Below are 69,886 nucleotides of genomic sequence, written 5' to 3' on the forward strand. Positions count from 1 at the left end.
TTACTCTGCTTTATCTATATTCCTTATTTTAAAAATCCAAACAACACATAATTTGTCTGTGCTTGAATCTTTCCACAGGAGGCCTGAGATGAAGTGCTCCCGGAGGTGGCCGAGTCCCACCTGGCTGTCTCTGTCCCTGTGGGTGTGTGTGTTGGTGGGTTTCCTGGAGGCCACAGCTGAAATTTTTCTACCTCTCCAGAGAAAAGTCCCCCAGAGGACAGCCTTTAAAACCCCACCTCAGCCCTGGCTGGTGTGGCTCAGTGGATTGAGCACCAGCCTATGAACCAAAGGGTTGCTGGTTTGATTCCCGGTCAGAGCACATGCCTGGATTGTGGGCCAGGTCCCCAGTAGGGGCTGTGTGAGAGGCAACCACACAATGAGCACACAATGATGTTTCTCTCCCTTCCCTTCTCTCTAAAAGTAAATAAATAAAATCTTAAAAAAACAAACCAAAAAAACCCTTCCTCAAAGCCCAGAAGCAAAGCTGAAAGGGTGTCCTTGGACCAGGCCAATGTTTTTCTGCTTGTCCTCTGTGTACATCCCAGGAGGCAGCCAGAAACCCAAAATGCCCGACAGGGAGAGCAGAGGGAGGGGAAGGGAAACAGGAGATGCCAGGCTGTGCCACTGGGGAAGCTGTGGGGGGCAGGGACCTGGGTGTGGGCAGGGGCAGACCCGAGGAGGGAGGACAGATGGAGCTCTGCGCCTTGAGCTGAGTGTCCCAGCACTAAGCCCTTAAATGCTTCCTCCTGTGGTCCCAGGGCCGCCTTCTCCTGCCTCCCCCTCAGACGCCTGTGCTGGAGGCACCTGCTGCCCCACCTATGGATGTGGGGGTGCCCCAGGCTCACCTCCTTGGGTCCTCTCCCCCCACACTTGGTGCTGTCCCCACACGGAGCTCCTCTCCCAGCTCCAGCTGCCCCCACAGCAGACTCGGCACCAGGATGTCCGCGGGCAGTGTTCCCATGTTGTGCCCAAGGCAGAGCCCTTCATCCTCTCCAGAAACCTTCTGCTCTCACTAAGCAGCCCCTTTGTTCTTTGAGACACTCAGGCCAAAACTTCAGCGTCAGAAACACCACCCCCATTCTCTGTCCACTTTTACAAAATATTTAAGCCCACCACTCCTTGGCCACGTACCCCTGTCTGCCACTGGCTGAAGCCACTGCACCAAGGTTTCCAGCCCCCCTTGACGCCCTCCCACCTGCCCAGGCTTGTTCTACACCCAGCAGGCAAAAGGATTGCACTCTTCGCTCACCTCATTTGTAATAAGATCCAGAGGCTTCACTGTCCTTCGGAGGCCTGCGTGCAGTGGCCCCTGTGGGCCCTTCCCTCCTCATTGTCCACCTGATACTCCCACTCAGTCATGTGCTTGGCTGGCCCCCATTTCAACCCCATCTTTGCTCATGTCTTATTTTCTTGTCTATGATCTGTCTCCCTGCAGGAACCAAAGGTCCGCGGACCCTGGGCCTCATTTTCCTCCTGCGTCCCCAGCACATGGACTGATGACTAGGATGTGGTGGGTGTTCAGTAACATGAGTGATGAGTAAATGAGTTGATGTCCGGGACCTGGGATTGGAGACCTGGCCAGCTTCAACCTTGGGAGCCTGTGTCCCACTCCCGAGTCCTGAACTCCAACCTCTGCACTGGACAAATCTCTGCTCTTGGCCCCTGCCCCTGCCCAGCCACACAGGCCATCCAACTGCTTCCTCAGGAATCAAATCTTTGTACACGAAACCCCGCCTGCCCTCCGCGAAGACCCTCTTTTCCTCCATTCAAACCCCTTTTCTACCTCCCAGTGAAGCTCACTTAATGGTCCACGCATTCACTAACAAGGCCCTCGGCGCTGCAGCACTGCTGTGCCGGGGGGTGGGAAGCAGCTCTGCAAAAGGGCTCGTGTCAGACCAGCGCCGGTGCAAGATAGAGATCCACGCTTGACACCCTTTTCCACAGGGAGGTGGGTCTTCCTTGCTGCCCGTGGCTCGGCGCAACTGCTGGGGAGGGGCCTGCATCACGCAGCAGCGAAGTCCCTCATCGGTCAGGGCCTCACTGCGGGAGCAGGAGTATCTAAAAAAGGACCACAGAGTCCTCTGCTGTCTGTAAATAAATCTCTTACACTGTCTTTCTTCCCCGCGCACCGCCGGGCTCAGGCCCGCTTAGCGCAAACGGCTAGCTGAAGGCCTACTAGCCGGCGGCGGCGGTTTCCATGGAGACTCCGGGGCGTGGCTCCGATTGGCTAAGAGACCTCCAGCCCCGCCCCCTGAGTTCGGCAACGCGACAGGGGTCCCCAGCGGCGGAGATTTCCCCGGGGACTTCTGGGAAAAGGAACTGGCTAAGAACGGAAGCGGAAGTGGTCCGAGGCTTCCTGGGGGTCGTAGTTTGTCGTTGTGTATTGCGGGCGCGCTGACCCCATTCCACCGCCAGGGATCCGCCAGGCTGTTCCGGGTCGCGGGGAGGGTCTGGCTGTGACCCGGGGTCGCGTGAGATAAGTGCTGGCCGGAAAGGCGGCGCGAGCTGCAGCCTGGAGGGGAGCGGGCCCCAGCGCGGGGAGGGGACGGACGGAGGTGGAGGGGCCTCGGTTCAGGGGAGTCCGAACTGAGCCGGGGTTGCCTGCTGTGCTTGCAGCCCGTGACCCCGTTCCCCAGTGTTGTATCTTATCTTTTCTGTTGTTTGAGGACCCAGTCAGGGAGTCTGGAGACTCCGATTATATGCCTTATAAACTGATAGTGCTAGCGCTTTAAAATTTTCACAGTACTAAATTTAAGTGATGAGAGTATTGACTTTGTTGTGTATTTTCTTTTCTCATGAGCAAGATTCCAACTTTCTGAAACTACTTTCAGGCCAGGCAAGGGGCCGTGGGGATCCTGGGAGATAGGTCTCAAGAGGCCTCATCCAGATCAAGGATAAGTCTGTACGAGTGATTTAGGGGGAAATGTTTGGTCGAAGTGGAACCTCTAAAAAGTCCAGGAAGCTCTCCTTAACGCCTTACGTTCTGTTCTGCACTCAGAATGGGACCTATTCAAATATTACTCCTTTCTACATTGCTTTTCCAGGTGCTGGCTTTACTTCCCTTAGGAGCTTCTCTCCATGCGATAGCACCCTGCCGTTTCTTCTGGTTGCACGTTTTCTGGTATTGCTGTGCACCCCCTTCATTATTTGTATTTTGAGCAGTTACCTGTCCATTCTCCCCCATTATTAACCTGTATCTTTAGGTTAATCACATAACCTCTTCTAATGTCACATTTTTACATCATTAAAAAATATTTAATTTTTAGAAAGAGGGGAAGGGAGGGAGAAAGAGAGAGAACCATCAATGCGTGAAACATCCATCAGCTGCCTCCCACACGTCCCCTACTGGGGACCTGGCCCGCAACCCAGGCGTGTGCCCTGACTAGGAATCAAACCACGACCTTTTGGTTCCAGGGCTGGTGCTCAATCCACTGAGCCACAGCAGCCAGGGCCCATTTTTACATTTTTAAAGCATTTTTCCCCAGCTCTAAGTGTCTTTGTGGCATTAACTGTTGGACCATCCTCTGTCCTACCACTTCAGCCTCCACTTGTCTGTAGCCCATTGACGCTTACTTTCCCATATTACGAGACTTTATTCTGATACGCGTTACTTTCATTAAGTTTATTTTTCCTCGGTGCAGTTGCCTTATCCCAACAGAAAAAAGATATTTCTGTATTTTCAGTTCCTTTCAGATCTGAAAACCAGAGCATATACCAAAGAGAACACCATTAAAGTGTACTTTTGAGTGAGTTTCATCACTGCCATTATGGAAAGACTCAGAGGGGATGTGTCCCGAGGATTTTTTTTTTTTTTTTAAGAAGCCTGTGAATACACGGCCAAGGTAGAAAAGCAAAGAGATCCGTGGCTGGTGTGGCTCAATGGATTGAGTGCCGGCCGGCAAACTAAAAGGTCGCTGGTTTGATTCCCAGCCGGGGCACAGGCCTGGGTTGTGGGCCAGGTCCCCAGTTGGGGGTGCTTCAGAGGCAACAACACATTGCTGTTTCCTCTTCCTTCCTTTCCCGTCCTCTAAAAATAAATAAAACCTTTAAAAAAGTAAATAAATAATACTATTTGAAAATACTCCTGAAAGTAAACTAGTTGAAAAATTTAAAAAAAGATTGTTTAAAAAGCCGAGTTTTCAGAAATTTACGTTCATTATATAAAATACAGATAAACCAAAAGAAGTTACACGTGATCACACTTTCCAAAGATAAACCACTAATTTTTGAAATACTATATTTCGTATTATGTGTACATAAGCATATGATTTTTTTTTTTAACAAAAATGGCATCTGGTTGAATTTTTGTGGCCTTGTTTGTGTGTTGTGAGGACTTCAATAAATATAACCCACATTGTAATAATAATAACTTTGAGACAACTCAAGCACCCTCATTTGTGGAACTTGAGAAAACGCTCCAAGGGGAGGCGTGAGCCCCGTTGTCCTCATCAGGACACCAGTGTGAGCCTTAGGGTGAAACCTCACTTTGAGGATGCTCAGCATCCTCCAACCTCCGGGTCCGAACCCCGGAGCCAACAAACAATGACGGGGCCGGGAGGGAGAAGTGCAGAAATAAGGGTCTCGGGTGCTGCCCCGGCTACGCGGATGCTCCCAGCCCTGAGGCCCCGCCCCGAGGCCTATCCCCCGCCGAGCGACTCGCACTCCCGCTCCGGCTTCGATTTGGGCTCGTCTGCGGTGCGGCTTCCTGTCGCTGACCTTCGCCCTGCAGCGAGCCGGTACGTCACGGGCTGCGCCCAGCCCAAGATGGCAGCCCTCTTGTGCAGCCCGGGGCTGGGGCCACGGGTGAGTGGGCGGCGCGCGGGGGCCAGGCGGGTTGGGGGTGGCTGCCCCGGTCTCTGGGTCACGCTCTCCCGTCCACACACAGGTGCTTTCCTGGAGCCGCGTGCTGCCCTGTGCCTGGCGCGCCCTGCACATCTCCGCCGCGTGCGCCAAGGTGAGCCGTCCGAGGCTGGGGTGCTAGGGACGAGGGGCCGGGGGCGGGGTTACGGCACATCTCGCCGCCTAGGTCGGACGTGCGTACTTACGGCCGCTCTTTGCTCCTAGAATCGGGCGGCTCGGGTCCGAGTGGGAAAAGGGGACAAGCCGGTGACCTACGAAGAGGCGCACGCGCCTCACCACATCGCCCACCGCAAGGGGTGGCTGTCGCTGCACACAGGTGAGGGGACCCCAGACTCTCGGCTATTACTGTTCAACCCCGACACGATATGAGGTGTCCGAGGTTCATTCCCATCGGTAGTCGGTGTCCGAATCCGAATTCAGTTCCACAGGTGCAGAGAAGTGACCAGGCAGACAGGTCAGGAGTTTTGACCTGGGTTTGGAGGATCCAGAGCTGGCTCTTTGCGCGAGGAGCGAGGACCGCGTTCAGCCTCCTTGGAAGTTCTGTGCATTGATTCGAAACGGAAGTTGCTTTTGCTTTGCTGTCCGTCACCTGTGATTGATAGAGACGTCGAGTGGCTCAGAGCCCGCAGAAGCGGCGGGGACACGCGCGACAGTGCGCTGTGCACACTGCAGTTCCCGTGGAGGCAGGGATTTTTCTGTCTTCTGTGTTTGTGAAAGTGCCTACTCTTGACACTTGCTCGGTTTCTCAGACACAGGCACCTTCCCAGCTGAGGTTGAACAGGGCTCTGTGCTCTTTTTTAAGAAAAAGGTTATTTAGTCTTTAAATTTTTAAATTGAGCTTATTGGGGTGACGTGGGTTAGTGAAGGTACACAGGCCTCAGTGCACAGTCCTGTAAAACATCACCCGTTTAGTGTGACCGCTCACCACCCCGAGTCAGGTCTCATCCCGGGCTCTGCCCTCTTGTTTCAGCGCTTCCCGAGGTTTCTCAGTGCCACGTTTTCGCAGTTTGGTCGGTGACTCCGCTGCCGTAAAACGGCCGGGGACGCTGACCTGCTGGTCTAGGGTCCTGAGGGTGAGGAGGCCATGACGGCAGACTCTACAGAGAAAACGCGCAGGTCGGGTTGGCTGCCCCCAGGCCCGAGCCCTGGTGTGGCTGGGAGACTTCAGTGGTAACCGGCCGTGCAGTAGACAAGGCGTCTTTAGATGGAGACACACACGACGGGGTACACCCCGTGTTGATCTGTCGGCAACAGTAGTGCGACCAAAGGCTCGTGACCCTGTGTTCCCGCAGGCGCTGTGGCTGAGGGTTTGCTCCTCGGTTGCTCACAGTGGCGTTGCCGTGGAACAGGGCTCCTGTGAATTAACCACAGTCACCTGCGTCTTGCTCAGTGTGAGAGTTTTCAGCTTGGATGTTTGCTGCGCCCCTACGTAGAGGAATTGTTTAAAGGCTCTTGTCCCTTCACCCTCCCCAGAGTCTGGTTCTGAGGTTGGAGGTGGGTGTGGAGGCCCAGCGGAAACTCTGAGGGGTGCAGCGGGTGCAGGGTCCCCACTGGGAATTCACTGGGTGAGGCCATGGCCCTGGCTGGTGAGAGAGCTCATGCCCCAAACCTCGAAGGAGCTGGTGGCCTCGTCTCCAGCCTGCGGGGTGACCAGTGTGCTAAGGCAGACAAGACAGAGTGGGAAAGGGAGTGAGGGAGTGAGGTCATCTGAGTTCTGTGTCCTGGCCAAGGCCTCATGCTTTCCCTTTGTAAAACAAGGAGAGGGCGACAGTACCTAGTTGGGGAGTTTGATGAAATGATGCACTTTGAATTTTAAAGCGTTGCTCTTATTCCACTTACAGAAGAGAAGAGGCAGGGTTGGGGTGGAACTGGGTGCCCTGTGCTGTTATCGGGTGTTACCTCTGCAACTCTGGCCGATTCCGTGGTGCCCTTCTCTGTTCAGGTAACCTGGATGGGCAGGACCACGCTGCAGAGCGCACGGTGGAGGATGTTTTCCTTCGCAAGTTTATGCTGGGCACCTTCCCCGGCTGCCTGGCCGACCAGCTCGTCCTGAAGCGCCGGGCTAACCAGGTGGAGATCTGCGCGCTGGTCCTGAGGCAGCTGCCTGCACACAAGTTCTACTTCCTCGTGGGCTACAGCGAGACCCTGCTGTCCCACTTCTACAAGTGTCCCGTGCGTGTGCACCTCCAGACGGTGCCCTCGAAGGCTGTGTATAAGTACATCTAGGACGCTCACCTTTTTTGCATCAAGCTCTAGCGTGCAAAGCACAGAGACGTGTGGGAAGGGGGGAGGTGGAAATGGGGAAACACAGCCCTGCAGAGTCCCCAGACTCCACTTTCAGTGCTGCTGTGGAGTAGCGGACTGTCCCTGTTGTCCGGCTCCTCGGTCCGCCTTTACCCTTTAGGTAGAAGAACTCAGGGTTTCCCTGGGGGCGCTGGGGCCCCGGGAAGGGGCCACTTACCACGGCTGCCGTCGCAGCTTTCAGGTGTGTGGAAGGTGTTACTGGCTGCAGTCACATGGCTTTCACCCGGGTCTCTGGTACTCGTTCGTCGTGCATAACTGAAACTTTAATCCTGGACCAGCGCCTCCCACTCCCCTCCTCCTGCCCCGGGTGGCCAGCGCTCTGCTCTGCTGCTCTGTCGGCTGCTGTCGGCGCCGCGTGAAAGCGGGACCGCGCAGAGTCTCATTCTGGGTTGGGCTCATTCCACTTACCGTGCCGTCCTCGGTTTATCCACGTCCCAGGTGGAAGGACGTCCTTTATCGTGGCTGAGGGACATTCTGTCGTGTGTGCGCCACGTGTCAGTCCACGCCCTGATGGGCACGAAGGCCGCTCCCGTGTCCGGGCCGCTGTGAATAACGCTGACACGGACTCGCAGGTGTGCGTGTGTGTCTGTGCTGCTGATTCCACTTCTTCCGGGCGGACCCCCGAGGAGGACTGGCCGGGTCCCACGGTGGACCCAGTTTTGCTTTCTGAGGAGCCTCCAACCCGTCTGCCACAGGCTGCTCTAAACCACGTTCCTCCCTTTTCTCTGAAGGGAGCACAGCTGCGACTGGGGGAGATGGCAGTTGTCGCAGAGACCTGGCCCCCGTGTGATGTCACGGGGTTCTGGGCCAGTCCCGGCTTGTCCCACGACTGTCAGGTCACTTGTCTCTCATGTCGTAGTCACACCGAGTCATATCTGTTCTACAGTTTTTGCATTCTTCTTATTTCGGCATACGCTGTTACAAAAGCATAGTCCCATCCTAACGAGTGGTGTGCCAAGGTCCCAGCGTGTCCAGTACTTACTTAATTGGAGCAAACGGAGAATGCAGAACACGGGGAGAAAGGAGAGATGAGGAGAGGACAGAGAACACAGAAAACAGAAAAAATGCAAACAGAACGGAGACAACGTGGAAAACGGAGAGAACAAGCACCATACTCATGCATATTTTTAATAGGACATCACCCATTTTCTCTAGCTTTTCAGTTTGAGGCAATAGGTTTTTCTTAGTTGACTATTAATTTCTCTATTTTTTGAAAAGTAATTAATAAACATTGATGCACCATTATTAACTAAAATGTGTGTTTTATTCAGTTTACCGCATTCGAGGCTCAGTCCCAGTGCCGGTGCCTCTGTGTGTTAGAGCCCTGACGGGTCTCCCACCAGAGAGGCTGATGTTGACCGAGGGTCCCTGGTGACAGAGTGGGGTGGGGTGGTCTGAAATAAAACCAGGAGAAAGAAGTGGGGCCCGAGAAAGGGTCTCAACTCTGTGCCGATGAGGGAGACTATTCTCTAGGCTGGGGTGGGGGAAGCTGTCGGCAGTTCTCATGCTCCGGAACGGACAGGATCAGATCCCTAATTTTGAAAGATCAGGTGGTCACGGTGTGGAGGTTGGATTGGACGAGCCGGGACAGGAAGCAGAGGGAGCAGTGAGAGGGCTGCTGCGGGGTGCTGTGGGGTGGTGCTGGCCTGAGCTGAGGCGGAACCCGAGTTTGCGGAGGAGCAGGGGTGTGAGGACCAGAGAGAGGCTGTGGTCAGTGCTGCCCTGAGGAGGAAGCCAGGCCGGTGCAGGAGTGAGTGCCCCCGGGGAGCTGGGCTCTCTGGGCGCCAGTAGGAGAGTGCATTCTGCTGGAACGACACTATTTGCTAAACTCTTGATTTATTCAGCCCATAGAAGGTCAGAAGGGATACAGAAGGGAAGAGGGAGGGAGAGTGAGGCTGACCGCACGTTGGGCAGGAGCTAAACATCCCGCCTCCCTGAATCCTCCCAGCTGCCTAGAGGGGTCGGTTCCGCCATCTGGCTGAGGAGGAGACTGAGTTTCCACGGATTTGCCTGAAAGGGCACAGCTGGTGGGCGGTGGAGCCAGGAGTCAGCTCTGTGTGCTGCCACCTAGTGTGCAGCCAGTGAATAACACTTGAGGGCCTGTCCAGAAAAGTGATTCTCTGCTGTGACCTGGAGTCCACCTGGGGAGGAACACCTCACTGGTTCTCACCGACAAAGCACTTCTCTGCTGCCATCTCGTGTTCACCTTGGGAATAATACTCAAGTGCCGGTCATGGAGAAAAGCCCTTTTTTGTTCCCATCTAGTGTGCATGTTATAAGTAGCGCCACAGCGAAGCTCGTCAGGGAATGCACTCCTCCGCTGCCACCTAAGCTGCACCACTGATAGCAGCTCTTCTCCGAGGCCTTTGGGTTCCAGGACGTCGGCGTAGAAAGTCACTCATTGCTGCCATCTAGTGCTCACCTTTGAAATAACGTGAGTGTAGGTCACAATACAGTTTCTCAGCTGACGGCACCTGTGCCACCAGGATGTAGCAACGGGCTCTACCACTGTCTGGTGAGCATCTTGAAAGTTACGGGGCTGCGGTGCCCCCGAGGCCTGCTGGGGGCCAACCCTCAGGGGTCCGTATCCCCTCTTCCTAGAACTTCCACCTTTGCTCCCCCTCTGCCTCCTTATACCTAGGGCCCCTGTACCTGCCTGTGGTCCTTCTCTCTCCGTCACCATGCAGGCCAACCCTGCACCCCAACACTGGTTCTGAAGACCTCAGGCCGGGACACCCTGCACTCCACGTTAGCCTCACCCGGCCCAGGGGTCCCCACACTTCTCAGGCCCGCACCATCTCCCCAGCTGCCTGTGGCCCCTCTTTTCCCACCTGTGACTATACCCACAGGACTGGGATGTCACACCCCTCCCAAAAGCCACAGCCCCACAGCACAGTGCACACTCGTGTTCCCAGATCTCCCCCACGTCCCCAGCCCCACAGCCCTGCCCTCCACTGAGGCGCGAGGACAGGCTGTGCCTGCTCTCGGTCTGATTGGTGCCCGCGGTCTCTCCTCAGCGGCCCCTGGGGGCCCCCGTTCAGGCAGACCCTGCGAGGGAGCCCGTGCGCCGTCCAAGGCCAGGCTGCTGCGCACGGGGCCTGCAGGTCCTCACCAACCCCGACAGCTGGCAGTACCACAGCTGCGGGGGCTCCTTGCTGAATGCCCAGTGGGTGCTCAGCACTGCTCACCGCTTCAGGCTAAAAAGTACATGTGGGAACATGGGGAGGGGGCTCTTCTGAAGGCCTCTGGTCAGGGATATTCTCCTGGGGTCTCTGCAGAGTGTCCCTGGGGCTCTGGGCCTGGAGGCAACGAGACTGTGAGCACGCAGACCCTGACCCCTGCTGGGGGAGGCTCTGAGGGTTGCGTCCACAGCTGTGCACGGGGAGGACGGCCTGGCTCCCCCTGTGCCCACAGAAAAGCCCATGACTGGAGACTGGTTTTCGGAGCAAGGGAGATTGAGTACGGCAGCAACCAGCCAGTGAAGCCGCCTCTCCAGGAGAGATTTGTTGAGAAAATCATCCTTCACGAGAGCTACTCGCCCATCTTGGAGGCCAACGACATCGATGTCTTGAAGATCACCCCTCCCGTTGTCTGCGGCTCCCTCCTTGGACCAGCTGCCTGCCCCAGTTCTCAGCAGGCCCACCCCGAGTGTCCCAGTCCTGCTGGGTGACCAGCTGGGGATTCTTGAGGGAGAACGGTGAGTACAGGAGCCACTCCCGGGGGCACTGCGGGTCGTGCTCGGGGTGGACGTTGAGGTGGAACGGGAGTGGTGGAGGCCCGGCGGAGCAGCTGTCCTCGCACGGTGCCTGGACAGCTTCCATCACGGCCCGTTTCCAGCTGGAGAAGCCGCGGGTGGGAGCCGAGGGCCGGGTCACAGCCACTCCCGGGGAGGGCAGTGGGACAGGCACAGGGGTGACCTGGCATTTCGAGAGTGGGGTCAAGGCTGTCCGTCCTGGGGGCCTGGACCCCGGGAGCTGCATTCCGGAATTGGGGAGAAAAGCTCTAGGCGGGGTTTTGTAGCTGTAGGCCAGTCCTTTCCCTCTCTGGGCCTCAGTTTCTCCACCTGTGAGCTGAAGGGCCAGAGCCCAGTGCTTCTTTCCCCACCCCTGGCAGTCCTAGCCCCTCATGCACCCCACTCGCCACCACTGCTCCAGGGTGTGTCTGGACTGGCAGGGGCGTCCTGGGGGCAGCAGGGTCTGGCAGCAGGGCAGGACCACACCACGGTGGCCTCTACACGCAGAGGCGGTCGCCTGAGTTGTCACCCGGTCACGTCAGGGAAGTGAGGGTGTGAGTGACACTTAGTTCTCAGTGTCTCCAGTTACTTGGTAACAGAAAATTTACATTTCCGAATTAAAGGCAGTTCAGCCACTTGGCGTTTAAAATTCCCCCCTTTTTGGTAGTCCCCGAAGCCAGTTGTTTCAGGGTTCCTCCCTGACTTGTCCTCCGCTCCCTGAGGCTTGCTCTCAGTTTCTGGCAGGGCCACCACCTGATGCCCCAAGCAGGGCGACTCTGCAGACGCCCTTGCTTTCTCTGGCTTTGGCTGACCCACGACCTGCCTCCTGGCCAGGCGTCCGTCTCTGGCTGGCTGCGGCTGTCCGAGGCTCTGCCGTGGGCGCGCCTGTGTTCTGGTCCCGCCCCTCCACTAGGCCCGACTGGTCTGCTCCCCATCTGCCTGGCAACTGGTGTCCAAACACACCCACTAGGCTGTGTTCTGACTGAATGCTTTTTCCTTCCTGTGTTCCAAATCCTTGGTTTGAATCCCGGCTTCCTCCCCTCCATGGATGGTTCCCTGTAGATGTTTATTTCACTTTGTGTAAACTCCATTTCTTCCTTTACGTTGTTGCCATACTCAGTGAGTTCTTCGAGCATCCTGATCACCAGTGTTTTGAACTCTGCATCTGATAGGCTGGCTGTCTCTGTTTCGTTTAATTATTTTTCTGGGGTTTGGTTCCATTCTTTCATTTGGGCCACATTTCTTTGTCTTCTCAACTTGGCAGCCTCCCTGTGTTTGCGTCTGTGTACTAGGTGGAGCTGCTTTGGCCTCCTGTCTTAGTAGCGTGGACCAAAGGCACCTGCAAATTGTGTGGGGCAGAGCCTTAGGTTGTCTCCAGGGCAGGGCAGCCCGCTTCACCGCTTCCTGGCTTCTGTGAGGGGACAGCTTGGAGAGGGGACAGTGCCGCTGCCTGGCTTCTGGAGGTTTGCCCGGCACTGGCCCTGTGTGCAGTCACGTCACCCACTTCCCATGTGTGACTTGCGGTCGTCCAGCTGTTGCCCGGGTGCCGAATGCCAGAGTGGGTGGGTATGTGTAAGTCCCAAGTCCGTGCGGGTCCTTTAAGTGGAGTCTCCTGAAGATCGGGCAGTTTCTTCTGCTGCCCCACCCCCCACGGGTTTTTACAGCCAGAAGTTACGGGGCCTTATCTTCCTGGCGCTGGAACCCTGGGCTGTGCGGTCTGGTCGGGGGCTGGGATCCTTCGATCCTGAGGTGCCCCTCCCGATCTTTGTCCACCACACGTGAATGTGGGACCGCGCGTTCCGCCACCTCACCACACCACACCGGGTCTCCACCCCTCCTACCGGTCCCGATGGTGTGGCTTCTTCAGACCCTTGGCCGCTGGACTCCCACACGGCTCGATTTTCTGACGGATCTGGGTGCTGTTCGCTCTGAGGCCTGGTTGTGTCCGTAGTTGTGCGAGGAGACGAAGCGTGTTTACTGACGCCTCCGTCCCGATGGGAAGTCTGAGCCCTGGCGATCGTGGTTTCTTCCTTGATGGAATCTCTCTGATGCAACTAAAATGAAGATATGAAGACTCGAAGGGTCAAAGATGGGAAAGTCATTTCTACGTGTCCAGGAAGCCTTGCGTGTGCGAGGGGAGTGTAACTTCGGTTCGTTTGTCTTCTGAGGACTCTGAGCACCCTTCCTTCCTGCTGCCGTTGTCACTGGAAGTGGCCCTGCACCCCCACACCCTTGGTGGCCTTCGCCTGAGGTTGTGCCGGGACTGATGACCACAGGCGGGAGGTACTCTCAGAGCTTGTCTGAGTGGTTCTCTGGCAGAGCGGGAGGCCGGAAGAATCACTCTGAAATGCAGGAAGCAAGACAGAGCTTACTTTCTGCCGCAGGCGGACGGCTGGAGGTTTCCATTGTCTCTCAGCTGCCCGGCTGCCTGAGCATCTTACTTTCGTGCTGATCGAGGGTCCGAGGTGCTGCCCTGGGCACTCGGTGAATGAAATGGGACGAAGCTGGGAGCTGAGCTATTACTCAACAGCTTTTGTTCTTAACGCCGATGGGCACAGTTAATGTGGAATCGTCACTCAGGGCGTGGTTGTCCTCGCGTCCTGCAGTGTCGTGTTAACACAACTCAGGACAGACAGAGCAAGACCACGGAAAACCTGCCGGTGCCTCACGGACTTCGACGTGGGATCTGCACACTCGGCGTGAGATACGCTCTTACATTGACGTTCTGCAGTTGTTATATTGTTATGTTATGTTATGTTATATTAACAGGATGACTTGGTGGTTCGTTCATCTCAGTCTTCAGAGGTGTAGCTTGAGATCGGATTGAAGGAGCGGAAACCCCATTCGGCTGTTCAAATAGCTGGGGTTCAACCCACTGGAACGTTGCTCGTCAGTGAGGCTGAGACTGGGCCTCTCGAGCTTTAAAGTGACCCCGGTCCCACGTCACGCCCCGGTCTCTCTGTTCACTGTCCCTCCCTCCTCGGCCCTGGTGGTGTGAGTCTCTGCACTTCTGCTAACGTCTGTTCAGCTTTGAAAGGAGCCTGGTCCAGCCGCGACACCGCCAGAGACTGAGCGAACAAGCCGTTCCGCTTCTCTTTCTTGGGCTGCATCTGGAACCACTATTCGATAAGCACACGGACGTGACTCTGTGTCGGACACGGCGTGGGGCCACCGCCCCTGACGGCGGGCGGCTCTTGTCCCTGACCCCTTCCTGCACGTCAGCGCTGCCTGGCCTTGTCTCTGCACCTACGACCTGGTAATCCTCATTTCCTTAGGGACTCCTGACAGCAAAACCCTTTCATGGGCCTACTGGCCATTTGATACTTTGTTTTGTAATCGTTGCTCTATTAGAGTTGTCCCAATTTCCCCGCTGCTCTCCCCTGACTCACCCCCTGCTCCTACAGTCTATCCCGACTGCCTTTTTGAAGCGTTTTTAGTCTTGGGAAATGTTCCTTGTGTGCTTCAAAAGTGTGTGTGTTCTGCAGTTCTGGGTGAATGTTCTGTGAGTGCTAGTTGGCCCAGTGGGCTGACAGTGCTGTGTGTCTTCCAAGTCCTTCTGAGTTTTGGCAACGTCGTCCCTCCTTCCCTCTGCGCCCAGGAGCAATTCCCGGCTAATGGACTTCCTGAAATGCACTCCGGCCCGCTGCACCCGGACTGTGGGCCCTGCCAGCTCACGTGTGATGGATGGGCCTTACTGGGCACAGAGCATGGTCCAGCGGGCGAGGGGCATCAGGACCCAGGACCACGGCCGCCTCGGCGCCGGTCTCGGTGTCCAGACCGCTCGGCCGCCCGCCAGTGTGCCCTGCATGAGCAGCTCCGGCCCTGCTCGTTTTCTCGGGGTGGACAGGGGACCCGCCACCTCCATCGCTCTCCAGGCCACGACTCTGTTCAGCCTGTGCAGCCACAGTATTTAAATTCTCTCCTGGTCTTTCCGCCGTGGGGAACTTAACTGGCTTCACCCCGGGGTCTGGGTGAGTGCACCAGGTGGTGTGGGCACCAGTGTCTGTGGCTGCTGTCACAAATTGCCACCAACCAGGGGACTCAAACGACAGAAATCGAGTGCCCGTGGCTCTGTGTCGGAGGGTGGATGGGGTCTCCCGGGCTCGCGTGGCCCTGGACCCTGCTCCCCCCACCCCTTCCCTGACCCTGACCCTCCCGCCTCTCCTGTCCCAGCTTTACCGAGACAGGACTGACAGGCAGCACTGTGTGGGCCACCGTGGGCCATGTGACGATCTGACAGGCAGAAGTGCTGCGAAACGATGCCACAGCAGGGCCCTGAGCACCTGTCACCTCCCACCGTCACCATTTTTCTGTGGTGACAGCATTTAAGATCTACTCCCTTAGTGACCTTCCAGGGAGCTCCCGGGGTTGTTAACTACGTCACCACACAGAAGTCACCTGTAACTGCACATCTGTCCCAGCCGCGGGCCGCCCTCTCCCCTGCCCCCGCCCCCGGCAACCTCGTCTCCTTTCTGTCCCTGTGGGCCCGTGTTTTCAGCTTCCACACGTGAGTGAGATCGAGGTCAAGCAGTATGTCTTCCTCCGGCTCATCTCACTTAGCGCACCACCGTCGAGGGCCGTCCTCGGCTGTCCCCGACTGTCCCCGCTGCTACAAACGGCAGGGTTTCCTCCAGAACCGCCGCCTCACAACCACACGCACAGCGCACACCCCGTGTCCACTCCTTCGCCGCGGGCACGGGGCTGTGTCTGCGCCTTGGCTGCTGTGGATGATGCTGTGGTGAGGTATAATAATAATCACATTATTTTAGTTACATATAACTTAAATTAGCTAAAGCTTGGAAGAAAACATGAAGAAGTAAGATAATGTGAAGAGTTAGAAAAATTCTTTTTGTTAGTTGTAAGTTCATTAGTGACTAAATGAAGTAGTAACGGCGTTCTCAGCGTTCTCAATGAGCCAGGGCCTGGATGCGTGGTGCTCCAGTGCTCCGCAATCAGAAGTGTCCTGTAAGCGAGGGTGTGCCCCTTGTGGGTAATCTAAGGAACTTACAGTACGGCCCGTGTCCACATTTTCAACAGGGAAATTTAGGTGGTGAATTCTGGGAACTAAAAGGCTAAGATTGTTGATTCTTAGTTACACTGCAGAACAGCTATTAACAGCTATTAACGAGTGATGTACGGGCAATGAAAAGAAACAGTGACCCTCGGATGTGCGCTGTGGCGTATCACAGTGTGGTTCTGTCTCCTAAGGTGTCAGATCTTTTCTGCTTCCTGACTTTTTGAGGGTGTCTTGTCAGCCTAAGACACTCGCCAATCTTTGCAAGATGGCGAGCTTTTGTCGTTGTTGTTCTTTAGACCTCAGTCTGCATGCTGTCCGTGCAAAGAGAGAGGCATTTCAGATCTAGGGAGCGAAGTGACGTGTGGTTTCCAAGAGTCCTGGTGGCTCTTCATTGAGTTCCACACAGAGCAGGGCTTCTCATTCTCAGCACTGCTAAGCAGGAGAGGTAGCATACCAAGGCGGGGCAGGGGATGGGCACACGGGGACATGTCCCACCCAGTAATTCAGCAGTCCTCAGTGGGGTCAGGTAAGATTTTCAGAGATCACAAGAGAGACCAGCAGCTGGAGGGGAGCCTTTGAAAGTCTGTGTACTGTTTTCTCCATCTGGGAAAGGAAGCCTTTGAAAATGTATGTTAATCCCAAGGTCGGGAGAAGGGCTGGCAGAGGAAGCCTGCAGGCTTGCTGCAAGCATGCTTTCATGTTCTTTAGGCCTCAGTCTGCATGCTGTCTGTGCAAACCCCAGCAGGCCGGGCACTCAGACTAGCTGGGTGCAGGAGCGCAGGTTCCTGTCCAGTGCATTTCACAAATGACCCTGCTACCTCCCTTTCACTGTGCTTGTTGTCCCTTGCCTGAGCCCATTCTTTCGAGCAGGACAAGAACAGAGGAGGGGAAGCCCCCTAGCTCCCCTAAGTTGGGTCTTCCAGGTGATGGTACTACCGACCTTTTGGCCACAAAAGTCTTTCTCCAATGCAGAAAGAGGTTTTTCTGCATTGTAGGTGCTTATCAGCATCCATGACCTCTATTCTCTGCTGGCCAGCAACACCCTCCCTCCCCTCCGCCCTCATGACAATCTGAGTTGTGTCCCTGCTTCCCCTAATGTCCCCCCGGGGGCAAAACCACTTGTGCTTGACAACCACTGACCTTGATCGTTTGTGGAACCCGAATGATCTGGCCTTGGTACGCAGTATTTTTATTATACGCAGTATTTTTATTATCACTCAGTTTAAGTTACTTCTGGCTCCAATGGTGATTTGTTTTGGGGGGTTATTTAGAAGTGTACTTTATAACATCTAAATAAAAGGAGTTTCTAGTTACCTTCTGTTTCTGATTTCTAGATTATGTTATTAGCATTGAGAGCAAGTATCATACCTTATATAATTTCATTCAATGGAAATTTGTTGGAACTTGCTTTATGGCACAATATGGTTAATTTTTTTCAATGTGTGTTATTTATTTATTTTTTGCTCTTTCTAGTCTGAAACTATAACCTTGGGCATTTAGAGTTATACAAATGATGCTTACAGAGAAAAAAAACAAAATACCAAGACACCCAAGTGAGATGCTTGGCGGAGATAATCCACAGTCAGGGGTGTTGGCAGGGGCAGGGCTGGGAGCCGGGGGTCAGGGGCTGGGTGGCTCCTCACAGGCTCCTAGCTGACAGTCAGCTTCATCCACCCCAAGACCCAGAGTCCCGTCAGACATGGAGCACCGATCCTGCCAGCAGGGGCCGAACACCTGGCAGCCCTGGTCCCAGGTGCACCTCTGGCAGGAGGAGGAGGCAGCAGCTGCCAAGACCGTAGACCCTCAGGCCCTGCCTGTGGCCCTCAGCCCTGCAGGGCTGGGAGCAGAGCCAGAAGTCAGGCCTGGACTGTCTCCTGCTGCCAGTTCCTCCCCCCCCCCACCTCCCTGTCACAGCCCCTCTGACTGTGTTTCCAAGGGGAGCAAATTTCTCCATCCTGAGTCAGGCCTGTGCAATCTTCGGTAGGGCCCAGCTGGAATGCCCGACAGCCCCAGGTGAGACCCAGACATCCGCCCATCACCTTGGGGGCAGTGCTGGGTTTACTGCTCAGGACCAGATGTGCCTGCACATTTCCGTCACTGGGAATAAGGGCACAACCCCCTGCCGTTCTCTGTGTCCTGGCGTCTCTGTCTTGGGATCAAAGGACACAAACGGTGGCTCCATCCAGAGAGGGGAGGGCTTCCCAACTCTAACAAGCCCAGCAGTAGCAGCCTCCCAATTCAAAAGACACTGGCTCCCGTCCTCCTCCCTCCCGGTCTCTGGGACTGGACGAGTGTGATGCTGGAAGTGCAGGAGCCCCTGGCTACCAGGAGGACAAAACACAGGCCCAGGAAGACTGAGCGGAAGGACAGCCGAAGCTGTGTGCCTGGTGCTGCTGCCGGGCTGCCTGGCAGCCGGGCCTCTGGGCCTGGACCGTGTGCCGGAGCCACTGGCCAGTCGTGCTCTTGAACTATCTCGCGGACGTTTCCGGGCCTGTGGCTGCAGGCGTTTCTGCCTCGTAGATTTGAGTCCATGCAGGTGAAACGCGCAGCACACGCTGCTCAGTAACCTGGAACTGACGGTTCTTCCTCATCAGCCAAGGCCCTGAGCAGAGACCTGAGGACTTGGCTGGTCTGGCTGCTGTCGGGACAAGCACCCGCCACAGGGAGGCCCGCACGTCACGGCGGCTGGACCGTCACAGGAAGGATGCCTGTGCCCGTCCCCAACACCACTGTGCTGGGAACGTGTGGTAGGAGTCAGAGCCCCTCACCCGACCCCAGAGCAACCGCATCCGGACTTTGTCGTGGACTCTGCCCGCTGCCCTTGTTTCCCTGTTCGAGTCACTGCCCAGGCCAGACAGCTGCCCTTGCCCTGGGACAGAGGGTCGGTCGGTGTGTCCCAGGGAGGCCCAGAGGGTTCTAACGAGCCACCTGGATGAGGACCACGGGCCTGGGTGACATTGTGGCTCAACACAGTTCACGAGAACACATTTCACGGGATGTGCGCTGGCCTCTGCTGGACGCGGTCAGCCTGGAGATGGGGGAGGGTGGCTGTTGCTGTCAGTGAGTGTGAGTCTAGCTGTCACTGCAGAACTTAACTCGTCACCTTGGAGGCCGTCACCTTGAACCAGCAGGCTGTACATGGCCACGCTCTGCAGACAGACACGCGGTGGGGATCAGAGGCAGGTTTGGCTCGTCCACCCAGTGCCACCGAGAGCAGATGAGGAGCCCCACTTAGAAGGACCATCCTCTCCATTACACAACCAGCTTGGGGGCAAGGGCAAGAGACTCAGAATCCATCAGATTTCAGGCTGCAGTCACTCCTTGGAGCCTCCACTTCCAAACAAGGATGGTGGCTGCCAGCCACTGGCAGGTGGGCAGGAGGGGAGGGCAGACGCCGGGTAAACACCCAGCTCCCAGCACAAGGTGGTCTGAGACCGTGTGAACCTGTGCAAGCAAGGCTGACACAAAAGCTTAGCTTTGAGAGCTGCACACCATTTTCCCAACACAGATCAGCCTGGTTGTGTGAAGGAGGGACTGTACAAGGGCAGGGGTGACAGCATGTGGATTTGGGGGACACCTTGGAGGCTGGCAGCTACACTAGGAATGTGGTTTGCTGCTGAAGGGGAGGGAGAGGGAACAGACCTCTCTCTACTCATCTGGGATCACTAAGCCTTCTGGGAGAGCTCCAGGGTCTGTCCTGGTCTGGGGTCATGGTGACCATCACCTGGCAGTCTGTGGTCCCCTCCCCACTGTATGTCAGTGCAGCCCCTCTGGCAGCATCACACCAGGACTCTGCCCCTCTCCCATGCCCATGCTGAAAGCCACAGAATATTGAGTTTATGGTGTTCTCTCTGGGCTGCACTGGTGGGGGGGAGAAACAGGGAAGGGACACAAAACCCAAGACACACACCTTCCTTTAAAAAAGCAAAAAAGAAAATAGTGGATATTTATTACTGGAATCCACAGTTTATGTAGACACTCTTCACAAGCCTGGCACTGGGAGGACAGAAAGGTCATCGTCCAGGTCATGGGACTTGGGTGTCCCCCTTTGGGGAACCCACCCCAGCAGGAACAGGGTGGGTCGTGCTTAGGTCTCCCTCATGCAGGAGAGGGTGTGACGGGGTCCTCACTGATTGTTCGCCATCTCTCTGTATTGAACTTGGCTCTGGTTCTAAGAAAAGTGTGACCTCTGGGAGCTGTTAGCACCCTCGCTATGATTATGTGGATGGGGATGTTTACCCTGTTCTCACCCTGAGTCTTGCTGGACTCCCAGCCATTGGGTCCACGGGAATTTTGTGCTCTTGGGCCATTGTGGACATCATCTGGGAATGGGTGGCCAGGAATGACCAACATTGCGTATGTCCATCATCCCATCAGACTTCACTTCACAAACAAAAGCTTAAAGATGCAGTAAGTACTAATTTCGAGATGGTGTCAGTGGTGCAAGAAGCCCTGTGGGGCCCGGGTACGAGGAAAGTGCATCACAGAAGCTGCCGTGTGTGGGCTTCATGAACGCCATACGCAGATGGGGCGCACCTGTCACAGGAGAAACTCGGTTCTTCTTGCCGATGCAGTAAAGGATCACAGATCGGCAAGTGTACTAGCGTGCAAGCAGGGTGTGTTCATGATACACTCGCATGGACAAGGACAGGCCTTGCCGAGGTGGGGGTCAAAGGCAAGAGCACCAGGTCCTTCGTCCTGAGGACTCATATATTTGGTGGGATGGGGGTGAGGAAGACACATGTTGATGGGTAACAGCAGTGCCAGCGTCCACGGGGCACGTGACTACTCAAATGTAGGTATGTGTTGGGGTAGTTAGCTCCAATCCTTATCTCGCTTCAGACCCCAGTTGGTCATCTTGTAAAGCAGGTAAATGACGGAGTTAAAGTTGAGGCAGTTACCCACAGTTACCTAAGGGCTCTTTCTGTAAGCACTGGGGACCCTCTCATAAAGCAGACAGGGCCAGAGGAAAGCTATTTGACAAGTTTGTTTTCTGGGTCCTTCCCTTGAGCGCTGTGGACCCCCTCCCATCTTCTAGGCTTTGGGATGAAGTTTAAAGCCTTTGCCAGATAGTGGAAACGATACCTAGAATCTCAGTGTGTTAGCACGGTGTTTCTTGTGATGCTGGAACATCTGCTGGCAATAGAATTGGACCAGGATCAGGACTGCCTAGTTAGTGGGAGAGACATGACTTCCTCGGCCTCCCTGCCCTGGCTTACCATCTATCCCACCTAACACACCAGTGCAGGGACATGCTGTTCCCAGGGTCAGTCCTCAGCAAGGGGTGGGCAAGGGTCTTGCTTCACAGGTCACTCTCAGTAGCACCTGCCTGTGTTGAGGAGGCTCTGAGGGTGCATGGGCTCTGGGAGGGTGGTGACCCGGAGGGGAGCGCATCCCCCACCTCAGGGCCACTGAGTCTGTGTGGGGAAAGCAGTGGGGTCTGCTCAAAGTCTGAATTTGTCTACAGACCCCTACCCTGTCCTTATCTTCCTCTGTCCAGCACTAAAGACCCGGGAGACATGGGCACTGAAGGCTGTTCAGCAGGACTTGTGATCTCAGCGATCCTCTGTGCTCACTCAACTTTGAATGTCAATCCGAAAGGCTGGAGTTCCCATTTCCACTGTACAGACTAGGAAGCAGGCAGAGAGAAGCTGAGAATCTTGCCTTACATCACACAGCTGGAGGAGACAGAGCTGAGACTCACACCCATTACAGACTGATGTGGAATCTGTATGCTGTGCACCAGGAAACGCTGACCCTGAAGGGGCAGCAAGGAGAGTGAGGAAGACCAGGTGCCCAGACTGAGCCAGGCTCACGTCTGTGCACAAGCATATGTTCCTCCCTACCAATCACCTCTGAGGCTTCAGATGTTGTAGGAAACTGGAGAAGAGCCCAGAGAAGCCAAGGGAGGGGGGGTAAGGGGATGATTAGGAGAAAAGGCCCGCTTCCCAGGAGTCTGGGGAATTCCCTTCCCTGGTGAGTCTGTCTCAAATCCCTCTAGCTCTCTGGGCAGTAACCAAAGCAGACTGACTCCAGACTTACACATTTGCAGGAGTTGAATTTCTGTACCTGAGAGTATGAGTTCTTTGTGACTCTTCCCAAACTCTCTGCTTTCAGTGGTGAGGGGAGTGAGGGATGTGGGCTTCATATTTGTACAGAGACAAAACTTGTTAGAATAGGACGTCAAAAACCATGAATGAGATTGGTGCTGGCATCCCCATATCACTATGGAACTGTTTGTCCATCTCGTCTCTTGTCATGAAACTGGACGGTTTGTTTAACCAGTTACTTCTGTACTAATTACAATCTTGGGGAGAGTAAGGGGCCCTAGACTTCCTATGGCTATTGATATGAGACTTACTGCTAAAGACTCACTCAGTCCACCTGCAAACATAGGCCTTCTCCCCTGAGTGTGTCCCCTGGTGTGTGATGAGATCTGACTTGCGTGTAAAGCCTCGCCCACACTCCCTGCAGACATAGGGCTTCTCCCCTGAGTGTGTCCTCTGGTGTGTGATGAGATGTGACTGCCGTGTAAAGCCTCTCCCACACTCCCTGCAGACATAGGGCTTCTCCCCTGAATGTGCCCTCTGGTGTGTGATGAGATGTGACTTCTGTGTAAAGCCTCGCCCACAGTCCCTGCAAACATAGGGCTTCTTCCCTGAGTGTGTCCTCTGGTGTCTGATGAGATCTGACTTGCGTGTAAAGCCTCGCCCACACTCCCTGCAGACATAGGGCTTCTCCCCTGAGTGTGTCCTCTGGTGTGTGATGAGAACTGACTTCCGTGTAAAGCCTCGCCCACACTCCCTGCAAACATAGGGCTTCTGCCCTGAGTGTGTCCTCTGGTGTCTGATGAGATCTGACTTGCGTGTAAAGCCTCGCCCACACTCCCTGCAGACATAGGGCTTCTCCCCTGAGTGTGTCCTCTGGTGTGTGATGAGAACTGACTTCCGTGTAAAGCCTCGCCCACACTCCCTGCAAACATAGGGCTTCTGCCCTGAGTGTGTCCTCTGGTGTGTGATGAGATCTGACTTGCGTGTAAAGCCTCGCCCACACTCCCTGCAACATAGGGCTTCTCCCCTGAGTGTGTCCTCTGGTGTGTGGTAAGATTTGACTTCCAGGTAAAGCCTCGCCCACACTCCCTGCAGACATAGGGCTTCTCCCCTGAGTGTGTCCTCTGGTGTGTGATGAGATGTCACTTCCGTGTAAAGCCACTCCCACACTCCCTGCAGACATAGGGCTTCTCCCCTGAGTGTATCCTCTGGTGTGTGGTAAGATTTGACTTCCAGGTAAAGCCTCGCCCACACTCCCTGCAGACATAGGGGTTCTCCCCTGAGTGTGTCCTCTGGTGTGTGATGAGATGTGACTTCCGTGTAAAGCCACTCCCACACTCCCTGCAGACATAGGGCTTCTCTCCTGAATGTGCCCTCTGGTGTGTGATGAGATCTGACTTGCGTGTAAAGCCTCGCCCACACTCCCTGCAAACATAGGGCTTCTCCCCGGAGTGTGTCCTTTGGTGTGTGATGAGAACTGATTTGTATGTAAAGCCTCGCCCACACTCCCTGCAAACATAGGGCTTCTCTCCTGAGTGTGTCCTCTGGTGTGTGATGAGAACTGAGTTCCGTGTAAAACCTCTCCCACACTCCCTGCAAACATAGGGCTTCTCCCCGGAGTGTGTCCTTTGGTGTGTGATGAGATGTGACTGCCGTGTAAAGCCTCGCCCACACTCCCTGCAAACATAGGGCTTCTCCCCTGAGTGTATCCTCTGGTGTGTGGTAAGATTTGACTTCCAGGTAAAGCCTCGCCCACACTCCCTGCAGACATAGGGCGTCTTCCCTGAGTGTGTCCTCTGGTGTGTGATGAGATGTGACTTCCGTGTAAAGCCTCGCCCACACTCCCTGCAAACATGGGGCTTCTCCCCTGAGTGTGTCCTCTGGTGTCTGATGAGATGTGACTGCCGTGTAAAGCCTCTCCCACACTCCCTGCAGTCATAGGGCTTCTCCCCTGAGTGTGTCCTCTGGTGTCTGATGAGATGGGACTGCCGTGTAAAGCCTCGCCCACACTCCCTGCAAACATAGGGCTTCTCCCCGGAGTGTGTCGTTTGGTGTGTGATGAGAACTGATTTGTATGTAAAGCCTCGCCCGCACTCCCTGCAAACATAGGGCTTCTCCCCTGAGTGTATCCTCTGGTGTCTTATGAGAACTGAGTTCCGTGTAAAACCTCTCCCACACTCCCTGCAAACATAGGGCTTCTCCCCGGAGTGTGTCCTCTGGTGTGTGATGAGATGTGACTTCCGTGTAAAGCCTCGCCCACACTCCCTGCAAACATAGGGCTTCTCCCCTGAGTGTATCCTCTGGTGTGTGGTAAGATTTGACTTCCAGGTAAAGCCTCGCCTCGCCCTCACTCCCTGCAATCATAGGGCTTCTCCCCTGAGTGTATCCTCTGGTGTGTGGTAAGATTTGACTTCCAGGTAAAGCCTCGCCTCGCCCACACTCCCTGCAGACATAGGGCTTCTTCCCTGAGTGTGTCCTCTGGTGTGTGATGAGATTTGACTTGCATGTAAAGCCTTGCCCGCACTCCCTGCAGACCTAGGGCTTCTCCCCTAAGTGTGTCCTCTGGTGTGTGATGAGATGTGACTGCCGTGTAAAGCCTCGCCCACACTCCCTGCAAACATAGGGCTTCTCCCCTGAGTTTATCCTCTGGTGTGTGATGAGATGTGACTTCTGTGTAAAGCCTCGCCCACACTCCCTGCAGACATAGGGCTTCTCCCCTGAGTGTGTCCTCTGGTGTGTGATGAGATGTGACTTCCGTGTAAAGCCTCGCCCACACTCCCTGCAAACATGGGGCCTCTCCCCTGAGTGTGTCCTCTGGTGTCTGATGAGATGTGACTGCCGTGTAAAGCCTCTCCCACACTCCCTGCAGACATAGGGCTTCTCCCCTGAGTGTGTCCTCTGGTGTCTGATGCGATGGGACTGCCGTGTAAAGCCTCGCCCACACTCCCTGCAAACATAGGGCTTCTCCCCTGAGTGTATCCTCTGGTGTGTGATGAGATCTGACTTGCGTGTAAAGCCTCGCCCACACTCCCTGCAGACATAGGGCTTCTCCCCTGAGTGTGTCCTGTGGTGTGTGATGAGATCTGACCTGCGTGTAAAGCCTCGCCCACACTCCCTGCAAACATAGGGCTTCTCCCCTGAGTGTGTCCTTTGGTGTGTGATGAGAACTGATTTGTATGTAAAGCCTCGCCCGCACTCCCTGCAAACATAGGGCTTCTCCCCTGAGTGTATCCTCTGGTGTCTTATGAGAACTGAGTTCCGTGTAAAACCTCGCCCACACTCCCTGCAGACATAGGGCTTCTCCCCTGAGTGTATCCTCTGGTGTGTGGTAAGATTTGACTTCCAGGTAAAGCCTCGCCCACACTCCCTGCAGACATAGGGCTTCTTCCCTGAGTGTGTCCTCTGGTGTGTGATGAGATGTGACTGCCGTGTAAAGCCTCTCCCACACTCCCTGCAGACATAGGGCTTCTCCCCTGAGTGTGTCCTCTGGCCTCTAATGAGATGTGACCCATCACTGAAGCTTTGCGAACACCCTCCATGCTCGATTGTTACAGTTCTTGACAATCCTACTTTCACAAACAACTTGCCTGTGTCCTCTGGTCTCTCTTTCTGGCCTCTATGGGGCTCTTCCTCCATCATTCTCTCATGCTCGCTGGAGCTCCTCATTGGTTCTTTGGAAGGTTGGGAAAAGGGTCTTGAGATTCTCCTCTGACTGATCCTTTGAAGCAAAGGTTTGGACGTTTCTTTGACCTCTTGACCTTCAGCTTTATCTTTCCAACTGTGAGTACTAGTTTGTTGCTGCTGCTGATTCTGATCCTCTAGGCAGGGTTCCTCTGCTTGGAGGTGTTTTCTTGCAGATGTTCCCAGGAGACTCTGAGAGGGGTGGCTGTGTTTCACGTGTTGGCTGAGGAACTTCTGACTGGAGAAGGCCAGAGAGCAGGAGGGACATGGGTGGATCTCTGGCTGTGGTTCCGCTGAAAGAGAAAGGTTTGGTCAGGGCACATGTTGACGAGAATGCCTGGGCTGCACGACTTGGCTGCTGGTGAGACCTGCCCCGTGAGTCTTTCTTACTGTGGTGACAATGCAAGCTCCGTCTCCCACAAAGCGTCCACTCGCACCCTATTTTCCTTTTTATTTTTGTGCAGTGCACCTTCTTCAGAAATCCAGAAAGCCCCCATCAAGAGGGTCTGTTCTAATATTGCCCAGACTGGGGGCTTTCGAGGAGCACGAGAGGCCATTTCACTCCCTGTGCGGATGGGACTGCAGTGACCTTTCCCTTCTATAGGCATCTTCTAAGTCGTGTTAAAGAGCAAACCACAGGCTCCAACTAGGAATTGCTGCTCTGTTTTCCTAAACAGTAAAATAAAATGTCCTCCCTGACCTTGCTTGTGTGGCTCAGTGGGTTGAGTGCCAGCCTGCGAAGCAAAGAGTCGCAAGTTCAATTCCCAGTCATGACACATGCCTGGGTTGTGGGCCAGGTCCCCAGTAGGGGGCGTGCGAGAGGCAACCACACATTGATGTTTCCCTCTTTCTCCCTCTTCCCCTCTAAAAATAAATAAATAAAATCTTAAAAAAAAAAATCCTTCCTCAAGCCTCACACCAGACATTTATGCTTCATTTCATTCAGTGTTAGCCCATTTCAAATACACTGAGAAGTCGTTTCAAAATATTTCTCCAACTACACTTCTTCCATGCCCGACTCCTGTTCCTCTCTGACCCACCGCCATACTCTCTCACTTGGAGATGAAGCAATCTCTGAGGGGATCCCCCACTGGAGTTTATTTTCTAAAAATTAACAAAGCACAATCAGAACAGAGAACACAGCACTCTGCAGCTGACGACTGCACTTTCACTCAGGAGAGTCCCCAGTGTCTCAACTCGGATCATTGGCGCCGCATTTCCGGGCTGCGGAGCATCTGTCTGATCTCCGTTCTTACCCTCTGTGCTGAGACGAGACCCGAGTGACCCTCAGCCAATTCAACATCCCACCTCTTTTCTTCCCTGCTCTAGAGGCTCCCTCTGCCTGGGACCCTTTGCCCGCAGGTATTGTAGTAAATGTTATCTCCCGAGAGAGCCCTTCTCGGACCACCTGCCACACCGCACCTCCTCTCACACTGATCCCTAGGCTCTCGTCCTGGATGAGTTTTCTCCAAAGCACTAACCGCTGTGCAGTGTTATATACATGCAAGCACCTGTGCCTGGGCTTCCCTCCTCCACCGTCAGCCCCTCCAGAGCAGTGATTCTCGTCCTCATGTTAAGCTGTACTTCCTGGTCCCAGGACCCTGTGCGCCAGAGTAGGATCTCACCTGAGAATTCACTGAAATGACGGACAAACGTGCCCTGCCTGAAGGGTGTGGCTCAGTGGGTTGGGTGTTGTCCCACAAACTGAAAGGCTACAAGTTCGATTTCGTCAGAGCACATGCCAGGGTTGTGGGGTAGCTGGGGCGTGCCAGACAACTGATTAATGTTTCCCTTGCACACTGATCTTTTTCCCCCTCCTTTCCACTCTAAAAAAAGATTTATTTATTTTCAGAAAATGGGGGGAGGGAGGGAGAGGGAGAGAAACATCAATGTGTGGTTGCCTGTCACACGCCCCCTACTGGGGACCTGGCCCACAACCCAGGCATGTGCCCCAAACGGGAATCTAACTGGCGACCCTTTGGTTCCCAGGCCGGTGCTGAATCCACTGAGCCACCCCAGCCAGGGCAAGATCTTTAAAAAATGATTAATGCCTATAAACAAAAATGTTTTATTTAGAAGTATGGAGGAAATTTAAGAAGAAACAGCTATAAGTGTCAGAAAAACCGCCTTGGTGAGAGAGCTGGTTAGTGCTTGAGAACTTTTTTTTTTTTTGCCTCTCAGCCTTTCAGCACTATATGCAGCTGTATATTTTGTGCATGAAATACTTTAAAAATAAAAAACATAAAAATTTTGCCTAAGAGTCAAAGGCATATGAATGAATTGTGAATTTCTGAAGCATCTGATTTGAAACTTTACTGACTTTAGATTGGATTTTACTCTACTTAGGAGTTGGATCAGGAATATTTCTATGGAGAATTCTCTCTTCTCTTTCTGTTTTGAAGAACAGTGGTGCCCACCTCTCCCGGCTACGAGCTCTCTCTTCCACTTGCTGCCCCACTTGCTGCCCAGCTCCTGGCCATACTCGTCCCCGCACCAGACCAGCAGCTCACAGCCCGGCCTGACGACCCGGCAGGTTCGGTAGAAAATCTGCCTGTGGTATTGAAAGGCCACCAGGTTCTGCTCTTCATCATCCCGGGCGCAGTTCACATACCTGGGATTGAGGCAGATGAAGGGAAACAAAAGCACAGCGATGAGTTCTCACTACCTGAAAAGCCCTTCCCGGACCACCTGCCACACCGCACCGTCCCCTCCAGCAAAGCAAAGTCCATGTCCAGCTCCTCACTGACTCTTACGGCCCTGAGGCTCTGGTGTCGCTCACAGCCCCTACTGCTCCCGGGGACCTTCTGTTCAGAGTCTGAGGTCTGTCAGCGTGTCATGTGAACTCCTACCTCCAAGTCCTGCTTGCAGTGCTAATGCTGCCTAATACCATTTTGTAAAACCCAGTTCCAGACTTAACCTCCACCCTGACTGGGCATAATGTCCAGTGCTCTCTGGCTTCTCCAAGTCTAAATCAAGTTGTCTCACACCACAGAACCTGGTGCTTGATCTAGGGCCTGCTTCTAAATTAGCTCACTAATTATTCAGTACTCAGCCCACGTGTTTTCTCTTGAGAGGCCTTTCTCCAGCCCCCCTACACTTTATTTAGGGTACCGTTCACTTGCCTCCCCAAGGTTACCATAATTGGAGGTCTTTTGTCTTAGTAGAATAAAACAGAACAATAGTAGTTGATTCCCATTCTGTTATCCCTGATAAAAGAGAGCCCCTCTCAGGAAAGGGGCCCGTGACCACTCCTCTGCAGGCCTCACAGCCCAGCTCTAGTTAGAAGTGAGGCTGGGACGGTTTGCTGCCCCCCAGGTTTAGGCCGTCCTTGGTTTGTGCTATCTTGACACTGTGCACTTCTTGGAAATTATAGTTAAATGTTTCTAAAAGCAATTGTTTTTATGTCTGTCTGTGAGAAGTCCTCCATAAGGACATGGGTTGTGTGACCTGTTCAAGTAATGTATTCCTTCATCTAACCTGGAATATAGTGAGTGCTTAATTAATGCTCATTTGATACATTAAAGTGTAATCCAGTGTCCCTGGTGAATCTAGGCTGTTCAAGGTCCTTTCCAGTGCCCAGACTGTGTCTAGCAGAGAGCTTTACATTTTGAGGACGTATGTGCTACTTTTTTCCTAAATGTCCCCTGAAATGAAAGAACACTGTATGGAGAAAAAGAGGAAAAAGGATTAAGGGAGACCACTGAGCGAGGCATGATGAGAGGGAGAGACATATGGGCTTGTGGGGGAATGAGTGTCCCCTCTGGCACCCAGAGACCTGTTGACCTCACCTCATCCAGTTGGCCCAGGATTTGTCCTTTCCATCCACATACTCATAGCAGTTTCTCCCCTTGGCGATCTGCATTTCAGAAAAGAAGTTAAAGACCTTTTATTTTTTTTTTGTGGGGAGGTAATAGTCAGAGGAATTATTTTACTCCACTGTCATCAAAGCTCTTTCAGCCTGCATGGGGATTCCACTGCCAGTTGTGACCACACGATATTTTCCTTACTCATCATCTACACATCTGAGTCTGGCTGTCCAATCAGAGCAGGAGCCCCACAAGGGAGGAGCCACTCCTTTGTGTCTGCACCACTTTGCTCCCACTTACGCTCTGATCCTTAAACAGGAGCTCTGTGTTCATGTGAAGTCCCGTCAGTGCACACAGCTAACCATGTTGTCCCTCCATGTCTAGCATGTAGGAGGTGAGGTCCCTCCAGGCCTCAGAAGGAATGTGGGAAGCCAGAGGACAGTGGAAGAGGCAAATACTTCTCACCAGCCAGGAGTATCTGCTCTTGGCTGCCTCTTCATCTTCTGTGATGTGTCCTTCATAAGGGCCAAAGTGCAGACCCACTGGCAAATCAGCTGCCTCATTCCACACTCCAAGCCCAGCCTCAGGGATGCCCGATGGCCCGATTCTCAACCCAGGGGGCAGGGTGAGGGCCGAGCGGTTGGGATGCCCCTTGTCCGCTGCACTGTCCTTTACAAATGCAGGGGGCCCATGCACAGCACAGCTGTCGATGAAGAAGTTCTGACACTTCTGACAATCTAGAGGCGAGAGCAACAGGGGTTAGGGAAGGTACAGCGCATGCTCCTGGACACAAAGAGCTTCAGAGGGCGTCCAGCACTGACATCACTGAGACTCAATGCTGTACTCCAGGTCACTAGAGGAAGGGAATGATTTGGGGACCAAAGGACTGGATGAAGTTACTGTATCATAACACGCTTCTTCGTGAGTCACTTACAGAGGTAGTCATCATCCTGGGGCTCGCCGATCTCTTCTCGTAGGCTGTACATCTCCACGTCAATCTCCTCTCTCCTGAGTTCTAAGTTGGAGAAGGCCAGGTGAGCGAGGTTGGTGGGGTGTGGAGTGTTAGTTCCCATTTTGTCATATAACACACAATCTCCTCCCATCAAATTATTACCCGTCCTTTGCATATTCTGGTATTTTACTGTTAACTATTGGTTCAGAAGACTAAGACTCCACACCAACTACAGATGACTGATGCAGTTTTAGTTCCTAGATCTTCCCATTACCAGGTGTAACCTGCCAACCTGTAACCATTCATAAAGTATTCATGGAGTGCACATTATGCGTTAGGCCTTGAGCAAAGGCCTGGGCACCCAACACCAATAAAGTGTGGCTGCTATGATCACAGATGCATTTGTTGGACATCTTGCGTGTATCAATTATTTTAAATGTAACTTAACCTTTCAAACAATACACGAGCGATGTCTCATTCTCTTCACTTTACACAGTAGCATTCAGGAGCTCGGAGCATTTACAGGATTTGCCCACAGCTCCAGTGCTAACTTCAGCCTCAGCTCAGCCCAGCTTGAATCCGAGTCCATCCGAAGTCCGCCCCCCAGACCCAGGCCATAGTTATCAGCCCTTCTGTAGGGCTGAGAGGAACTAACGTTTCCAAACTATGTTCTCTTACCTGATTTTTGTCTAGTGTGCCGTCCAAAGGCACACGCTTCTCCAGGCGGGGACGCTGGATTCTGGGCCTGCTCTGAGTCACTTGCAGTCATCAAATTTGCTGTTCCTGACAATTCCTTCAAACTGTACTCATTGCTTAACGGCACCCTGGATGTTGCCTTCAATATAAGAGTCACATATTAAAAGATAGCATGTATTTAATTTTTTAAGGCCTATGATACATTTTATATGCATGTCTTTAAAACTTCAACCCTTGGAAATACCTAGGGAGTATGAATATTAGAGGGCATAGGGCCAATGTGGGTAGTGAATCCAAGATTAGAACTCATGCCTTATGGCTCTTTTCTTTCAACTGTCTCTGTGATATTGAGAGTGAAGGATATTGGGAAGAGAATAGAGAAATCGTTGGCAGAAACATATCTAGGCAGTAAATAAAATGGTGGTAAAATCTGCAATACCTTGGAAAGAATATTTGTACTTAGATTAGCTGGTTCCCACCAATTCTGTTTGGATAAGGCTGTATCAGTAGCTAGTTGTCTTCAGTTTCATGATCTATAAAACAAGCTAATTTTTAATGTTATAGTAAACATGAAATAGAATAATGTTCAGTGAAGCATTCTGTGAATTGTGTGATACAGTATGAATGTGAGGTTACAGTCCTGCCATCAATTTACCCCTCAGCTCTCTCCATATTTCAAATCTCACAGAAATTACCTTCCGTGTTCATTGATCATCTTCTAGTTTAATTTGTAATTGTGAAATCATTCATTCGGCAAACATTCGGGGGCCCTGATCTGGGCCTGTGACTTCTGAGAAGTCTCAGGTATGGACCAGCCTCTCAAAGAGCTCACAGTGCAGAGGTAGGCAGGCTGAACAAATGATTCCAAACAGGACGAGAGTGGCCGCATTAGAATTCAGAGAAAGAAGCTGTTACTTCACCTTACAAGAAACGGCATTTGAAATCAGTTCCCGATGGATGAGATACTGTTGAAGAGTGTGTAACCTATGTGAAGTCCTCAAGTCATGTTATTATTTGTTGTTTCTCAATCATCAAACCTGAAGCTCCTCAGGGGTAGGAGATGCTTTCTTTGATTAGAGTGGGAGGCTGTGATCCTGGACATTTTACATTCTTCTTCATCTGGGCATACACTGTACAAACTGCCTACATATCATACGCTTTCCTTACTCAGAGGGTCTCAGTGCCCCTCTCACTGGAGCAGAGAAGAACTTCGGTTGAAACCATCAGTCAGATGAATGATGTAATGACATATGGATAAGACAATGTAAACTTTAGAAACTATGAGAGTTTATTTTTCTAGTTTTTAAAAAAGATTTTATCTTCTTGAGAGAGGGGAAGGGAGGGAGAAAGAGAGGGAGAGAAACATCGACGTGAGAGAGAAACATTGATCGCTTGCCTCTCACACGCCCCCCAACCGGGAACCTGGCCCACAACCCAGGCATGTGCCCTGACCAGGAATCAAACCGGTGATCTTTCGCTTTGCAAGAAGACACCCAACTGGTCATGCTGGCCAGGGCAAAACCATGAATGCTGTAATGAGTGTGTAAGTGGTTTAGAGAAGACACTATGGATTAGATTGCACTACCTGATACCGTGATCTTAAGACATATAGTCAAACATTTCTGTATCTCTGAAAGCTCACTTTCCTCATCGTAAATGGTGACAGTTATAGTACCTACCTCCTCAGGTTGTTGTAATGTAAGTGAATTTATTCACGTAGAATGTTTAAAGTCTGAAACATTGTGAGAATGAAACAACTGGCAGTTACTATTGTTGCTGTCGTTGTTAACTGTTAAGCTGATGATGAGCCCTGGCTGGTGTGGCTCAGTGGATCGAGCGCTGCCTGCAGACTGAAAGGTCACCAGTTCCATTCCCGGTCAGGGCACACGCCTGGGTTGCGGACCAGGTCCCCCAGTTGGCGACGTGCAAGAGGCAACCTATTCATGTTTCTTTCGCACATGTTTCTCTCCTTCTTTCTGCCTCCATTCCCCTCTCTCTAAAGAAATCAATTAAAAAAATCTTTAAAAAAGGATAATGTTGGACAATGTGTTGAAGAGACCAGGAAAGGCAGGCAGAAGTTCCCAGGGTACTTTCTGCATTTTCCTACTCCTACCTGCATTCCTGTCTATGAGGAAAGTTTTCTTGTCAACAGGATTTGGGAAATACTCACCTTCTGGTGTTCACTCCGTTCCCTTCTGAAGGTCACCCAAGAAGGTTTCACTGAAAGATGGTGAGAAATCAGTGTTTTGGTTGGTAAATGTTTCCAAAATCTGGAGATCCTTATCAGGGACACAGAATTCTGAATGAGAACAGTCCAAGAACAATCCAGGGTGATTGGAAAAGGTTTTCTGAGGTATCGTGAGGCCTAGGCTTCTGTTGGGGCCATCAACTAATTTCATTAGAAAGATAAAGAAAATAGACAGAGTGCCATCCACACTTCATCCTATGTTCATACAGCATCTATCACATTTACTAGAAATAAAGTGGCCTCTCCTGACAAAAATGTCGTAAAAGTGACTGCACAGAAACTCCGTGTCTTTAACACAACCCTTCCTCCGTCCTGCTTTCTTCATTCAAACTGGCCTTGTCGGGGCTACGGCACCACGGCCACCTCGCCTCCTTTCTCTGGTCCCCTCCCACCCGGGCACTTACTGGCCGTCCCCGCCCTTCCTTAATCATTAGACTCCGGTCAGCACCCACAGTCTGCTGACCACACAAACAGAGAAATCCAGTCAAGTGAAAGATCGCACCTTGACTTCAGCTGTGTTTCAACCCCAGACCCATGGAAGTAGACTGGCCCTACCAAGCGAGCACTCGTGATGCTGGACAGAATGGCACCAGGGCCGACACCAGGAAAGATACAGTGACCAACCCCTCCCTACCCGGGGCCTCCCCCTAACTCCCGTAATCACCGTGGTTAATACCTTGTCCATCTGTCCCCATGCAGGCCGTGGGCAGCCGGGTGTTGGAACACTCTTCACCGGCCAGACCTGCCTCCCTCTCTTGCGATTACAACTATTCTGAATCAGTTATTTCTTACTCACTTGTATGTTCTTATACATTTACTGCTTATTACTGTATCTATAAATACATGTGATTATGTTGCACTTGAAAGTTTACACGAATAGCCCCTTACTGTGCGACACACTGTTTGGCATCTTGCTTGTTTGCTGGACAAACGAACCTGCTCCCTGGTTAAGTCCCGAGATGCAGCCTGACCTAAACAGGTCCGTGTCGGCAGGGCGGCTCTGGTTCCTCCTGCCCCTCACCTTGCTGCCTGGGAGTCCACTCTTCATCAGAGTCCCCAGGGTCCTCCTCCTGGAGCTCCGCAGCTGGCCTGCGGGGGCGGTGACACATGAAAGGGGGTCGCGGGGCCCTGAGACCTGCAAAGCGACAAGACCTTTGAACTGAAAGCAAAGAGCCTGGAGGAGGAACGAGCTCCAGGAAGCCCGTGTGACTGGCTCCCACGGGATGGGAGAGTCTACGACCAGTCGCTGTGGGCGCTGCACTGTCAGCGCCGGCCCTGCTCTGACCCCAAGGAGCAAATCCCCCCTTCGGCGTCCACTCGGGAGTGAGCCGCAGGCGGAGGGAGGGGGCCGCCCGAGCCCGAGCAGGCACCTGCCTGCGCACTACCTCGACTGAGGAGCACGTCGAAGTTCCTCTTCCGGTTCGGGTGCCAGCCTTTCTCCCAGTCTCCCATCGCCGCCCACTCGTCCCCGGAGAAGTAGAGGGAAACGTCTTTCCAAGCTTCTTCGGCCTGGGGAGGAGAGTGGACGCACCAGTAACTCAGTGATGTGCGTTCGGGCCTGCCCTGCCCCTGGTGCAGGGAGCCGGCGCGGCCTCGGTGGTCCTTGTGCCGCAAGCACCGAGCCCGAGTCTCTCTGGGTCGGCCGTGTCCCTGGTCCCGAGCGGCTGTTCCTCCCGGCTGCGTCCGGGGCGCCCGCCCGCACTCTGCGCCTTCCCCCGCTTCCCTGACCCGGCCCCGCCACGCGGAGCCCCGTCTCTCCCACCAGCGCCCCGCACACGCGCAGCGAGGGTCACCCCGAGGGCCGGGCGTCTGCGGAGCCCTGCCCCCCGCCGGCCCCACAGCTCACCTGAGGCTTCCGCCCCGTCCGCCCCGCTTCTCCCTCGGGGCGCTCCTGCGGGGTCCCGTCGCGGTTCATGGCGTCCCAGCCCCGAGTCCGAGGCGCCTGTGGAAGGAGAAGGCGCTGAGAGGGCCGAGCGCCTTTCCCGCGCTGGCAGGGCGCCGAGAGAGGGGGACGCGGGGCGCTGCGGGAGGAGGGGCCGGACGGGCCGAGCCGCGCTGCTGCAGACCCGACCGCGGGGGGCGCCCTCATTCCCCCCTTCCCCCCCCCCAGCACGCCCCCTCAGCGCAGGCTCCGGGGCTGCAGCCGGGCGTCGGAGGGCCCGTCGGCGGCGGCGCCAGGAAACGCGCTCTTCTCAGGGGAGGGCTGGGAGTCGCACCGGGCTCTGCAGACACCGGCACGCGACGCAGGCGCGGCCTCCAGCAGACCGCCATCTCTCAGGCGGAGACGCAGGCTTGGTGCTCCAGGCTGCGGACACATACAGTGCCTGGGGGAGGGGGCGGGGCCTCTGAGGCCGAGATTTGGGGCCTCTCGTCGAGGGGCTTCAGGTTCCCCGCCGTTGAGTTCGTTTCCAGGACGACGGCATTCGGGGTCTCTGCATTGGGGAGCTGTGGTCTTCGCGGGCGAGCTGCAGGTAGGGTGCCCGAGCTGAGGGGAACTGGGGTTTTCAGGCTGTTTGGAGGTCTAAGCGTTGGGGGTTAGGAGATGTGGGGTCCTCCAGGTTAGCGGACGCGAGCCCCTCGATGCTGAAGGGATCTGGGGCCCCGCAGGATAAGGGTATCTGGGGTCTCTTAGGCTGGACTTTGAAGGTCTCGGGCTAAGGGTTCCACATGGCAAGGTTCCCCCTTACCGGTCAGTCTCCCGGGGCCCCTGGCGCGCTGCCCACCTCGCAGGACAGAATTCTCCCAGCTCCCCAGCTTCCCGCCCTCGGGAGGTGTGAGGACGAGGGCGGGGTGAGGATCCTCCTGCCTGGATAGCTACGTGGGAGCAAGCCGCCAATCAGTGCTGCAATCCCAGTGCCCTGCCCACCAATGGGCGGTCAGAAGAAGCTGAGAGGGCGGGGCAGGGGGCGGGGCCAGCCTGTTATTCCAGGATTTGAAACTGGCAGGAGGAAGGCCCGCCCCACCCCGCGGGGATTGGCTGCTCTCGGTCCAGTGGGCTCCTGTCACACAGCCTGCAGCGAGGACAGTGGTTTGGCGGTTTCCGAGGCTTGTTTTCCTGTGACTGGTGAGGGACCCACCCTGCAGGAGCTGGGAGCCCCGAGCCGCGTGGACGTGGCCCTCCTGCCGCCTGACAAAGTGTCTTTGTTCCACCAGACTGTAGTTGGGATCCCCAACTTTCGTCTAGGCCCTTCGGTGCCCTCCTTTTTCAAATGCACTTTCAGCAAGAGCTGCATAACCAGTGAGGACGCCGTCAAGACTGCGTTGCATTCCGGGAAACTGTTAAGTCAGTAAATTCTGACCACCCAATTGGTAGACACAAAGAAAGTTCCAGAGGGTTCAAAGATTTAAACACAACAAATGACATAAGTGCACTGGAAAACACACTGGGAGAATTGCACATCTCAAAGAAGTGGCGTTATGAGGAATAGATATGTTTAAGTAACTCAGGTCTGAAAACATTTCAGAAATAGGAAGACAAGATAAAACTAAACAAAACTAAGTAAATTTAAAAAAATATATATTTATTGATCATGCTATTACAGTTGTCCCATTTCCCCCCCTTCACTCCACTCCATCCTGCCCACCCCCTCCCTCCCACATCCCCCCCTATAGTTCATGTCCATGTGTCATACATATAAGGTCTTTGGCTTCTACATTTCCTATACTATTCTTACCCTCCCCCTGTCTATTTTCTACCTACCATTTATTCTACGTATTCTCTGTACCTTTCTCCCCTCTCTCCCCCTCCCACTCCCCTGATAACCCTCCATGTGTTTTCCATCTCTGTGGTTCTGTCCCTGTTCTAGTTGTTTGCTTAGTTTGCTTTGGTTTTGTTTTAGGTGTGGTTGTTAATAACTGAGTTTGCTGTCATTTTTACGGTTCATATTTTTTATCTTCTTTTTTTAGATAATAAATCCCTTTAACATTTCATATAATAAGAGTGTGGTGATGATGAACTCCTTTAACTTGACCTTATCTGAGAAGCACTTTATCTGCCCTTCCATTCTAAATGATAGCCTTGCTGGATAGAGTAATCTTGGATGTAGGTCCTTGCCTTTCATGACTTGGAATACTTCTTTCCAGCCCCTTGTTGTCTGTAAGGTCTCCTTGGAGAAATCAGGTGACAGTCTTACGGGAACTCCTTTGTAGGTAACTGTGTCCTTTTCTCTTGCTGCTTCTAAGATTCTCTCCTTCTGTTTCATCTTGGCTAATGTAATTATGATGTGCCTTGGTGTGTTCCTCCATGGGTCCAACTTCTTTGGGACTCTCTGAGCTTCCTGGACTTCCTGGAAGTCTATTTCTTTTGCCAGACTGGGGAAGTTCTCCTTCATTATTTGTTCAAATAAGTTTTCAATTTTTTGTTCTTCCTCTTCTCCTTCTGGCACCCCTATAATTCGGATGTTGGAACGTTTCAAGATGTCCTGGAGGTTCCTAAGCCTCTCCTCATTTTTTTGAATTCTTGTTTCTTCATTCTTTTCTGGTAGGATGTTTCTTTCTTCCTTCTGGTCCACACCATTGATTTGAGTCCCAGTTTCCTTCCCATCACTCTTGGTTCCTTGTACATTTTCCTTTGTTTCTCTTAGCATAGCCTTCATTTTTTCGTCTAATTTGCGACCAAATTCAACCAATTCTGTGAGCTTCCTGATTAACAATGTTTTGAAGTGTGCATCTGATAGGTTGGCTATCTCTTCGTTGCTTAGTTGTATTTTTCTAGGGCTTTGATCTGTTCTTTTATTTGGGCCATTTTTTTTGGTCTTGGCATGCCTGTTACGTAAAGGGGCGGGGCCTTAGGTGTTCACCGGGGTGGGGTAACTCTGGTCATTGCGCTGTGACGCTGTACGTGGGGGAGGGACCGAGAGGAAGTAATGGCGCTTGCTCCATTCTTTGCCGGTTTTCAATCACTCCCTCTGTTACCCACAATCAAACTGGGCCCTTCTGGTGCTGATTCTGGAGTGGGTGAGCTTGTGCATACTCTATCCCCCTGTGGACCTCTCCAACGAACTCCTGTGAGGCTGGGAGTTTCTCCTGCTGCTGCCTCAACCCCCATGGGTGTTTTCACTCAGAGGTTTGAGGCTTTATTTCCCCATGCTGGAGCCCTGGGTTGCGAGGTCTGCTTCGCTCCCCCACCTTTCCTCCTGTTTTATCTATGCGCGAATGTGGGGCCGCGGGGTCAGCTAGCTGCAGCCTGGCCCGCCCCGTTCCACAATCCGTCGTCTCACTGGGTCCACCAGCCGCCACCTTGCCGCGAGTCCTCTCTCCCCTGGCTGCCTGTCTCCGCCCCGGCTGCCCCTCTCCACCCCTCCTACTGGCCTGGATGAATGTTTCTTCTTTATCTCCTTGGTTGTCAGACTTCCATACAGTTCGATTTTCTGTCAGTTCTGGTTGTTTTTTATTTTTAAATTGTCCTTTTTGGTTGTGCAAAGAGGTACAGTGTGTCTACCTATGCCTCCATCTTGGCTGGAAGCCTACAAAACTAAATAAATTTTAAAAATACTCAGAAAACCTGCAAGTATTTTGCATAAAAATAAGATACCAAATTTGAGGACGGTTCCACAGAGCAAGGTCAGTGTAACTGCTGCCGGCTTTCACGGGATAAAATGGGAAGTGTATCTGGTCCTTACCTTATTTTGAGCACATAAATATACCTTGATTTCCATGGATTGCAAATAAACCAACTAGCTAATTATTACTGTGAAATTGCATAAAGGGAAACCTCACTAAAGTAGAGTTGGGGGTCAGTGGGGGTGCTGTCACATAGCACCACCCGGGGTCCATTACAGGAAAAATTGTCTGTCACAGGCCCCAACATGAAGATGTACCTACATGTGCTCCCAGGAGAAACCGACTCCCCAGAAACTCAGCCAGAGAGAAACCAGGGTCACCCTAAACTGATGCTTTTCTCCTCTGCACTTCCATTTGAAATGACCCCTCTCAAGTTCCTCCTTTGTCCCTGTAAAGTGACGTACGTCTTCTTTAATTGTGGAGCTTGCCTATGGTTTTTGTACAGCTTGATTGTCCTAAATTGCAATTTTTTACTGTTTCCAAATAAGCCCCTATCTGCTGGTAAAATGACTGACTGCTATAGTTTTGAGGTCAACACAGTTTGGGGGCCCGTATGGGGATCCGGAGGACTCCTGGAATCCCTGGGGCTGATGAGCAAGCAGGTGCAGTGACCTTGCTCTGAAAGGCTCGGGGAAGGGTCCTTTGGTGCAGACTCTCCGGTGATCATTTCCAGAATAGCCATCCAGAAACAGCATCCTCATGGCCTCTGACCCAGAAATCTCACTTTTCAAAATTTCCCCTGGTAGCCCTGGCCTGGTAGCTCAGTTGGCTAGTGTCCTGCCTATGTGCCAAGGTGGTCAGTTCATTCTCCAGTCAGGACATATACAAGAAGCAACCAATGAATGAATACATAAGCAGAACAACTCTCTCTTTCAAATTAATAAATGAAATTAAAAGAAAAGCATTAAAAATTTCCCCCCCGTTTTGCTTCCCTGTGTATGAAATGAAGTATGTTTAATCTATTTTATCCAACACTTATATAATAACAGATATAATTTTAGTATATATCTAACTAAATTATCGTTAGTATATATCTTACTAAATAGTAATATATTTTACATATTTTAACAAATTCAGTAGAAGAGAATTTGTTATGTTTTCTAACACTGTGAAATATTATAGAACATTAAAAGTGGGTGAGAATATATGACATTTCATTCAAGAAACAACCTAGTAAGGTCGTTCTAATAGAATTTCACAGAGAATAATTTTGTAAGTAATGTTGTGATGTGAGAAAAGTATCCTGCAAAACAAATTGTGTTAAAAAAAAACAAACAAACAGGCAGAAGACACGTGCTGAAAGGAGACGCAGGGATCAGGGTCTGGGCAACGTGCAGGGGAAACTTGCTTTTCCTTCATGTCATTTGGAATGCTGTGTCATTTCTTTTCTCCTTTACTTGGAATAAACCTATCTATACATAGTTTTCGTAGATAAAAGAATGGGTGAGAAGTAGTTGGTTATATATGTATGCATTTAAAAATGACTCACCCAGAACTCTACCCACCCTCATTACACCCAGTGGCCCCGGCCGCCTTCCTTATCCGAATAGCACCCTGACCACCCAACGTGTCCGATTTGCATCCAGAGCTCTATTCCAGCAGGAACACTTCCATAGTGCAAAACGTACTGTGTCACGCAGTTACTGTTTGTTTGAGAGATGAAAACCATTTATTATAAAAACAATTTTATATTTAAGTACTGGATCCAAGGTCATTTATAGAAATGCTATTAAGAATATTACAAGCCCTGAATAGTGTGGTTCAGCTTCTGTGTCTGGCATCTGGCAACTAGGGTTCATTGTCCAGCTCCAGCTCTGGAGTCTGGCTGTGGGGTCTTGGTAACGCATCTGGGTCCTGTGTCTGAGGTCTGTGGCCTGCGTTTGAATCTATTGGGCTATGGGTCTCAGATCTGAGGTCTCTTTGGGTGTGGCGTTGGGGGTCTCTGGGTGTGTGTGGGGTCCACGTGTATTTCTATAAATTTATAGTCGTTGGTTCCAAGTCAATGCCAAGAGGAGTCAGTCCCAAGGTTGGGGTGTGGTGATGACGGAAACTTCAGTGCAGATACCTCAATTTAAAGACAGAATGGCTGTGAGCACAGAAGGGGTGTTGAGAAGCTCAGCATTGTCACAGGTGAAGTATGAAGCAGCACACTGTGTGTCGACTCAGCAGTGCTGCTTCTCAGTCACGTAGCAGCAGGGCTGTGCGGAGGCCCCGAAGTGAGGCAGCCCCGGGGCAGACCCCCTCTCCCGCTGTGCTGCTCAGGCTGCTCCGCTCACCTGGCTGACCTTTCATTTCCTCTTTGCTCGGCTGCATTTGCACATGAAGAAGTGAAAGTTGGAAAAGGAGCCCCTCTGAGATCAGGCTGGGCGAGCACAGAAAAGGCCTCTGGTGGTGTCACCACAACAGACTAGATTATTATTATTGTAAAATTATGCCGTGTTTTCCTCTAGATCGTTTTAAGCCCAAACTGAGGTAGCCTGTTTTTGTTGTGGTTGCCACTTAGTTAAATTATATAGAAGAATAAAAATAGTTGAAAATCCTACCCAAACAGGTAATAACTGCTATTATATTAAGTATATATGCTTCTAAACAAGGTAGGGGTATGTGGGGTGGGATGGGCGGAGAAGGGCAAAGGGGAAGAATTGGGAAGCTGTAATAGAATAACAGTAAAAAATTATTCAATAAAAAAGTCTATATCCTTCCAGACATCACTACTTGCCCATTTCCATTCTTCCACTTTCTCTGGATTTAATTTATTATTCCGGGTTTGTAAACTGATGCAAAATTGAATTTTCAGGCTTTCTCTTTAATGTGTGGATTTATCAATACATTTTTTCCAGAGTGTTTTTATGTACTATTTTTATTATCATTCAGTTCAAGTTATTTTTTAACTGCAATTGTAATTTAATTTGCGGGTTATTTAGAAGTGTATTTTATAATTTTTAAATATAAGGACTTTCTAGTTATCTTTTACTACTGATTGCTAGATTAGCTGCAATGAGAGCAAGAAACATACCTTATATAATTTCAATCCTATGATATATATTTTTGAAACTCGCTCCATAGTACAACATACTCACTGTTAAAAAAAAAAAAAAAAAAAAAGCAAGCTCGTAGCGTGGTTCTCTGCTGCCATCTCTTGTTCATTTTGGGAATAACACCTTAGTGCCGGTCACAAGAGAAATGGTGGATTCTGGTGGATTGTCAATGATTGTTGATGACAATGGTATTTAGAAATGTATTTTAAAAGGTCTAAATGCAAGCACTGTCCAGTTACCTTGTGACTGGTTTCCAGATTATGGCAAAGGAAGCAATAAATGTGCTTTATGTGCCATTTGTTAGACTTGCTGTATACTGTGATAGAGTCAGATTTTTAGAAGTTCTGAGTGCGCTAGAAAATCATTTGTAGTTTTCCTTGTTTGTTGAGGATTCCTGAAACAATGAAGAAAGTAAAAGCTATTTAAAATAAATTTTAAACCAAGAGGCTAAAAAAAATAAAATCGCTATCATTTTATACGTGAAACCAAACCAACCCTTTGGCCAAGACATTAATACTTGTCCCAAGTGTGCATCTCTGCTGCCATCTCGTGGGAAGTTTGGGGAATAACGTCTTAGCACGAGTCAGCAGAAAAACTGGTTGATTATAGTGGAATATCAGTGACCGTTGATTTTTTTAAAGACTGTTTTGAGGTACAAGTATCAGGTCCCAATAGAAGTGGCCAGTAGGAGGAGACTAAAGCCATCCTCTCTGAGCATCCTCTGTTTTTCCAGGCATAAGGAAGTCCCCTTACAGATGGAAAAACAGAGCAATCCTCTCAGTGGTGATGACTGGAGTGCAGAATCCGGGATGATTCCCAGAAGTTAGGCCAGTGATGTGCATCCCAGCCTGCGGAAACGGTGCGCTTTGGCAGCAATAGACCAATTGACGCAGACTGGAGAAATCAGGCGGGGGACAAAGGGAGAGCACGGCCACTCTCTACCTGAGAGAGGGCTCTCTGGTCAGAGAGAGCTCCCGGGAAAGCCCGACTCCTGCCCAGACAGGCTATTATTGCCTTTCTGGGCACATTACATCCGGAATGGTCCTCATTACTGTTCACAGCATACCTGCACTAATTGCATTTACAGAAATGCAGGGAAGAATGCGTCTGATTACTTCACAGAGAAGGATGTTACAACTCCAGGGAGAACATGGTAGAACTGGTTATGCTCTGTACCTGGGTGGTTTAGCACAGGCATTAACGAAAACGATACCCACTGAACATTGGATGCTTCAATGCAGGGCGAGGGATTTTCACCAAAAGGAAGTCTCACAGCCACCCAGGCGGAGCGCAGGACTGACTCCCCACGTTAGAACCCGTCCGCGGGCGAGAGACCCGCACGCCAGAACCCGCTGCACCAGGCGCGGAACAGTGGCCGGGACCCCATCCCGGCCCAGGTCTCTAGTTCTTCCCTGGACACTCTGCCTCTGCGGGGGTGAGAGACAACCCGGAAGTGTGGTCTCCGGGACAATGCGCGGTCCTCTGGATGGCAGTGAAAGCGGTAAGTTCCACAGACAGGACCCAGGGACCCTGTGAACCAGGCCTGATATCACAAGAGAGGGGCACGTTGCCCTGAGGGAGGCCTCTGTTGGGGGGGCCTACCCTGCGCCTGCCCGGCCCGGCATCACAGCCCCGAACCAGCCAGCCATGCCTCGGACAAAAGCCATCTCCTGGGGCCTCCCCCCTGTTCTTCCATCGGTAAAGGGGATCCCCCTTACGAATGGCAGAACAGGGGGGTCTTCGAAGTGGGGGGGATGGGACAGAGGGGGCTGTGGGTGTGCGGCCACTTAACCAGTTGCTCGCACCCCGGCCTCATTCATGTGTCTGAGCCCCATGGAGGCAGAGGGCTGCTTATCGCGGGATGCAGGTGTCCTGCAGGGGTCAAGGGACAATGTGGGCACTCCCCGGGCGAGAGAGGTTGCCTGGGCCCCGAAAGAGCCCCCAGGAAAATCCCCAGCCCTTGCACCATTGGCTCCAGTGCCCTCCCCAGGCTCCTGCCCTGGGGCCTGGTCCCACTCACCAGGGCCCAGGTTTGCCCCAGGTGAATGCCTTTTGCGGACAGCAAGGACAGGAGGCCTCCGATGCCTTCACGGAGAGGTGGGGTTCGAGCCCTGGGGGCCCGGGGTCGGGGCGGTCACAGTGCATTCTCCCGTAGTTTAGCCCAGACTTTAGAGAGTTGAAGCCGCTGGGTGTAAGTTTGGCGCCTCAGGGCAGGGTGGGGCAGTTTGAGCCAATGCAAGAATCTTAGCCGCCCAGGTGGGGTGCAGGCCTGAGTCCCCACGGGAGAATGCGTCTGTGGGCGTGCGTCCCGCCCGCCCTGGCCCGCTGTACCAGGTGCGGAAACGTGTCTGGCCCCCCGCCGAGGTCCCAGGTACCCAGGTCTTCCCTGGGCGCTCTGCCTCTGCCGGGGTGGGAGACCTGCTGGGAAGTGTGGTCCCGGGTAAAACTGGCAGTCCTCTGTGCGGCAGGGAGGGCTTCCAGTTCCCCGGACACGAGCCCAGAGACCCTGTGAACCTGGCCTGATATCTCAAGAGTGCGGTACGTTGCCCCGAGGGAGACTTGTGATGGGAGGGCCTGACCTGCGCCTGCCCCGCCCCGCGTCTTGGCTGGAAACAAGCCAGCCGGGCTCGCACGAAAGCCATCTCCTGGGGGCCTCCCCCCTGTTCTTCCATCCGTAAAGGGGGTCCCTCTGTGTCCTGGCCCCGCGTCCTCGGTTTTTATACAGAAAACATATTGCATAGACTTCCAAAGCTGTGATGACGGTTGAAACTTGCTTTAAATGGGGTTGTCCAAAAAGTCAGTTCGGCCCCCCACAACTGCACCGCTGCTGCGCACCCCCAGCATGTCACCTGGCACCGGTCCTGCATACTTGCCTTTAATGTCATTTGAAACTGTTTTTTAGACAGTATCGTGACAGCTGTCATATCCCTGTGGGATGAAAAATCTCATGACAACTGGTGAATGTGTGTGTGGCCCTCTTCCCACTGAAGATGCATGAACATAAGGAACATTTTTGGCCCCTCAGTCTGTGTCGTTTCCAGAAAAGTACAAGTGCAAGCGTAAGGCAAGAAAAGATGCTTGGTGTGCGGAGAAGACGCTGAGTCTGATGGAACGTGTGAGAAGTGGGTTGCAAAGAATCATGCGGGAGATTTCTCATGCGCAGTTGCCTCACGGGTAGGCAGACCAGGTGCAGTGGAGAGCCATCCAGGGCAGACGTTAACAGAAGACAGACCACGTTGTGGCACGCGGGAGACAGGTAATATACTCAAAGTATCTCAATCAAATGTCAAAAAGCATTTGCAGCAGCTTGATTACGTTAATCTCTTTGACGTTTGGGTTCCACAGAAGTCTAGCTGGGTCGTGGGGATCCCATCTTGACTGAATTTCCACATGCGGTTCTCTACAGAAATGGAAGGGAAACATTCCATTTCCAAGACAAAGTGTGAGGGGATGAACTGTTGATATTTGAGAATAATGTGGAACAGGAGATATTGAGGGAAGCCTAGGAACCACCAGCAGCCCCTCCAAAGGGTGGTCTTCATCTGAAGGAGGTGATGTCCTGCAGTGGGAGCTCCTTGCAGAAACCCAGCGGACTTCTCCCAACAAGTACTGATCTCTGTTAGGCCAAGTGAAGGCCACCTGAGGGAAAATGTCCAGAATTTGTCAGGAAGACAGGGGAGCTTCAGGATAAGGCAGGAGCGCACACATTTCTCTTTGGTGACCAGGGGAAGACTGTTCCAGCCTGGCTGGGCAGTCATGATTCATCCGTGGTACTCACCAGAGCTTGTGGCTTTGCATGATCCTTTAGTTTGGTCTTTGTGAATTTCTCTTATTGGAACGAAATTTCCATTCCCTGAAAGACTGCAGAAGACACTTGGAAGAGTTCCCTGGTCTGAAAGAGGACAATGTTGTGGGATGATGGAACGGTGAAGTAGCTTGAAAGGTGGCAGAGGGCAGTGGAACAAAATGGTGACAACGTTGTCCAGTAGTTGTTCAGCCCCGTTGTTTGGGGGAAAATGAAAATTGTCTCTGTCATGGCATCTGATGGTAAAAAGCAAACAAAATTTTTGGCCAAGGTATCAGTAAGCTATGTATTCCAAATGCTGGTCTTTGCTTCCCTCTGGTGGCCAGCCTTAGGAATGACACTTCAGTACAGGTCAGCAGAGTAAGTGGTTGATTCCAGGGGAATATGAATGACTTTGGATAGCAGGGGTATTCAGGAGTGCATTTGAAAACGTCTAAATGTCAGGGCTGTCCAGTTACCTTGTCACTGGTTTCCAGATTAACGGCCAAGAGCGCAATAAGCATATTTTATGTGACATTTCTTGGATCTGGCTGTGTAGCGTGATAGAGTTGGGTTTCTGCAAGTTCCAGGTATGCTTGAAAATCACTTGTAATTTGGTTTGTCTGATGCAGAATCCTTAAACTACGAGGTAAAATGTATTTAAAGTTCTCTACAAAGAGGTAAGTAAAAGTGAAGCGAAATACAAGCACTTTCATTTTATGTATATGCCCCTCCAGACATGTTTACGGGCTCATTTACTCAACTTTCCCTAGAGTGCGTTTACTATTTTAGGGTCCTCGTTCGGGTACAAAGCGAAAGTACCTTTGTAGGAAGCCAATAGCAGAGCTTGTGTTCCAACTGTGGGTCTCTGCTGCCATCTCGTGGTCGTTTGGGGGAATGACACCTCAGTGCAGGTCAGCAGGAAAAGTGGATGATTCCAGTGGACTGTCAATGACTTTGGGTGGCAGTGGTATTTACAAGTGTATTCTAAAACATCTAAATTTCAGGGGTGTCCAGTTACCTTGCATCTGGTATTCAGGTTAAGGGCAAAGGAGCCATTGATACGTTTTATATGACGTTTCTCAGAACTGGCTCTGTAGCGTAGTAGCGTCAGTCTTTGACAAGTTGAAGGTGTGCTTGAAATTCGTTTGTCTTTGCTTTGTTGCAGCTTCCTTAAACAACGTGGAGGTAAAAATTATACAGAATTCTGCACCAAGAGGTGCAGGAAATAAAATCAAAGTAAAATATCGGCGCTATTGTTGTATGTACTCTTGTTTCCTCAACTTTGCCTGGACTTCCTTTTCCATTTTTCGGTTCCTCCTACATGCGCAAACCTTGTACATTTCCAGTTTCTGCTTCTGACCTCTGCATTGACAGATGAAGGATCCTTTATCAAGAATTGGTAACTAGCATCTTTAGTGTCATTCGGGTCTAGTTATCATGTAATTCATACGGTGGTTCATTTTGGAGCTTCTGTAGGAGTCTCTTTCAGAAGTCCTGAACAACAGAACTGTCTATTCATCTATTCTCTCTGTGAATACTAGGTTTAATGCTATGGGAGAAAAAAATGTACTGTATATGATTTTGCGTCTGCGATGCTGGCTGAACCTTGCCTTAAATCGGGTTGCCCAAAAAGTCTGTTTGGTCAAAAAGCCTGTTCGGCAAAAAAGTCCATTTGGCCAATAAGGCTGTTTGGCTAAAAAGTCAGTTCAGCCACAAGTCAGTTCAGCCTGCAACCCCACTCCCACACTCCCACCCCATCACCTGTATCTGGTCGCCCATACTTGCCCTTAACATCATTCAAAACAGTTTTGTTAGATAGTATTGTGACAGCTATTATATAAGCGTGTGATAAAACTTATCGCAACTGGTGAATGTGTGTCTGGCCTTTTTCACAGTGAACACGGGTGGACGTAAGGAACATGTTTGGCCGCTTAGGCTGGTCATTTCAAGAAAGGTACGAGCATCAGTGTAAGGCAAGAAAACATTTATGGAGAAGATGCTGTGACTGATGGGACATGTCTGAAGTGGATGGGGAAGTTGGATGCTGGAGGTTTCTCGGGTGCAGTGGCTGCATGGGTAGGTGGACCACTTGCAGTGGAGAGCCATCCAGGGTGTATGTGAACTGAGGACAGACCACGTTATGGCACATGGAATTCAGGTGACATACTCAAAGTTTATGAATCATGTTTGGAAAGTCATTTGTACCAGCACAGTTACATTAATTTGTTTTAAGTCTAGGTTTCACAGAAGTTAAGTGGGGTTGGTGGAGGTGGGATTAAACCCTTCTTGACCATATTTCCACATGAGATTCTCTAATGAAACACAAGGAAATGTTTCATTTCCAAGACAAATAGTGAGGAGGAGGAAGAACTGTTGATATTTTATAATAATGTGGAATGAGAGGGATCATGGGCATATGAAGGGAACCACCACCAGCCCCTCCAAAGGAGGATCTTCAGCCTTGGCTGGTGTGGCTCAGTGGATTGAGTGCCTGCCGGCAAGCCACAGGGTTACAGTTTCGATTCCCAGTCAGGACACATCCCAGTCAGGTTCGATATGGGCCAGGTCCCCAGTAGGGGGTGCTCAAGAGGCAATGACTCATTGATGTTTCTCTCTCCCTCCCTACCCCTCCCTCTAAAAACAAATACAATCTTTAAAAAAATAAAAAGAGGATATTTCAAAACAGAAAAGCAGCATCTTCGTGCAAAGAATGTGGTAGTGTGTACGTGGTGGGTTCGGGAGGAAGTACTTTTGTAGAATATGCTTGCGGAAAACCAGTGGGGTTACTTGCAACAGGTATGGCTCCCGATTAAACCAACTGAAAGCACCACTCCAGGGAGAGCTGGCAGTTTGTCTTCAGAAGACACGGAAGCTTCTGGATAAGGTCAGAGTGTTGTTACCCTTTGGTGACCAGGCCAACGTGTTCCCACCCTGGCTGCCAGTCGTGATTTGTGCACAGAACTCAGCAGAAATCGCAACTGTGCATGGCTGTTTACTTCGGGCTTTCTGAATTTCTCTTAATGGAGAGAAGTTTCCATTCCCCGGAAGACTGCAGAAGGCACCTGGAAGAGTTGTCTGTTCCAACAGATAACAATATTTTGGGAAGACGGAATGGTGAAGTTGCCTGAAAGATGGCAGAGGGTGGTTGAAGAAAACGTTGAAACCGTTGTTCAGTCACGTTGTTGGGGGAAAATGAAGAATGTGCCTGTCATTGCAACTCCTGGTAAAAACCAAAGGAACCCTTCGGCAAAGATCAAAGTACTCGTGGGCCAAATGTGCATCTCTGCTGCCATCTCGTGGCCGTTTTGCGGAATGACACTTTAGTGCGGGTCCCCAGGAGAATTGGTTGATTCCAGTGGAATATCAATGACTTTTGACAGCAATGTTAATTACAAGTGCATTTCAAGACATGTAAATGTAAGGATTGTCAGGTTACTTTCTGATTGGCTTCTAGATTAAGGGCAAAGGAAGCACTAAACGTGTGTTATATGACATTTGTTGGAACTGGCTTTTATGATAGAGCCAGTTGAGCTCTATGATGAGCATGATAGAGTCAGGTTTTTACAAGGTCTAAGTTGTTTGAAATTTTTTGTAATTTGTCTTGTGTGTTGCAGCTTCTTTAAACAAGGGGAAAATAAAATGTATTCAAAAATCTCCACTTGGAGGTAAAATCAAATCAAATCGCTATCATGTTATGTATGTGCCCTTCCAGACACATGTAGAGGCCTGTTTCCTAGAGTGTGTCTGGACTTCATTTACTCTTTTCGGTTCCTCAAATGAGTGCCACTCTTGTACAATTTGAGGTCTTGTGCCTAACACGTGTGTTTAAGGGTGCAGATTTTGTTCTCAAGTGTAAGTATGTAGTATGTTTAGCATCATTCAGTTCAAACCATTTTGTAACTCACAATGTGGTTCATTTTGGAGGTTCTGTAGGAGTCTATTTCAGAAGTACCAACAGGAGAACTTTCCAGTCACCCATTTTCAGTGAACTCTAGCTTTAGTGCTGCGAGAGCAAAACACATACTGTTATTGATTTCAATGGTGCAATTCTGGTTCAAGCTTTCTTTATACTAGGTTTGCCCAAAAGTAAGTACGGCCCCCACCACCCTTCTGCCGTCCTGCCCCTTCATGTGACTCTGGATTGCGTTCTTGTCTTTAACTTCATGTGAAACTGTTTTGTTGGAGTGTATCATGACAGATGTCATACCAGCATGCGTTTTAAGAAAATACTCATCAAAACCGTTGAGTGATGTTGTGGCCATTTTCATCCTGAAGATGGGTGAACATAAGAAACACTTTTGGCACATGAGGCTCTGTCATTTCAAGAAAGGTGAAAGCACATCTGGAATGCCAAAATAAAGATTTGTAGTGTGTATGGAGAAAGCGTCCTTAGGTGATGAAATGTGTCAGAAGTGGTTTGCAAAGTTTCATGCCCAAGATTTCTCGCACAGAGGTGCCCCACGGACATGGCAGACCAGTAGCAGTTCACGGCCATCGAGTCCAGACCTTAACTGAGGACAGACCAGGTTATGCCATGTGGGAGACAGGTGACATACTCAAAGTATCCAAATCGAGCACTGAAAATCATTTGCACCTGCATGATTATGTGAATGCCTTTGATGTTTGGGTTCCACAGAAGTTGAAGGGGTGAGAGGGCAGGACTTTCTTGACCTCATTCCCACATGCGTTTCTTTTCGGAAACATAAGGAAACCGTTCTGCTTGCAAGCAAGTTTTGAGGGGGGTATGAACTGTTAAACTTTGAGAATAATGTGGAACAGGAGAGATGGTGGGCAAACGAAGGAACCACCACCAGCAGCTCCTCCACAGGGCTGTCTTCATCCAGAGGAGGTGATGTTGCCTATGTGGTGATATGGGAGGGATTCCTGTAGGAGATGCTCCTTGGGGAAAACCAGTGGGATATTCGCAACACATGCTGGCCCATCAGACGAATTGTAAGTACTGTCGGTTGACAGAGTCGAAGCAGAAGACGGGAAAGCTTCAGGATGAGGTGGGAGAGTATGTTTCTCTTTGGTGACCAGGGAAAAACGGTTCTAGCATGGCCGCGCGGTCGTGATTCATTAGCAGAACTCACCAGAAATTGCACCTTTGCATGGCCGTTTAGTTCCGTATCCCGAATTTCTCAGTGGAGAGAAATTTCTGTTCCCTGGAAGACTGCAGAAGGCACCTGGAAGAACTCTCTGCTGCTAAAGGTATCAGTGCTGTGGGACGATGGAATGGGAAGTTGCCTGAAAGATATCAGAGGCCACTGGAACGGAATGGCAATGACGTTGTGCAGTTATAATTTTTGGGGAAAATGAAAAGTGTGCCGTTCATTGCATCTTACCATAAAAAGCTAAGGAACTTTCAACCAAGGCATTAGTGCAACGTGCATTGCCTGTGTCAGTCTATGCTGCCATCACGTGGCCATTTTGGGGAATGACACCTTAGTGCAGGTCCTCAGGAAAAGCGGTAAATTCCAGTAGGAATATCTTTGACTTTTCATAGTAGTGTAATTTAGAAGCTCAGTTGAAGATGTCCAAATGTCAGGACTGTGCAGTTACTTTGTGTCTGGTCTCCAGATACCGGCCAAGGGAGCAATAAGCCTATTGTCTGTGGCGTTTCCTGGAACTGGCTTTGTAGCGTATTGGAGGCAGGTTTTTACAAGTGCCAAGTGTGCTTGAAAATCGCTTGTAATTTGATTTTCATTGCAGGTTCTTGAAATAACATGGAGGTGAAATGTATTTGAAATTGTCCACCGAGAGGCAAATAAAAGTAAAGTAATATACAAGCGCTCTAATTTTATGTACGTGCCCTTGAGGACATGTCTACGGGCTCGTGTCCTCCACTTTGCCTGGACGTGGTTTACTATTTTAGGTTCCTGGCACAGGTGCAAAACTTGTGCATTTCCAGCTTCTGTTTCTAACCTTTGCATTGAAGGGTAAGGATTTCTTTCTTAAGTTTTCTTACAGAACATCTTTACCATCAGTCAGTCATGTGCAGTTATTTTGGTTTTTTGAAATTTATTTAAATTTATTTATTTACTTACTATATTTACTTTTAAAAAGTATTGATTATGCTATTACGGTTTTCCCAGTTTTTCCCCCTTTATCCTCCCTTGTCCCCGCACCCCTTACCCTCCAGCATTCCTCCCCCACTTAGTTCATGTCCATGCCTTGTACATATAAGTTCTTTGCGTTCTCTGTTTCCTATACCATTTCTGTGCCTCCCACCTTGGTTATGCCTAATTTTATACTTCTTCTTCCCTGTACCTTTGCCCCCCCTATTCCTCCCTTCCCTCTCCCCGCTGAAATTCCTCCATGTGATGTCCATTTCTCTGATTCTGTTCCTGTTCTAGTTGTTTGCTTAATTTTGGTTTTCCTTTTTTTTCTTTTCTTTTTGGTTCAGTTGTTGAGAGTTGTGAGTGTGTTGTCATTTCACTGTTCATAATTTTGGATCTTCTTCAATTTCTTAGATAAGTCCCTTTAACATTTCATAGGATAAGGGCTTGGTGATGATGAACTCCTTTAACTGGACCTTATCTGGGAAGCAGTGTATCTGCCCTTCCATTTTGAACGATAGCTTTACTTGATAGAGTCGTCTTGGATGGAGGTCCTTGCCTTTCGTGACTTTGAATACTTCTTTCCAGGCCATTCTTGCCTGTAAGGTTTCTTTGGAGAAATCAGCTAATAGCCTTATGGATACTCCTTTGTAGTTAACTGTCTCCTTTTCTCTTGCTGCTTTTAATATTATCTCTTTATCGTTAATCTTGGATAACTTAATGATGATGTGCCTTGGTGTGTTCCTCTTTGGGTCCACCTTCATTGGGACTGTCTGGGCTTCCTGGACTTCCTAGAAGTCTATTTCCTTCTCCAGATTGGGGAATTTTTTCTTCACTTTTGTTGAGATAAGTTTTCAATTTCTTGCTCTTGTTGTTCTCCTTCTGGCACCTTTACGATTTGGGTATTGGAACATTTAAAGTTGTCCCAGAGGTTCCTAAGCTTCTCTTCATTTTTTGAATTCTTTCTTCATTTTGTTCCAGTTGCATGTTTATTTCTTCCTTTCATTCCAAAGAATTGATTTGAGTCCTGGTTTCCTTCCTGTCACTGTTGGTTCCCTGAATATTTTACTGTATTTCACTTTGGGTAGTCTTCATTTGTCCTTTCATCTTGCGACCAAGCTCAGTCAGTTCTGTGAGCATTTTGATCACCAGGGCTTTTAACTCTCTGTCAGATAGGTTGGCTATCTGCTCATCGCTTAGCTCTCTTTCTGGAGTTTTGCTCTGTTCTTTCGCTTGGGCCATATTTCTTTGTTTTGGTGCACCAGTCTGGTTGGTCTGGTTGACTGTTTCTTTAACTCCTTTGTTGTCAGAGTTCCACGCAGGTTTATTTGTGGCACTTCTGGTTGTTTATTGATTTTAAGTTCGTTGTTATCCTCCTTTTGGTTGTGTGAGGAAGTGAAGGGTCTACCTATGGCCCCATGTTGGTCAGAACCTCAGAGAATCTGATTTTTTTTTTTTTTTGAAACTTGGTCCATAGTACAATATGGTCAACGAAAACAAAAAGAAAGAAAAGTTCCAAGCGTGGTTCCCTGCTGACATCTCTTGTTCATTTTGGGAATAACACCTCAGTGCCTGTCAACAAGAAAAGTAGTTGACTCTAGTGGAATGTCAATGAGTGTTGATGGCAATGGTGTTTAGAAGTGTATTTTAAAATGTGCACAGGTGAGGACTGCCCAGTTACCTTGTGACTGGTTTCCAGACTAGTGAAAATGAAGCAATAAACGTGTTCTATGCGCCATTTGTTGGAAGTTGCTATATAGTGTAATAGACTCAGGTTTTTAGGAGTTGCAAGTGTGCTCAAAATCATTTGCAATTTGCTTTGTTTGTTGCAGCTTGCTTAACCAATGAAGAAAGTAAAATGTATTTAAAATAAATTTTAACCAAAGAGGTTTAAAAAAATAAAACTGCTATCATTTTATACATAAAAATCATACAAACCATTTGGCCAAGCCACTAATACATGTCCCAAGTGTGTATCTCTGCTGCCATCTGGTGGGAATTGTTGGAATAACATCTTAGTGCAGGTCAGCAGGAAAAGTGATTGATTATAGTGGAATATCAGTGACTGTTGATTTTTTTTTTAAAGACTGTTTTGAGGTACAAGTCTCAGGTCCCAATGTTGCTCACCAGTTCCTTGGGACCACTCTGTACGAGCACATCATCTGGAACACACACCGGATTTGGGGGTGTCCCATGGGTTCTTTTCTTTGATTATATCTTTAAATTATTCTTTGTCTATAGAAAAGATATTTATTTTGCTTGTTATTTACCACACAATTTACTAAGTTGTATTATTTATAATAACTTTAAGTTGATATTGACGAGTCATCAAGGTAAATAAGATTTCATGCAAAAATAAAATTACATTACTTTAGTTGTGTAAAATATGAAAAAATAGTTAAAGCTTGGAATAAAACATGAAGACATGAGCAGGTAAAATGTGTTAGTTATAAGTTCATTAGTACTTAAATAATATAGTAAAATGAATCTTAGCATCATAAATGAGTTCAGGGCCTGGAGCAATGGTGTTCTAGAAATCAGAAGTATTTTGTAAGTAAAATTGTGCCGCCTGTAGGTTATCTGAGGAACTGACAATGTGGCAAATGTGTACATTTTCAAAGAGTAGAACGTTTGATGGTAATTCTAGAATCTAAAAGAGTAAGATTATAGCTTCAAGTTATTTTAAGAAACAATTACTGAAGAGTGATTTATGGGTAACGAAAAGAGACAGTGAGCCTCAGTGCTGTGGTTTATCACATGTGGTTCAGTCTCTTAAGGTGCCATATCTTCCTTGGCTTGTGAGCTTTCCCAGGTGTCTTCTTAGCGGAGGCCATTTGTCCCCAGTCTTTGCAAGGAAGATGTCTCTCAATGCCAGAGACTGGTGAAAAGGAAAGACATTATTTATTTAAAAGTTATACAGTCCTTCGTTCTTCCTCTTCCCAGTCTGGGGTACTGTATCTCAGCAAAAGAAGTAGAAGTCTGTGTGTGATTCAGGCTCCAGGCACCATCAGCTGAGTCACCCCCACGGGGTCCCCACTCTGCCAAAGCAGCATGGTTCTCCCCCTTCTCTGCCAAAGCCCTGTGGTCCTCTCCTGCTGTGGCTGCCACACCTGGCTTTAAATTCCAGTGCCACTCTTCCCCTGCAGCCCCATTTCCAACTCCTCCCACAATAGGTTACACCTGCCAGCACTCCCTATCCTTCCAGCTTGACTGGGCTGCCACAGTAAATTGGCAGGTGTGTCCCCATGGCATGGAGCCAATCCTCTCCAAGCTCTTACACAGGCGCTGTAACCAGGGGGAGTTGTTTCCCAGTTACATCTTGGGTGGAAGTCACTCCCAGCTTCCTGGCTCAAAGCATGGCCACAGCTATTTAACATATCCATGAAACCAGTTAAAGGTTATAGATACGTTAACTGACCATGCCAGAGGTTATCTGCACAGCTGTTATACAAAACAACTCTGAATAGCCCTGCTCCAGGTGTCCCTTCCCCCAGCTCAGGCTCGTGTGGGTGAGGACATCCTATATATATTTTCCTAGTATTCCTGGACACCTTGAGTTCTGGACTCCATTACAAATCCCTATTTGGGGCCCTCGTCTAGGCTGCACCCTGTTTCATTCTGTCCTGAGTCTGTCTGTGCAATCTCGCATCTGCGAAGTGCTGGTCACTGGCTCCAATTCAATGCCAACAGGAGTTCTGGAGTTGGGGTCTGGGGAAGAAGGGAACTTTATGTAGTGCGAATAGCTCCGTTTTGATGCCAATGGCTGTGAGCGCAGCAAGGTTGTTAGGAAGCTCAGTATTGTTCCAGGTGAATCATGAAGCAGCACGTCTGTGGGTCAGCCCAATGGTGCTGCTGCTTAGTTGTGAAAGCATCATGGTTGTGAGGGGGCCCTGAAGTGAGGCAGCCCCGGGGCAAGTTCCCCCTCAGCCTGTGCTGCTCAGTATTTCTCTGCCCTTTCTGGTCTGGTCCCATCATTTCCTCTCTGCTGGGCTGCATTTGCACACAAAGAAATGCACTTTGGAAAATGGGCTCCTGTGAGTGCGGAGATGGGGCTGGGTGAGCAGAGAAAAGGCCTCTGGTGTTGTCACCAGAGAAGTCTGTTATTTTTATTCATAAATTATGCCAAGTTTTCCTCTCATACTTTTTTTCCTCCCAACCTGAGACTGCCTCTGTGTGGCAGCTTACTTAAATTATACAGGAAAATAAAAATTAATTGAAAACCCTAACTAAAGAGGTAATAACTGCTATTGTTTTACGTATAAACCCATCCAGACATCTCTCCTTGCCTATTTCCATTCTTCTACTTTCCTGGAGTTAATTTATTATCCTGCATTTCTAATATGGACGCAAACCTTGTGAATTTTCAGCTGTATGTCCATAATGTGCAGTTATCACTGCCTTTTCCAATTGGTTTTTAATGTATGATTTTTATTATTATTCAGTTCCAATTATTTTAAACGCCTATTGTGATTTATTATGAGGGTTATTTAGAAGTGTATTTCATAACTTTTAAGTGTAAGAACTTTGTAGTTACTTTTTACAACTGATTTCTAGATCAGCTACAATGAGAGCAAGAAACATACTTCATGTAATTTCAATCCTTTGAATTTTTTTGGAATCTTCATTACAATATGGTCAATGTAAAAAACGTTCTAAGCATGCATCTCTGCTGCCATCTCGTGGTCATTTTGGGAATAACACCTCAGGGCCGGCCAGCAGGAAAAGTTGTGTATAGTCAGTTATCTGTGAATGTTGAATCCAATTTGCTGCTCATGGTGTTTCTCATACCCTTATTGAATTTTCTGAGGTGGTCTCTTGTTTCTTAAAGAGGAATTCTCTATTCCTGATGAGAGATGTTTATTAAATCTATTAAGATTTAACCATATAAATTTTTGTTTGTGTCTCTGTTCTATATAATTTAAGTTTATGACATTAAGTACATGGTAAATTTGGATCGTCTGGTTCAATGAAACTTTTTGATAGGAAGTACTCATCATCTCTAGTCCTGCTTTGTACTTGGAAGTCTACTGCATGTTATTATGTAATATTTATGCGGTTTATGTTTGTATAATACAGGGTGGGGCAAAAGTAGGTTTAGAGTTGTGAGTACGAGACACAAAGTTTATTGTTGTCTTATTTAATAATTATGATATTATTTTCCATGTGAACAACTGTAAAGCTGCTTTTGCAGCATCCTGTGTATCTTTTCCCATTCTTTCACTTTTGATCTTATTTCACCCTGTTTTAGGTAATTGACATTTTCTCCCTGTTTGTGTCTTTTCTTTTTATTGTCTGAACAAGTTCTTTTTCAGAGTGGTCCTTAATTTTATAAGATATATACTATTAATGTATTTCTTCATTAAACTGCATGTTCACAGCTATACTTGATTCTTGGCTATTTTGGTTGAAATGGACCACTAAAAATGAAACCTACAGATGAGGGGCGGGGCCTGTCTGAGGTCAGAGGCAGGACTGGGCTGCAGGTGAGAGGGATGACCAGGACAGAGATGTGGGTGGGGTTGGTTGGGAGGCAAATTTAGGCTGGCAGGCCTGAGGGGCTGGCAGTTCTGGACCAGAGATGAGCATCCACAATGACCGGAGGTTAGGCGCTGCTGCTGGCCGTGGGTCTCTGCTGTCACGAGGTGATGACCCTGGCCAAACGTGATGCAAGCAATGCAATCCAGGTACAGGAGGTGAGCTGCAGGGGGGTATGAGGTGAGGGGACTGGGGCCAGATAGAGCCACCCTGTAGGCAGCAGAAAAGGGGGGCCAGACTCTTCCTGAGTACACATCTTGGGTCCCGATTTAAGGGACCACTTCCTGTGGTACCACTTTGCTATATTAATCTAGAGTATATGATGTTTATAGACAACTTTGGCAAGTGGGTATACAATGATACTCAATTGTTAATCCAAGAACAAGATAGCTTTCCTCTGTTACAGTTTCTGTTATTGGGGAGCAGTTTCCAATTTCGCTCATACAGATCCTGTACATCATTGTTAGGTGTATTCTGAGTGTTTTTTTTAAACCTGCATTGTTGCTATTGAGTCCTTAAAAAATTGTATCTTTAATTTACTATTTCTACATGTTTATTTCTGCGTGTTATTTCCCCATCACTGCACTGAATTCCATTTGTGATACTTTTCTGTTGATTCTCATGAGTTATGAAGGTAAACTCGCTCTCCCGCAGTAATGATTATTCCATTTTGGTAGCTGTATATGACATAGAAATAGTTAAAGCTCGAAAGGAAATAGAAAGATGTGAGGTAATGTGAGGAGCTAGAAAAATTCTTTTTGTTAGTCCTAGATATATTAATGACTAAATAAAAGAGCAGCATCATTCTTAGCATTTTAAGGGACTGTACAGCCTGGAAGCAAGCATGGTGTTCTAGAAATCTCAAGTGTTTTGTTAGTGGAGATGTGCCCCTGACTTGGTAATCTGAGGAACACACAAGGTAGCAAATGTCCACGTTTCAAAGAGGAAAACTTTAGATGGTGAATTCTGGCATCTAACAGAGTAAGATTCTTTGTTCTAAGTGACATTATGAAACGGTTATTAATGTGACTTATGAGGAATGGAAAGAAGCAGGGATCCTCAGATGCTGACTCAGTTTTATCACAGTGCGACTCAGTCTCCTAAGTCGTCAGATCTTCCTTTGTCTCCTGAACTTTTCCAGATGTCTTCTCAACTTGGGACACTTCTCCCCAATATTTGCAAGATGACCGGCATTTTTTGTTCTCTGAGTTTCACCTTCCATGCTGCCTGTTGCAAGAAAGGCAGCATTTCCCATGTAGGATGCAGAGTGACATGCTGTTTGTATTCTAAGGGACTCTTCAGGATACAGAGCAGGGTTTGTCACTCTCAGCACTGTGAACCTTTTTGGCCACATAATTCATTCTCCTGGGGGATGGTCCTCTGTATAGTAGGTGCTTATCAGCATCCTGTACCTCTATTCACTGCCCACATCCTGGCTTCCCTTCCCCTCAGGACAGTCTAAAATGGCTCAGCACATTGCCTAAAGCCCCCTTGGGGGCAGAAATCACCTTTGGTTGAGAACCACTGAGTTTGAAGCCATTATCATTTTGGAAAACAGAAATTGCTCTGATATGCAGTGGTTTTATTATTTTTGTATGGTAATTATTTTCCAACTCTGACTGTGATTTATTTTGAACAGTTATTTAAAAGTTATTTTAAAACATCTAAATGTAAGGACTTTCTAGTTACCCTGTGACTGGTTTCCAGATGAATGGCAAAGAGAGTAATAAACATACTTTATGAGACTTTTGTTGGAACCTGCTTTTTAGCTTAATATAGTCAGTTGTAAAAATGTTCCAAGTGTGCTTGAAAAGCATTTGTAATTTATTTTTTTGTTGCCACTTACTTAAACAATGAGAAAAAAAATTTATTCAAAATTGTACACCAAGAGTTAAAAATAAACTGCTAATGATAGGGGACTCAAGAGTTGGAAAATTTTAGTTTAAGGTTAAAAGTTATAAGCCTAGCAAGTAATGTATATGTTAAAGGTTTTGTTTCAGAAACTGCAGATAAGGCCTGTCCTGGCTCCTGGAAAACAGCTGACCTCCTGGGGCACTGGTAAAGATTACCCCCTGGGGAGAAGTTGGAGGCATCCAGACCTTTGTGTTCCAGGGAGAGACCCAAGGGACACAGTCAAGAGGAAAGGTACCCTGGGGTGGGGGGAGATGGAGACCCTCTCGGGCCAGAATCCAATTGCTGAGTGGGCCTGGTGGCTGAGCCTCATGGGGCGGGGCTGCCAGCAGGCCTGAGGGCCAGGGAGGGGACAGCGCCAGCTGGTGTGGCCCCTGCTGTGGCTTTGCTCTTGTGGGAGCTGGGCTGTAGTTTAGCTCCTTCTGTTCTCTGACTTCCTGGAGAAGAAGAACCTATCCCCTGGCTGCTGGGTCCTGCAGCAGCCCCTGCCCCTGGCAGGAGCAGCCTGCTCACAAGGACTTGGCTGCGATGATTTGGGGGAGGAGTGAATTTTCTGGACCCCCAGCAGCCACATGAGCAGCTCCTCCATGTGAGGCTGGGGACGGTGGGCAGTTGTGCCTCCAACCAGATGGGCTCATCTAAACCAAAGACCCCAGGGGAGCAGACGAGGGCCATGGGGTCAGGTTGGCAAATGCAGCAGTCCCACCATGGCCAGCCCTCAGCTCTGCAGCCCCCTCCTCACCGGTCCTCAAGCTCGGGGTCCCCGGGACCTGAGGCGGGGGAGGCATGGGCATGGGCACCACACACTTGTGAGGAGCAGGGCAGAGCCCCCCCCAGAATCTCTGCCGCCGCCGCCAGACCCTTGGCTTCTCTCTGGGAATGATGATGGTTCCCCGCTGTTCTGGCCCCTCTCACCTACTCAGGGAGCAGGCGGAGCTGTTTCCTTTTTTTTTCCCCCTTTAATAAATTTTATTTTTTACTGAATTATAATAAGTAGAGAAAACGCACAGATCTTAAAAGTACAAGATGATATTTATATACGTAAACTATCATGATAACCATCATTCGGATCAAGATGTAGAACATTTGAACACCCCAGCAGATGTGTCGCATCCCAGATGATAACTCCCAAAGTTACCCATTACGCTGACTTATTTTTACCCTGAGTTAGTATTTTTTTCATGAATTCCTATTTCTTGACCTGATTGTTGGCTACATGACTGTGGTCACTTTTTATGCATCCGTACACTTAGAACTTGTGTACTTTTCTGTATGTTATACTTCAGTATTTTTTTTTACAGCCCACTTCACAGGCTCACACCCCTGTCCGCCCCACCTCCTCCCCAGGGGGCAGGGACCACAGAGAGCCTGGGTGTCCTGAAGGTGCTCCCATTTGGGCGGGGTTCCCGAAGTTGCAGGCCCTGCCCCTTCGTTGCGCAGAGGAGGAAACTGAGTCCCAACCAGGGCAGCCCCGGGCCCAGGTCGCCAGCAGTGCAGCCCCCCACACCCTGCCAGGAAGTCCTCAAGGGGCATCGCAATGGGAAAAGTCAGTCCCTGACTCGAGTGCACGACCCGTGTGGCCAGGGCTCTCAGACACACCAGGTACGCACGTGGGGCCAGAGGAAGAAGGGGAGGTCAGCAATTAGTCCTTCTCAGAGGAAGGCTCCCGTGGGAGGCTTCCTGGACCAGTGATGCAGCTGGTTGTGGGGTCCCTTGTGGGGTTACAGCAAGGAGGGCTCCCCTTTCTCTGGGCGATCAGAATTGACAAGGAGAATGGACACAGGTCATACTTCTGAGCTTTTACTCGGAAACGATGTGGAAACTCCCAGCCTGTGGGAGAAGGTGGGACAGGTCCCCTCCAGGCCCCTGTGAGTTCTCACTGTCTCCAGGCCTCTCCTGCCACAGCCTCTCCTTCAGCGGATGGCCTGAGGTGGACCATGGGCCCTGGACACCGGGTCTGAGGTTCCAGTAGACTCATGGTGAGGGCTTATCACCTCAGAGGCCAGTCTTCAGGCTCAGGAACTGCAGCCCTGGCATGCTAGCTCTTCCCCTTCTCAGGGACCCTGCTGCTCCCCAGGACGGGTATAAACACAGGGACGGGAGTGCTCCTTGTGGCTGGTCTGCCTTTTTCTCCTCACTGGACAGTGCTGAGGATATTTTAAAACACAAGCCCGTTTTATCTCCGACTTCAACCCACCCCCACAGCATTTTCCTTAAAGTCTTCCACCCCAGAGTGAAAAGCTCAGGGCATTCACTCCCTGGCTCCATGCTACAGCTGCCCAAACTGTGGCAGAGCTGGGATGAAACGCCACTCCCACCTGGTTTGTGATCCCCTGGGAGGTCCGGCACCGGGGAGGCACACCAGGGCTCAGCTTCTTTTCCGTGGCCTGCGGGGAGGCCCCAGAACTCCACATCTTTGTCCAGTTTCAGGCATCTGCACCACCCTGCTGAACCCAGGAAGCAGGTGGCGTTGATGGCTCACAGCCCTTTGGTGAACAATTTAATTGCCTTTGCGGGGGGCTGTGGGGACCGATGGTCTTTTATGTTTTAGTTCTCTGGCAGAAGCCCATTTAGATGGTGCAGAATCCTCGGTCTTTGATTTCGGATAAATGCTGATTTCCATGAAAAAACCCTAATTATCTCCGTCTCTTCCCTCCCTCCAGGCAGAGTCACCGGGGGAAGGCAGTGCCTGCCCTTTGGCACCACGGAGGCCCTCTCCCACCCTGGTAACTTGTAGTGACACTGAAGTGCCCCCATCCCCCATCTTGGGCAGCACCCTCCCCTCCCCATGTCCAGGTCGCAGCTGGGGCCTGATGCAGACCCAGCCTCTGGACGCCAAGGAGACCTGCATCCATTTGGAACATATTCCCGTAGGACCCCCCCAACCCTGGTTTTCTCCCTAGTGGTTGTCTTTCTGCTTCGATGGCTCTAAGAACTTCTGTCTGTTAAACCCCAGGGGACCAGTCTCTGGGAGCAAGAAGGGTGAAGATGATGAAATAGTCCTTTTGTGGTTGGGTTTGCGAGTAGGAGAAACGGTAGTGAACTTGAGCAGACAGCATTCTGGTTTGTACCAGTACAGCATCTGTGAGGGACCTGCACCTGTACTCAGGGCTAGGCTCACCGTTCACCCTGCTGCCCCCCCAAAACATCCAGGATTGGGATTTTCTTTTTTTTAAGCAGCAATTTGCCACCACGTGGGGAGGGCGGGAGGACGGCATTGGAGAGAGCACGCTGAGACGGGGACTACTGGGGCCCGTCCTGTCCAGGGCACCTCCCCACACCCCCTTGCAGAACAGGGTGCACACACAGCAGGTCTCTCCCCGGGGCTGAAGGAGGCCAGGTCGTCTGCGCTTTGGGGCCCTGGGTTTGTCCTATTGCAGTAATAGTAATAATGGTCATAATAATAAATGATAACTAACAATACCCTTGTTGTCATCCCCAGGGTTGGCTGGCTGGTTGTGGAACTGCTGAGGAGCATTTGTTTTAGAATTATTTTCCACTCGTGATGTTTTCTGGATGGAATCCCATGCAGATGTGACATTAAGGGGGAGCCACTGTCTTCGGATGGGTGACTGGGGCTCGCCGAGGGTCAGGTCGGATCCGGCAGACTCCCACCTGGTCAGGACAGGCACCGGATGTATGTCCATGGAGGTGGCTCTGGAGAGACGGTGTCTCCTGTGTGTGGCGGCCTGAGCTCGGGCCACGGACTCCCATGGACCAGCCTTCAGCAAGTGGCCTTGGAGGCACGGGAGGCCATGTGAGCCTGGTCACTGACCCCCTTCCCCTGCAGGGAACACTGTTGGGGTGCACATTCCCCTCGGGGAATCATTGCATGTTGGCGACGTGCTGTTCGAATGAGGCCCCCTCTGGCCCTGCACGTGGGCCCCTTGGAGGACGGGCAGCTGGCGTGGGGGTTCGGCCCAACCAGCAGAGGCTTCCTGTGGGCACATAACTGCCCCCCAGAGCCCAAGAGTCTGGCACACAGTCCCCACTGTGGGTCACCCTGAACTTTGTCCAATGGCGAAGGCAGCGTGGAGAACAGGGTGCTCCTAGTCAGGAACCTGTGAACAGGAGCTGGGGGTGGGTTGACTCAGAGACCCGGAGAGGGGAGTGTGTCAGAAGCGAGGTCTGGCAGGGTCCACTCCCCGCACTGCGAGATCCCCATCGAGGAGTCGGTGGTAGGCCTGGGGTGCAGGGTTGGCCAGGAGCTGAGCGGCATCCACAGGCATCGGAGGCACCTCGACTTGGTGCAGTTAATGGGTCGAAACACTCAGACGTGGGCATTAAACACACTCATGAAATCCCCAAACCAGAGCTGAGCTGAGCTTCCAAAGTGACTGAGATGTAGAGCAAATAAAAGTCTGAAATTACAGAAAGCTTTTTACAGAGATCGCTCTGCAGGGCCAGGGGAGGGGCCCTTCTGCTCTCTGTCGAGTTGTTACAGAATTTTATTTTGTTTTTAACATCATGGTTTTTAATAAGAAACCATCTGGCAGCAATCCCCCCCACCCCCCGAGGGTATTGTTTTGTGGCCCTTTTTAGCTGGAAGGCTGATTTTGTAATAATTTACCAAACAGAAGTGTCCTTTTCCTGATGCGGAGACAGGGACTCCTGCAGGGGACATCTGTTTGCGGAGCGTGCCTGGGGGTCCGTGACCTCGTTACACCTTGGCGGGTGGGGGGGGTCCCTCTCCCGAACACCTCCCAGGGTCTGAGTCGAGCACACGGGCCGTTCTGTTATAGAACACGCGGGGGGTGGTTCACGATAAAGTTTTACAGAAAGGATTCCCCCTTTCTGTCTCTGGAGGTTCCCCCACGCACACACACACCTACTAGGCTCGAAATGCACACCGCCAGAGGAAAGACGTCTCTCAATGCCAGAGACTGTTGAAAGGAAAGAAATTATTCATTTAAAAATCACACAGACTTAGAGTAATGACTGAATGTCTTCATTAAGATATTAAAGTCCTCTAGAATACCCACAGATGCACAGTCCTTCCCTCTCCCTCTGCCCAGTCCGGGGTACCGTGTCTCAGGAAAAGAAGTAGAAGTCCGTGATTCAGACTCCCGGCACCATCAGTTGTGTGGCTGCCGCAATCTGCAGTTAATCCAAAGCCATATGGCAGCCCATGCCACAGCCCACCAGCAAGAGTCCTTTCTCCCCTTGTCTTCCCGGCAAAGTCTCTTCAGCTGCCTAAGCCGCGTGGCAAAAAGAAGCACTCCAAAACCACATGGTCCTCTCCTATTCACTCCGCCAAAGCTGCATGTTTCCCTCCCTTCTTCCCCAAAACCTCGTGGTCGTCCCTCTTCTCCTTCAGAACCACGTAGTCCTCTCTCTCTATGGCTGCCGCACCTAGGTTTAAATCCCAGCGCCCATCTTCCTTTGCAGCCCCATTTCCGACTCCTCCTACCACCAGTTACACCTGCCAGCATCCCTGTATTCTTCCAGCTTTACTGGGCTGTCATAGTAAGTCCGGGCAGGTGTGGCCCCCTGCATGGCATGGAGCCAATCATCTCCACGCTCTCACGCAGGCTCTGTAACCAGGGGGAGTTGCTTCCCAGTTATATCTTGGGCGGAATTTGCTCCCATCCCCCTGGCTCAAAGTGTGCCCACAGCTATTTAACATATCCATGAAACCAGTTAAAGGTTATAGATATGTTAAATGACCGTGCCAGGGGTTAGCTGCAAAGCTCTTGCTACCCAAAACAGCTCTGAATGGCTGTGTTCCATATGTCCCTTCCCCGTGCTCAGGCTTGTGGGTGTGAGGACATCCTATATATTTTTTCTAATATTTCCTGAACACCTTGAGCTCGGGACCCCATTACAAATCCCTTCTTATGGCCCTCCTCTTGGCTACACCCTGCTTCAGTTCCAGGAGGCGGCGCTGGGCCACCCTGAGCAGAGGCTGAGGGGCGAGGTGGGCAGCTGCACGCTGACCTTGGGGAGTAGCCGTGCCTGGGCCACGCGGGGTTCCGGACGCAGGGCTAGGAGGAGAACGGTCTGAAGCGGCCCAGGGAGCCCCTGCTGGGCACGGTGCTGCCGGGCAGCTGGGCGGCACCTCAGGAGGCGCAGAAGGAAGTGAGACGCCCCATTAGAAAGGGAAAACGGTGCTGAATACACAGCTGCCTCCAAAACATCTCCCGGTTTGGCCAGAGGTGCCGGGTGCCAGATGGGCAGTGCCAGGGAGTGGAACCAGGGCGCCCACCGACACTGCACCTCCAAGGGACACACAGGAGCGATCGGCCAGCAAGCCACACGGGTGGAAACTTAAAGTGGGAGGGAGGGTCGGAGAGGGACAGATGACAGGGGCATCTGTAGGGAAGATCCAGAAACATCCACAAACTGCCCGACTAACGCGTGATTTTACCCAAGCCACTGGGTTCAAGGCCAATTTACAAAAATCAAGCTGATTTATTTAGAAAAGCAGCAAACAGGAAAAATTTTAAATGCCCCAGCAATGGCATGTGGGCATCTGTCCGGAGCCCACCAACAGCCGACCCTTGACACAGTCGGGACGGATGAGATGCGTCTGCACAGCAGAGGCAGCTGTGGCTGGACTTCCTGTCTATCTCTTCTTGCATGTCTTTGCTATTACTAGGTGGTGGGATTTTTGAGCACTTGTATTTCAGGTCCACTGATCTGCAGAATTCCAACACAATTGCACAAATTGATTTCTTGGCCATAGAACAAAAGTCCCTTATAACCCCTCTGCAGCCTACTTCCCCTACCTATTGGAAGATTAATATTAGACAATGGGCAGGCCATCTGCCTGGAAAATAGAGAAAAGTTTTACTAGATGTTCCCCTTAGTACAGCCCCCCATATACCTTGGACAGGAATAATAATTGATGGAACTAGATGTGTAAAAGAGCAAGGAAAATACGTGAACTATTATGATTTAAGCATGAGGTAACAAATACAAAGATCATCCCTTGAAAAGTGCATAAAGAAAGAACCTAGACGGGAAGATAGATGGCTGAGTTAGAGAGCCTAACCACATAGGCCCTTTAATAGTTCACATATAACCACTGGCTAGTCTAGCGTATCTTTTTGACCTATGCCAAATTCTGAACACTTTGTTAGACATCAAATGATCAATAGCCATTTGGAACTTTGAACATGTAGTTACTTGTGCTTGTCTGATTGATAGCCCTCCTGGTCAAAATAACTTTTGTTTAGTATGAACAAATCTGTAGAACTTCCTGTAAATTTCCTTGGTATTTCTGTATAAACTTTTCCTGCTGGAGAAATCATGCCATGCACCTGTTCCTTTGATGTCATATAACAAGTCCCTATAAAAATAAAGCTTGATTAAACCTTAGAGTTCGGTCAGACCCACAAGGGCTGGCCGTTCTCCGGCATCAAACTTGGTGTCTGATCCCTCGTTCGTCGCCTGTGCCGTCCATCCTTTGGGGACCCTGAGACCCGCCGAGGCTGGACCCCGGCAGACATCTATGCCTGGGAATAAGTCCCTGTACGGACCTCCACATGGAGCGAGAGAACCCCCCAGAGGAACGGTGAGAGGGGACCGAGCACCATGTTCACGCCACATTCACCCCCGCCCCCACTTCAAGCCACATTCTCGCCGTGTTCACATGCCGTCCATGCATGGATCACGTGCCATTCACACACTGATCACGTGCCATCCATGTGTTGTTTCCATCGATCACGTGCCGTCCACGCTTTGTTCACATGTTGTTTACACACAGTTCACGTGCTGTTTGATAGGGGACTTAAGAGTTGGAAGATTTCAGTTTAGGTAATAGCTAATAAGCTTAATAATCAATGCCTGTAAAAGCTTTGTTCCAGGAACTGGTAGTGGGACCCACCCTGACTCCAGGAGGCCACCAGCAGCTCCACCTGTGCACCTCAAGAGGCCCACACCCAGTTCCAGGTGGTGTCTGAGCCATTGTGCTCCAGGTGAGATGCCCACCGCTAGGACACAGCTAAAGCCCACCGCCCAGGGTGAGAATGCTGAACTTGTTTGTTTGTAATCCAATGAACTTTTCCCTGAATTCCAAACCCCTTACCTACGCTTTGCTCTCCTTATAAAAAGGGCCATTTTAAAATGGAATTTAGATGGTCTGTCAGGGTACAAACCCGCCATGTTCTCATATCGCTGGCCATGTGCATAAAGCGCCATAAAGATTCAGTCCCTGTCGCTGCCGATGGGGTTTGGTAGTGGTGGGCAGCCCGAAAGCCAGTGTCTTCTCTGGTTTCATATTTTGGCGACTCCGCCGGGACCCACTTTGGGACTCTCTGGGAAGTGTGGGTATTTGGTACGGAGTCCTATTGGCTGCCTGGGCTGAGAGGCCCCGGGGTTTTGGTTCGGAGAATCCCAAGCAGCTGCCAAGTGATTTCACTTGGGGATTCTCCCCCTCACTCCTGGCACTTCTCATCGTTTTTCACATTTGATGGAATCACTGCACTTTCTGGTTCAGGTTAAAATCCGGGGTCACAGCTTAGGTCATCTGGTAAAGGTACCATTCGGGGTTACAGAGCTCGATCTGAAAAAATGACGTCTGATCTGGTTTGGTTTGGGTACCCTGTGTTTGGGGCTCCATCTGGTAGAATGGGGGGAAAAGCCTCCGTTTCGGGAAGCAGCCCTTTGGGGCCAGTTCTGGCTAATTTGTCGATTTATGAACGTATACCTAGAGCGCATGTGGCTTCATTGTAGTGCTGCTCTGTTTGTGTCCTGTATAATTTAGACTCAGGAGAGCGCTGGTCACTGAATGGGTCTTTACGTTGCTGTATTACACTGTAACTAGAGTTGTTACAGTATAAAATCAGGTAAGTGGGACAAAATGCCTTACCTAGAAGTTTGTTTGAGTTTACATTATAAAGAGGCATGCAGAATTAAAAAAAAAAACAACAGAAAATAAGTTAATGGCTCAGAGAAAAGGGAATTTGCATGTGAAAGACAGAAGCTCTGAGGAGAAGGACGAGGAAGATCTAGATATTGTGACTGCTGCAAGCTGGTCAGTGTTCCCACAGCCCCAGGGGAGAGGAAAAGCCCCTACCGGGGCAGGGCAATATCCTTTTCAGAAACTTCCAGTGGGAGTAGGGCCAGAGGGCCAGCCTGCTGGATGTTATTGGACCCGTACTCTGTTTTCTACATTGGATCTGTTAAACTGGAAAAGCTCAACCCCCTTTTTAAAAAAAATCTTTTAAAAAATTTTGTTGTTGTTGTTCAATTAGAGTTGTCTGAATTTTCTCCCCACCCCTCTACCCCACCCCAGACAAACCCACCTCCCTCCCCCGCCTCCACCCTCTCCCTTTGTTTTGTCCACGTGTCCTTTATAGTAGTTCCTGAAAACCCCTCTCCCCACTATCTCCTCCCCACTCCCCTCTGGCTATTGTTAGACTACTCTTAACTTCAATGTCTCTGGTTATATATTGTTTTCTTTTTTCTTTTGTTGATCATGTTCCAGTTAAAGGTGAGATCATATGGTATTTGTCCCTCACCGGCAATTAAAAAATGGGCAAAGGACTTGAACAGACACTTCTCTAAGGAAGACATACAGAGGGCCCAGAGACATATGAAAAGATGCTCAGCATCATTAGCCATCAGAGAGATGCAAATTAAAACCACAATGAGGTACCCCCTCACACCGGTCAGAGTGGCCAACATAAACAAATCAACAAACACATGTTGGAGAGGATGCGGAAAAAAGGGAACCCTAGTATATTGTTGGTGGGAATGCAGACTAGTGCGGCCACTGTGGAAAACAGGAGGGAATTTCCTCAAACCCTTCTCATAGAGATGATCCTGCTAAAACGACTGATTTGGTTGCATCAGTTTTTGCCACTCATCATCCCCAGTGGACAGACTTACAAGTCTTATTGAATTCTTTGCTTCAATAAGGGGGATGAGCAATGAGCAGAGGCTGGTGTCAGATAAGGCAAATGAAGAGGCTCGGAGGTTGCACCAAGAAAATCCAGATGGGGCTCTGGGCCTTCCCAGGGCAATCCCTGTGACTGAGCCCAACGAGGACCCTAATGGGGACGGCCTTCCTCTCTTAGAGCATTGTAAGGGATGCCTCCTTGAGAGAATGGGGAAAGGTGCCCCTGAGCAGAAAAGGCTGACTATGGTGCAGGTGGTGCAACAAAAGTCCACAGAGGACCCCTCCCAACACCAGGAAACAGTTCAGGAGATTCCTGGGGATGGCAAGCGACTGCCACATTTGAATTCCAAACTTTGGGCTCATCGCCAAACCACTGTGTGAGGCTCTGAAGGGACCGGAATAGAGCCCTTTAAAGTGGACAAAGGAGTGCACTCAGGCTTTTGAGAGTCTGAAGGTGCACCTGGCTTCTGCACCGGCCTTGGGGCTTCCAAACCTACGGAAGCCTTTTCAATAATATGTGTGTGAGACACAGGGCTTTGTCCTAGGATTCCTCACCCAAAAGCTTAGTGACATATGCAGCCCATCGCATAATTGTCAGGGAAATTAGATCACACTGTCCAGGGGTGGCCAGCCCACTTGAGAGTGGCAGCCGCCTGTGAGCTCTTGCAGGAAGCTGAGAAGTTTCCCTTGGGACAGCCTGTACCAGTTATGTGTCCCAGCAAGTGTTGAGCCTGCTGGAGCAAAAGGGAAATATGTGGCTCACTGCTGGAAGAACGGGCAGGTACCAAGCCATTCTTCTCACC

At 50.5% G+C, this 69,886-nt stretch overlaps 3 protein-coding genes across 3 annotated transcripts; 1 reads left to right on the forward strand and 2 right to left on the reverse strand.

Moving 5' to 3' along the window:
* Positions 1–2,360: 2,360 nt before the first annotated feature.
* LOC112298742 (small ribosomal subunit protein uS3m) lies at positions 2,361–8,419 on the forward strand. Its single transcript, XM_053911778.2, has 4 exons — positions 2,361–4,803; positions 4,886–4,954; positions 5,065–5,176; positions 6,803–8,419. Exons 1-4 carry the CDS (start codon positions 4,543–4,545, stop codon positions 7,084–7,086), a joined length of 726 nt encoding a protein of 241 aa, XP_053767753.1. The 5' UTR covers positions 2,361–4,542; the 3' UTR covers positions 7,087–8,419.
* A 13,448-nt stretch (positions 8,420–21,867) lies between these two features.
* LOC128779247 (histone-lysine N-methyltransferase PRDM9-like) lies at positions 21,868–36,143 on the reverse strand. Its single transcript, XM_071219436.1, has 12 exons — positions 36,035–36,143; positions 35,194–35,289; positions 34,733–34,856; positions 34,369–34,482; positions 33,270–33,319; positions 31,082–31,238; positions 30,386–30,466; positions 29,917–30,188; positions 29,434–29,501; positions 28,063–28,256; positions 24,646–25,938; positions 21,868–22,956 (listed from the first exon to the last, which is right to left on the reverse strand). Exons 2-12 carry the CDS (start codon positions 35,260–35,262, stop codon positions 22,286–22,288), a joined length of 3,093 nt encoding a protein of 1,030 aa, XP_071075537.1. The 5' UTR covers positions 35,263–35,289; positions 36,035–36,143; the 3' UTR covers positions 21,868–22,285.
* Positions 23,102–24,417, reverse strand: LOC139441146 (histone-lysine N-methyltransferase PRDM9-like). Its single transcript, XM_071222318.1, has 2 exons — positions 24,403–24,417; positions 23,102–24,318 (listed from the first exon to the last, which is right to left on the reverse strand). Exons 1-2 carry the CDS (start codon positions 24,415–24,417, stop codon positions 23,107–23,109), a joined length of 1,227 nt encoding a protein of 408 aa, XP_071078419.1. The 3' UTR covers positions 23,102–23,106.
* Positions 36,144–69,886: the final 33,743 nt, after the last annotated feature.

This window comes from Desmodus rotundus, chromosome 9 (assembly GCF_022682495.2).
Source record: "Desmodus rotundus isolate HL8 chromosome 9, HLdesRot8A.1, whole genome shotgun sequence".
NCBI lineage: Eukaryota > Metazoa > Chordata > Mammalia > Chiroptera > Phyllostomidae > Desmodus > Desmodus rotundus.

Bases quoted from the DNA above. Each gene is read 5' to 3' on its own strand.
- LOC128779247 (XM_071219436.1), bottom strand. From the start codon at position 35,262: ATGAACCGCGACGGGACCCCGCAGGAGCGCCCCGAGGGAGAAGCGGGG. The intron at 33,320-34,368 runs GTGAGGGGCAGG...ACCATCTTTCAG, and splicing joins GTGGACTCCCAGGCAGCAAG to TGAAACCTTCTTGGGTGACC. The intron at 30,467-31,081 runs GTAAGAGAACAT...TCTCCAACTTAG, and splicing joins GCACACTAGACAAAAATCAG to AACTCAGGAGAGAGGAGATT.
- LOC112298742 (XM_053911778.2), top strand. From the start codon at position 4,543: ATGACGGGGCCGGGAGGGAGAAGTGCAGAAATAAGGGTCTCGGGTGCT. The intron at 4,955-5,064 runs GTGAGCCGTCCG...CTTTGCTCCTAG, and splicing joins TCTCCGCCGCGTGCGCCAAG to AATCGGGCGGCTCGGGTCCG. The intron at 5,177-6,802 runs GTGAGGGGACCC...TTCTCTGTTCAG, and splicing joins GTGGCTGTCGCTGCACACAG to GTAACCTGGATGGGCAGGAC.